Below are 65,877 nucleotides of genomic sequence, written 5' to 3'. Positions count from 1 at the left end.
AAAAACACAGAAATACAGGTCACAAACCACCCTAGTGCATCTATTTTTAGTGCTAATTCATTTGAAATTTAGTTAGAGGAGGGTGAAGGTCCTCTCTGCCCCCTTTATAGATATGAAGAAGTATATACAAATCTGTGGACAATGAATTCACTACTCTCCCCCCTTTTAAATCCTCGTATGCCCCTGGATCGGCCCCCTATTTACTATTGTATATTTATTTTATATTTTGTGTTTCTTTTTCTTTTTTTTTTTAATCTTCCAGACTGAACCAGAGTTCAAAGTGAATGAGTTATACATTGCTCATGTGAAGACTCTCCTTGAAGGAAAGGAAAAGTCAAAGTATGTAAAATTACAGTGCATTGATGTTCATTTTGTGGATAAAATGGGTGGATATTTACATCCATTAGATTAGAAAAGAAAAGTATTCAATAGTACAACATTCAGGCAAATACAAAATATGTAATTATAACTTTTTGGGGGAAAATGGGATTAAAATTTATTCTACAGTTTGTCTTCCTGTCAGTATACTGAAAATGAAGAAAAAAACTTTGCGAAAAAATGCTACTGTTTTTTTTTTTTTTACAGTGATGGTAAAAGGATCAAGTGGTACAAGAAAGGACGCAATTTTGTATACACTCCAAACCCTGGTAACTTTTTTTTAGAAAATAAAGATAAAATAAATAAACTCCCCTTAGCAGGCATATACTCCCCCTTTAGCTGCCAAAAAAAAAAATTCTTATTGAATTATTGAAAAATGTAACCTTTGCTCACAGGATAAACATAGCTCATCTGTTTGTCTACCTCTCCACACAGGATAGCCATAGCTCATCTCGCTTTATACACAGGATGACCAACCTTTTTTTTGCAGATTTTAAGTACTCTGTGTCAATTTTATCCACGGTCATTGTTGGTGGAATTATCATCTATGAGGTATGTAAATAAGATTAGGGATAACACTAGTGAATGAGAGAATTTTCACCCCTGCAACTTGCATAACTGTTCAATCACAAAACCACAACCAGCCTTATTTCTCTATGATAGTTAAGGAGTTAGAGTATCCCATTCACTGGAAGTGATTTCTCTATAACTCTTTGTTGTCCCTTATTTCTCTATAACTCTTTGTTGTCCCTTATTCCTCTATGATAGTTAAGGAGTTATTGAGAGTATCCCATTCATTGGTAGTGATTTCTCTATAACTCTTTGGTTTTCACTTATTTCTTTATAACTCTTTGTTGTCCCTTATTTCTTTATAACTCTTTGTTGTCCCTTATTTCTTTATAACTCTTTCTTGTCCCTTATTTCTTTATAACTCTTTGTTGTCCCTTATTTCTTTATAACTCTTTGTTGTCCCTTATTTCTTTATAACTCTTTCTTGTCCCTTATTTCTTTATAACTCTTTGTTGTCCCTTATTTCTCTATAACTCTTGTTGTCCCTTATTTCTTTATAACTCTTTGTTGTCCCTTATTTCTTTATAACTCTTTCTTGTCCCTTATTTCTTTATAACTCTTTGTTGTCCCTTATTTCTTTATAACTCTTTGTTGTCCCTTATTTCTTTATAACTCTTTGTTGTCCCTTATTTCTTTATAACTCTTTCTTGTCCCTTATTTCTTCATAACTCTTTGTTGTCCCTTATTTCTTTATAACTCTTTGTTGTCCCTTATTTCTTTATAACTCTTTGTTGTCCCTTATTTCTTTATAACTCTTTGTTGTCCCTTATTTCTTTATAACTCTTTGTTGTCCCTTATTTCTTTATAACTCTTTGTTGTCCCTTATTTCTTTATAACTCTTTGTTGTCCCTTATTTCTTTATAACTCTTTGTTGTCCCTTATTTCTTTATAACTCTTTGTTGTCCCTTATTTCTTTATAACTCTTTGTTGTCCCTTATTTCTTTATAACTCTTTGTTGTCCCTTATTTCTTTATAACTCTTTCTTGTCCCTTATTTCTTTATAACTCTTTCTTGTCCCTTATTTCTTTATAACTCTTCATTGACAATGATTTTTTTACAACGGCTTCAGGTGGTGATTTTAGCAATTGGTGAAGTATCCGGAGTATTTATCATGATAAAGAAAAGTTACGTCAGCAACAAGGATTATTATATCTATGTGACGGGGGAAGAAAACTACAATTCCTATGTTCTAATCCTTGATATTATCATTGGTAAGTGCATTGTGATATGGAATCGCAATCTTTAGTTTCGATGACATAACCTACATCCACATGAATATCAGTCCAGTAACTCAGTGGTACTGGCTTTTGGTTCTCAAGCAAGAGGACCAGGGATCCACTTTGGGTCTACTTGAGATTTAAATGAAATGTTTGTTATTTTTATAGCGCAAACTAACATTGCGAAACATGATCAAATAAGACTGGAATTTCATCAGAAAATTTACAGACCACATCCAGTTTCAAATCATAGCTTGTGAGCATTGCCAGTGGAGATGGTACCACAGGCATTCATCCCTAGAGGTTCTTTTAAGTCCCCCAGTTAAAGGAATCAAGGTCCTCCTCCGGCATTGAGTCCTTTTCTAAAAAATGAGATATTTACGATTTTTACAATTTAGACCTTTACAATCTTTCAATGTAAACTTTCGCGATTTTAAAATGTAGACCTTCACGATTTTAGAATGTAGACCTTTATGATTAACAATGTCAACATTAATGATTACAATGTCGACATTCACGATTACAATGTCGACATTCACGATTCAATGTCAACATTCACTATTTACAATGTCGACATTCATGATTTTACACCTCTGTGGCCAGGCAGGTTTTACACCTTTCAAACCCACTCACCTAACTGGTATTGAACCCTCATTCAGAGGTAGATATTAGGTAGTGGGGTAGGGGAATTTGGGAGATATCCACTCTCCTTTTTTAATGGAAAAGTAAAATTCATGTTCTGCATGAAATAATGAATAAAGAATCAAACTATAGGCTCTCCAATCCAGCCCACTTTAAAAATTTTCCCTCCATTTCGTCCTCTTGCTTTAGAGGCCTGTGCAACACTGAGCTATAGCTGATGGATGAGTTTGATTGGTTCTTTACAGCCACCTTCATCGTTTCCTCAATCGTCGCAGCCCTTTACATGTACTTCCAGATGTACCGGATGCTATTAGCACACAGGTAGACCAAAGATTACCATATCACACAGGTTAACCACAGATAATCATATCACACAGGTAGACCAAAGAGTACAAAGGTTAGCATACAGGTAGACCACAGATTGCCATAACACATAGGTAGACCACAGATTACAAAGGTTAGCATACAGGTAGACCACAGATTGCCATAACACATAGGTAGACCACAGATTACAAAGGTTAGCATACAGGTAGACCACAGATTGCCATAACACAAAGGTAGACCACAGATTACAAAGGTTAGCATACAGATTACACATCACACACATCAGACCCATATTATTATCATTATAATCATCATCATATCTTTCTCTAGACAACATGTTATCAAGCTTATCATCAACAACATCATCATCTTTATTATTATTAATGAATATTTATCTTGTCTATAGACAACATGTTATCAAGCTTATGCAAGGGGACAGACGATTCCTTCCCAGAAAAATGCCCACGCCAGATAATCTAGTGGTACGTTAGAGATTACCATAATAAGGGTGACGATTGTCACGTCTCCAACACGCCAGATAATCTAGTGGTACGTTAGAGGAGAACCATGATAAGGGTGACGATTGTCACGTCTCCGTGTGTGAGGGGAGAATCATGGGAAAAGTGAAGAGTGTGCCCAATAGGTTATGGGTTCGTCTCCGTGTGTGAGGGGAGAATCAGGGAGGCCCACAGTGGTTATTTCAAGGCTGTTGTGGTGTACCGCTAGTTGTCTTGTCCCATTTGTCATGTCTTAATCTTATCTCTATTGATGGTTTTTTGTATATTTGTGCCTAACCGGCGAAGCTATTAAAAAAATAGAGTGAAGAGGATGCGCAATGGGTTATGAGTCACGTTCCTGTGTGTGAGGGGAGAATCATGGGAAGGGTGAAGAGTACGCAATGGATTATGGGTTTGTCTCCGTGTGTGAGGGGAGAATCATGGGAAGGGTGAAGAGTGTGCCCAATGGGTTATGGGTTACGTCTCCGTGTGTGAGGGGAGAATCATGGGAAGGGTGAAGAGTGTGCGCAATGGGTTATGGGTTCGTCTCCATGTGTGAGGGGAGAATCATGGGAAGGGTGAAGAGTGTGCGCAATGGATTATGGGTAGCACCCGATAGACCCTTCCAAGGCACGTGACACTAGCAGAATTTTTTTTAACTTCTCCTGTGGCATAACAAATAGTGCCATCCAGGAAAGGTAACCAGAATACTCCAAATTACCCATGACTTGTATAAATTGACACTTGTTTGGCCCTTGCAGGGTATGAGTCTGCGCTTCTGTGGATACCAGATTGCATACTTTCTATGGGGTATGTTATCCTAACCACTTAATATTTATATTTTATTATAAACAAAAATATTCAGGCTGTCATCCGTATATCGCCTGCACATGATGTTGCTAATCCCTATTGTTCACTGTTTGCAGGCTACCTTATCATGTTTGCTATCCTGGTGGCTGTGGTGTTGTTTATATCACTGTGCGTTGTAATTTTACCGTCGCTGCTCGACCCCGAGATCATCAATATCATAATTAACATACTAATAGGCCTCGTGTAAGTTGAATCATGAATCTACTATGGGGCAGATATACAGGTATTTAAAGGGTATGTGCCATGAATCACCATGGGGCAGATATACAGGTATTTAAAGGGTGTGTGTCATGAATCAACCATGGGGCGGATATACAGGTATTTAAGGGGTGTGTCTCATAAATCTACCATGGGGCAGATATACAGGTATTTAAAGGGGGTGTGTCATGAATCTACCATGGGGCAGATATACAGGTGTTTAAAGGGGTTGTGTCATGAATCTACCATGGGGCAGATATACAGGTATTTAAAGGGGGTGTGTCATGAATCACCATGGGGCAGATACAGGTATTTAAAGGGGGTGTGTTATGAATCTACCATGGGGCACACATACAGGTATTTAAAGGGGGTGTGTCATGAATCACCATGGGGCAGATACAGGTATTTAAAGGGGGTGTGTCATGAATCTACCGTGGGGCAGATATACAGGTATTTAAAGGGGGTGTGTCATGAATCACCATGGGGCAGATATACAGGTATTTAAAGGGGGTGTGACATAAACCTACCATGGGGCAGATATACAGGTATTTAAAGGGGGTGTGCCATTAATCTACCATGAGGCAGATATACAGGTATTTAAAGGGGGTTTGTCATGAATCTACCGTGGGGCACATATACAGGTATTTAAAGGGTGTGTCTCATGAATCTACCGTGGGGCAGATATACAGGTATTTAAAGGGGGTGTGTCATGAATCACCATGGGGCAGATATACAGGTATTTAAAGGGGGTTTGTCATGAATCTACCGTTTGGGGCAAATATACAGGTATTTAAAGGGTGTGTCTCATGAATCTACCGTGGGGCAGATATACAGGTATTTAAAGGGGGTGTGTCATGAATCACCATGGGGCAGATATACAGGTATTTAAAGGGGGTTTGTCATGAATCTACCGTTTGGGGCAAATATACAGGTATTTAAAGGGGGTGTGTCATGAATCTACCATGGGGCAGATATACAGGTATTTAAAGGAGGTGTGTAATGAATCTACCATGGGGCAGATATACAGACATTTAAAGGGTGTGTGTCATGAATCTACCATGGGGCAGATATACAGGTATTTAAAGGGTGTGTATCATGAATCGCTGTGGGGCAGATATACAGGTATTTAAAGGGGGTGTGTCATGAATCTACCATGGGGCAGATATACAGGTATTTAAAGGGGTTGTGTCATGAATCTACCATGTGGCAGATATACAGGTATTTAAAGGAGGTGTGTAATGAATCTACCATGGGGCAGATATACAGGTATTTAAAGGGTGTGTGTCATGAATCTACCATGGGGCAGATATACATGTATTTCAAGGGGGGGTGTCATGAATCTACTATGGGTCAGATATACATGTATTTAAAGGGGGTGTGTAATGAATCTACCATGGGGCAAATATACAGGTGTTTAAAGGGGGTGTGCCATAAATCTACCATGGGGTAGATACAGGTATTTAAAGGGTGTGTGTCATGAATCTACCATTGGGCAGATATACATGTATTTCGAGGGGGGGTGTCATGAATCTACTATGGGTCAGATATACATGTATTTAAAGGGGGTGTGTAATGAATCTACCATGGGGCAAATATACAGGTATTTAAAGGGGGTGTGTCATGAATCTACCATGGGGCAGATATACAGGTGTTTAAAGGGGTTGTGTCATGAATCTACCATGGGGCAGATATACAGGTATTTAAAGGGGGTGTGTCATGAATCACCATGGGGCAGATACAGGTATTTAAAGGGGGTGTGTTATGAATCTACCATGGGGCACACATACAGGTATTTAAAGGGTATGTGCCATGAATCACCATGGGGCAGATATACAGGTATTTAAAGGGTGTGTGTCATGAATCAACCATGGGGCGGATATACAGGTATTTAAGGGGTGTGTCTCATAAATCTACCATGGGGCAGATATACAGGTATTTAAAGGGGGTGTGTCATGAATCTACCATGGGGCAGATATACAGGTGTTTAAAGGGGTTGTGTCATGAATCTACCATGGGGCAGATATACAGGTATTTAAAGGGGGTGTGTCATGAATCACCATGGGGCAGACACAGGTATTTAAAGGGGGTGTGTTATGAATCTACCATGGGGCACACATACAGGTATTTAAAGGGGGTGTGTCATGAATCACCATGGGGCAGATACATGTATTTCAAGGGGGGGTGTCATGAATCTACTATGGGTCAGATATACATGTATTTAAAGGGGGTGTGTAATGAATCTACCATGGGGCAAATATACAGGTATTTAAAGGGGGTGTGCCATAAATCTACCATGGGGCAAATATACAGGTATTTAAGGGGGTGTGTAATAAATATACCATGGGGCAGATATACAGGTTTTTAAAGGGGGTGTGTAATGAATCTACTATGGGTCAGATATACATGTATTTAAAGGGGGTGTGTCATGAATCTACCGTTTGGGGCAGATATACAGGTATTTGAAGGGGATGTGCCATGAATCACCATGGGGTAGATACAGGTATTTAAAGGGGGTGTGTCATGAATCTACCGTAGGGCAGATATACAGTTATTTAAAGGGGGTGTGTCATGAATCTACCATGGGGCAGATATACAGGTATTTAAAGGGGGTGTGTCATGAATCTCCATGGGGCAGATATACAGGTATTTAAAGAGGGTGTGTCATGAATCTACCGTGGGGCAGATATACAGGTATTTAAAGGGGGTGTGTCATTAATCGACCATGGGGCAGATATACAGGTATTTAAAGGGGGTGTGTCATGAATCTACCATGGGGCAGATATACAGGTATTTAAAGGGGGTGTGTGTAATGAATCTACCATGGGGCAGATATACAGGTATTTAAAGGGGGTGTGTCATGAATCTACCGTGGGGCAGATATACAGGTATTTAAAGGGGGTGTGTCATGAATCACCATGGGGCAGATATACAGGTATTTAAAGGTGGTGTGTCATGAATCTACCATGGGGCAGATATAAAGGTTTTTAAAGGGGGTGTTTTATAAATCTTCTCTCCAGCACATAGACAGGTACTTTAAATATACAAAAAAGACAATACATCTGCGCCACCTTGTTACCATAGTGATGGTATATGCTGCTTGTTCCGTGACCTCTTTTCAAGGCAGTATAATCACCCCATGACTTTGTCCACAGGCCTACGGTCGCTTTGGCCTTGTTTGTGTGGCTTTTTCAGAAGATACTGGCGGTCTTCGTCTTCAAGGATCGTTCTATAAATAGCAAGGTCGTCAACATTGACAACAGGTAGTCCAGAAACCTCACTAATCGTGTTCATGCTGCCTGCCCTATCCTCGTTTTATTTATTTTACATAACTATTAGAGACATGTTAAACGCAAGACGTTAGAATCGAGACATGTTAGACCCAAGAAGTTGAGACATGATAGATGTAAGACATTAGACTTGAGAAATGATATACGCAAGACATTAGACTCGAGACATGTTAGACGCAAGACATTAGACTCGAGACATGTAAGACGCAAGCCATTAGACTCGACTTGACTAGACTTGAGTGTCAGGCGCTGTTACCTTATTATTTCCCTTTTCCAGGCACTATTACTTTATTGTCTCCCTTATCCATGCACTGTTACCTTATTATATCCCTTTTCCAGGCGCTGTTACCTTATTATCTCTCTTTTCCATGCACTGTTACCTTATCATCTCCCTTATCCATGCGATGTTACCTTATTATCTCTCTTTTCCAAGCACTGTTATCTTATCATCTCCCTTATCCATGCGCTGTTACCTTATTATCTCCCTTATCCATGCACTGTTACCTTATAATCTCCCTTTTCCAGGCGCTGTTACCTGCTGTTATCGTTTTTCTTTTTCTTCTTCAACATCCTGGTGGGTCTTATGTCGTGCGTCCTGCGCATCCTCAAAGGCATGCTACTAGGAATCATGTTCATCGGGAGAATCGATCGCCCGCTCCTCATGAAGGGGTTCACGGGAATGGATACTGGTGAGCGGTGTTACAATTAGTTACCCACCTAACCAAGTATTGTTGTTGTGTTGTTGCCGTTTTTGTTGTTGTTGCCGTCGTTTTTATCGCTGTTGTTGTTGCTGATGTGGTTTTTGTTGTTGTTGTTTTTGTTGCTGTTGTTGTTGTTATTTTTGTTGCTGTTGTTTTTGTCGCTGTTGTTTTTGTTGTAGGTTCATATCATTGCGTTAGCGCTCATTGTGGCCGTGTCTTCACTGTGTTACTAAAATTATGAACAGACGAGGAATTGAATTACTCTGCCTTGTTCCCCCAAGGCCTGCATCCACGTATTTCCTTATTCTACTGATATATTTTTTCCGTATTAGCATACATGGCATATCTTGGCTTTCTTCATCTCCAAGTCGCCCATAAACACCCTGTGATCCTCGTATACTGCTACATTCTCTGGAACGAGGCTCACAAGCGACGGCTCGGACGTACTGAAGAGAAGTTCTGTAAGTTTGACTGCCATGATATAATCTATGTAACTGGTAGGAGCTCCGCGGCTCTGCTATGATGTAATCTATATAACTAGTAGAAGATCAATTACATCTGGAATTTTATATTTCCAGCATACCTTAATGGACAAGAACGACTCACAGACCCCGAAAAGGGACACGGTAGGGCCAATAACCCATGTATCCATCCATGTATGTGTTTTCTAAAGAGATGTGTTTAGTCAAGAGATGTGTTTTCTAAAGAGATGTGTTCATTACAGAGATGTGTTTATTACAGAAATGTGTTTAGTACAGAGATGTGTTTAGTACAGCGATGTGTTTAGTACAGAGATGTGTTTAGTACAGAGATGTGTTTAGTACAGAGATGTGTTTAGTACAGAGATGTGTTTAGTACAGAGATGTGTTTAGTACAGAGATGTGTTTAGTACAGAAATGTGTTTAGTACAGAGATGTGTTTAGTACAGAGATGTGTTTAGTACAGAGATGTGTTTAGTACAGAGATGTGTTTAGTAAAGAAATGTGTTTAGTACAGAGATGTGTTTAGTATAAAAAAGGGTGTATTTAATAAAGATGCGTGGCCTTAGAGATACATTCTTAGTTTCAGAGCTGCCCACGCAGCCCAAGTATCCGCGCGTGTCTGCGTGGGCGCTCAACAAGTGGTTCGTGGCGGTCACGATCATCAGGAATCCATCGCTCATTCTCAACCGGAAGGGCTTTCTCAAAAACGTCATCCTTGGACTAGCACGCGCCGAGGAAAGCTCTCCAGACCAAGCTAGGGACGCAAGGAATGGCGGGAAGATCGTCGACGCGTGGCAAAACGCCGTCCAAAGTGCGCTTGAAAAGAATGCCGGGAATGAGTCTGCACTCGCTAAGCATGACGGGAATAATGCGTCTGTTTCCGAACACCAAAGGACTCTTTCTGACCCAGTTATACGTTATGTATGAGTGTCGTCCTTGTCTGATCCATTATACGTTATGTATGAGTGTCGTGCTTGTCTGATCCATTATACGTTATGTATGAGTGTCGTGCTTGTCTGATCCATTATACGTTATGTATGAGTGTCGTGCTTGTCTGATCCATTATATGTTATGTATGAGTGTCGTGCTTGTCTGATCCATTATATGTTATGTATGAGTGTCGTGCTTGTCTGATCCATTATACGTTATGTATGAGTGCCGTGCTTGTCTGATCCAGTTATACGTTATGTACGAGTGTCGTGCTTGTCTGATCCATTATATGTTATGTATGAGTGTCGTGCTTGTCTGATCCAGTTATATGTTATGTATGAGTGTCGTGCTTGTCTGATCCAGTTATACGTTATGTATGAGTGTCGTGCTTGTCTGATCCATTATATGTTATGTATGAGTGTCGTGCTTGTCTGATCCATTATACGTTATGTATGAGTGTCGTGCTTGTCTGATCCAGTTATATGTTATGTATGAGTGTCGTGCTTGTCTGATCCAGTTATACGTTATGTATGAGTGTCGTGCTTGTCTGATCCATTATATGTTATGTATGAGTGTCGTGCTTGTCTGATCCAGTATACGTGGGGAAGAGGGCAAGGCAAAGATCGTACTTAGCAAAAACATGTAGACATTTTACTTGCCTACCCCATTATACACAACGATGTGCTGAGCGGGGGGGATATCTGTAAAGGTCTTCTGTTAGTATTGTGCGATGGGTGCTACGCAGCTTACCTCGTGTATTTATCCAAATGGTTTTACTTTCCAATACATACGTGCTACTTTGAATGGTGTAATCACAGAATTATTGATTGTGCTACCTTATTTATTTACTACAGGCTGGTAAAGGGGGTATGGATCACGTTTTACGGACCGGGCAAAATGGCTTTTCACGTTTCACGGACCAAAAAATGGCCTTTAAATCGTTAAATCACGTTTCACGGATGTCGAAATGGACGATTTCACGTTTCTCGTAGGATGAAAAATTGCCAAATCTCGTTTCACCAAAATACCCTTAACCACCCTGTTATAACAGTATTTGACTTTATCTCTCTCGAATAAAACGATGATGTATAGTGATTAATAGAATAGTGATGGATAATAGTTGAAATAAAAGGTTATATCAGGTGAACCTCCTCTCAGTTAAAGGTACACCCGCCCATGCACCCAAAGGTAAACCCGCCTATGCACCCAAAGGTAAACCCGCCCATGCACCCAAAGGTAAACCCGCCCATGTACCCAAAGGTAAACCCGCCCATGTACCAAAAGGTAAACCCGCCCATGTACCAAAAGGTAAACCCGCCCATGTACCAAAAGGTAAACCCGCCCATGCACCCAAAGGTAAGCCCGCCCATGCACCAAAAGGTAAACCCGCCCATGCACCCAAAGGTAAACCCGCCCATGCACCCAAAGGTAAACCCGCCCATGTACCAAAAGGTAAACCCGCCCATGCACCCAAAGGTAAACCCGCCCATGCACCCAAAGGTGAACCCGCCCATGCACCCAATGGTAAACCCGCTCATGTACCAAAAGGTAAACCCGCCCATGTACCAAAAGGTAAACCTGCCCATGTACCAAAAGGTAAACCCTCCCATGTACCCAAAGGTAAACCCGCCCATGCACCCAAAGGTAAACCCGCCCATGCACCAAAAGGTAAACCCGCCCATGCACCCAAAGGTAAACCCGCCCATGTACCAAAAGGTAAACCCGCCCATGCACCCAAAGGTAAACCCGCACATGCATCCAAAGGTAAACCCGCCCATGCACCCAAAGGTAAACCCGCCCATGCACCCAAAGGTAAACCCGCCCATGCACCCAAAGGTAAACCCACCCATGCACCCAAAGGTAAACCCGCACATGCACCCAATGGTAAACCCGCCCATGCACCCAAAGGTAAACCCGCCCATGCACCCAAAGGTAAACCCGCCCATGCACCCAAAGGTAAACCCGCGCATGCATCCAAAGTTAAACCCGCCCATGCACCCAAAGGTAAGCCCGCCCATGCACCCAAAGGTAAACCCGCCCATGCACCCAAAGGTAAACCCGCCCATGCACCCAAAGGTGAACCCGCCCATGCACCCAAAGGTAAACCCGCCCATGCACCCAAAGGTAAACCCGCACATGCACCAAAAGGTAAGCCCGCCCATGCACCCAAAGGTACACCCGCCCGCTATATCCCTGAGGACGATTTTAATTCCCTTCCCAGGCTTTAGAAATGTAGAGTGCATGGCGGGATATAATAGAATGCCCCATATTCATTTGCTGATCATATGCACCCAGTGGATCTTGAGTTTGAAGGTATTGAAGCCATTTGGCTTGAGCTCTTATTCCCCCGATTAGCCCGTGCTTTGTTAGTTTTATTTACCGTCTTTCTTCTTCCACCTCTGCATACATAGCTCTTTTGGACGAAATGTTGTCACATGCTAGCTCAGCAATAAGCCAACAGGTTGTAGTGCTCAGTGATCTTAATTTCTGGACCATATTTTTGTTTCGAGCTCTGATTTTGTTATCCAGGCTGACACTGCTCCTAATACTGCGAGTGATCACCCCCCAATTTTTGTCGCTTGGAAACTAAGAGCGGGTTATTCTAGGCCGACTGGTCATAAGGTTTTACGTTTCCGATCCCGTAAATACTTCTGTACTGAATCATTTATGCATGACTTGTCACTTGTTCCTTGGAGCACACTTGATATACAGCTATTTCAATAAACGTCCAGGAGCGCTCTGCCGCACGCGCCCATACCGCGAGGTGGTATGAGTAATATATGTTGTTTCAAGCTCTGCCACCCGCCCTTCACCGCCGACACGAACTTGGTCGAACGCTATCAGAATGGCAGTACAGTCTAATAATTTTCTAAATATATATTTGCGCTTCCTTAAACAAGGAAATAAACAAGAGCAAGTTTAGCACCTATCCCGTAAGAGGTGTCAAACGGAGACTCCTTAGTTACACTAAAAGAAAAACTTTTGGCAAAGTGACTGAACGAAATAGCAACGGCGACCGACTGCAGGGAGAACCCAAAAAGCTTTCATACTTTGCAAACAATTTTAAACTAGTTTAGATAAAATTCACTTTCCCTCAAAAAGCACCTGCTCCTGATTGACCTGAAGAAGGCTTTTGATTTGGTTGATCACAACACCCTCCTACTGAAGCTTGGTTTGTATGGGTGCGATGAACTATCACTCAAATGGTTTCAGTCTTACCTTTCTGGACGCACTCAAAAAACGTTCTTCAAAGGAGTTTTATCGAATGCACTACCCATTAATGTGGGAGTTCGTCAAGGCAGTATTCTCGGTCCTTTGTTTTTCCTTCTATTCATCAATGACTTGCCACTTTTTCTCCCCTCTTACTTTGTTACCGATACTACAATGTTTGCAGACGATACCACATTTTTTATTTCCGGCCCCAGTGTGCCTGATGTTGAACTAAATGGGGGGGGGACTAGGGACTTTCAGTGAAACGAGTGGGAGGCGCGAATCGCCCCTCCGGGCCTCCCAGCCCCGTCTTAGGCTTGGGAGGCGCGAATCCCCCCTCCGACCCCCCAGCCCCATTCCAGGCTGGGGACTTTCAGTGACACCGAAACGCGTTTCGCGTAGATTAATAATTGCTGGTTATTAATCTACGTCGGGACCACTTCGCGTAAATGGATACTTAGCAGAAGTAAATATACGCAAAACACACTCCGCGTAGATGGGTAATTAGCGATGGTTAGCAATCATTAATCTATGTCGGGGACGCCAGCGCCTTGTGCTAGGACCTGAGGGCCGTGAAAACGAGGAACGTGTATTGGGCCGCCAACCTACGGAGCGCGGAATAACCGTTTTTCGGCAGTAAATTCAAAGCAGCTGGCGTGGCGTTTAAACCTGAGTTTTACTCGAACACCTCGCTCCCGAACTCCTCGCGAATTTCTCGCAGCCTCTTTTTCATCTTTTAGCGTGTCTTTAGGGAGGGCCCTTTCCTGCTTTTTTTCTCACGCGGTGCGAGGCCGTGTCGAGCTCTGATAGCGGCCTTGAGCGCGTAGTATCTCTCTTGTTCCTGAAGTATTAGCCGAAACTCTTCGTCTGAGATATGCCCGTCCTGCAGAGCCTTAGAGACCAGCTCGCTGATCGAGTTTTTCTTACTCTCCGCTAAAACCATCGCGTCTTCGTGTTTAGCCACCTTGCCCGTAAGACCACTAGAGACTACCCCTGCGCCCACGACGCCGACCAGCCCAGCGACCCCTGCCAGCGGACCACCGATCAGAACCCGTATCCCACTCAAAGAGACCCCCACCCCGGCGCTGGAAAGCGCCCCTGCAGCGATGCCGGATGCCACAGACACAGCATGGGTAACGGCAAGGGCACGCTTATACTTTTTCCGCACCTGTCGATGATGCGTTATCTCGTTGTCTAGGACCGCCTGAGTGTCACATATTTTCTGGAGTCGGAAGCTTTGCACGTCGCCGCCGATGCTTGCCGGAGCGGTAGGCATCATGTGCGTACCCTTCGGGGGGCAGACGCTGGGAAGCGAGGGGTATATGGCACCGCTGCTAACGTCGCTGTTTGCCATGCTTGTTATGTCGGACTTAGGTTAGCTCTAATACGAGGCGAACAGGCTTGCCCTTAAAGTCCACCCGTCTACCACGGTCATCCCTGATCCATATTTTACGCAGAGATCCATATTTTTCTCAGATACTCGAGACAAACTCAGAGGAAGATGCTGAGCACAAACGGGGATGTCGGGTCCATAGACGACTTTCTCGTGCGCAGATGTAGAGGGCCTCTATTTTCGGCAAAGCTACCTTAAGTGGGGCCCCCCCAAGGGCAGTGCGAGGCCCCGCTCCCCCAACTGATCGTCTTTAGCCTCTAGGCCAAATAGTGCGCAAAGCTCGGCATTCAGGAACGCAACGCCATTGGACATGAGCGCGATCTTCCCGGTGAGGGGATCCAGCTTCGCGGTCAGAATCTCGCTTTCAGCGCGTTTGATCGTTTCCACGATGGACTCGGCCGTGTGGTGCCCGGCTGGCAGAGTAGCGATGGGCGGGAAGGAGGCTATAGTCGTTATCTGATGCTCCCGCTCGAAGTTATACCAGCTGTTAAACAGCGAGCACTGCCGGAGCGCCACGAGCGCCTTATCGGCCGCTCGAAGAAGAGCGTCTGTTCGCCTTTGGTGAGCACAGTATGTAGGACCACCATTGTGTTGAACAAAGCCCGCCTTCGTGTTTAATAGGGCTGAGCATGGATTGGGAAGGCTGGCGGATGCTGAACGGGGAGGCGATTCCCCGAAGGGAGGTGGAAGAGACGAAGAAGGCGGCAACTGCGGCGGGAGCCTCAATAGCCGAACATATCAAACATGCAATAGCCGAACAAGTCAAACGCGCAAAACCCGGTTTCCCTAGGTCTCTGACTTTCGCGCAAAAGCTGCTCTACGCCGTGCCCGCGACCCCGTGGAGAGCACGGCCTCAGACATCACCCCACTACTCACGCAGCTAGAGATACACGTGGCTGAGGACAAATCATTCACGACTAGGGTCCGAGACATATTCAAAGAGACAGGAGTCACGCACAAGTCCGCCAAGGAGTCTCGCCGGTGGCTATCGGAGCCTTCCTATGGGTACTGGCCACAGCAACTCAACTTTGCGGTCTGGTGCGCAACCGTTGGATGCGGGGTGTCCCTAACCGACCCCGCTTTTGCCACGCTCCCCTCTGTCATCAGGGGATTTCTAAGGTTTCACGTCTACTTTACCACCCGGAGGATACTCTACGAGCTCGTCACCCCCCTGCCTGGCGACAGCTCGTTCACGCAAAAAGGTAACCCCTACAAGAAGGCCGCTTTCGAGCGTCTATGTATAGAGTTCGATTTGCCGCGTAAGCCGGACTTCCGATGGAAAGGCGGGCGGAACCACGGGCTACGCGATGTGTTTGTGTTCTACCCGGGGGAGGGGTATCGCAACGTGCACAAGATCCGTGGCTACGACACGGAGGCGGACGAGTACCCGAGCCACCTCAATCTGTTTAGCGACGAAGGTGGGACGTACAATAGTGGGAAGCAGATGGGTTACATACGCAACGACGACCACGGGGGCATGCAATATAGCTGGTTTGCGCCTCCCAAAGGTTAGAGGCTGACGAAAGCAGGGCTAGGAAGACTCGATCGCTCGGTCGAGGCGTTCGTCTACACAGTGCTTGGCGCGCAGGTAAACGTCCGTTCCTCTATCGCGGGGGCCGGTGGGCCGGCCATGGAAGCGCAGGCGGAGTTCACGAAGCTGCTTGAAGACGCGATCATAGAAAACGACATCGCTCAAAGCGTGCAAAGGTACCAGTTAGCCGTGCAGGAGGCCAAGTTGAGACTGAGTCTTGTGGTCGCACCAGGAGTGTGGCTGATGCCGAGCGATCTGGTGATAAACACGCAAAGCGTCGTGGGCTACAACAATAAGCTGCAGAAAACCACAGACTCCATGACGCTCGGCGCAAACGCGATCAACACCGAGACAAAGCCAGTCGGTGCTCATAACATGGCTGGTGGGCATCCTAGGGTGCAACACGTGACTTATCCAGGTATCGACCGAAAGGTGCGAAGCAAGGCTTCCGCCCCTGCGAAAGTGCACGCAGAGGGCGCGGCGCCTGCCCCCTCTCCACGTATGCATGCTGCGCATAGCATGACTGCCACCGTAACGGCAAGCGCACCCGGACCGGGACCACACCGCTCTCAAGGCGGGGTTGTCGGCACTCGCGGTGGCCGCGGCGTATTACTTGTTCCGACGATTGCTTTGCATTCGACGAACCAAGAACGCGGCTACGGCTAGAATGAGCAGCCACGCATTTTCGCCAAGGAATTTCACCGCTTCTCCTGCAGCCTTAAACGCGAAGTTCGCGATGCTGCCTACTAGCCCAGGGAGAAGCTCGCCTAGCTTTTTCCCGATAGCCTTAAGCCCGTTACCGACCCTTCTGGCCACGGAGGAGAGCGACTTGCCGAGCGACGTCACAATGGCCGCGATCGTCGTCGCTACGGCCAACCCGATAGCGGTGACGGTAAAGCCGTACTTTTTGAAGATGGCTTTGATGCGCTCTCTTAGCGGCTTTTGGTTCTCGAGCTCTCGGTTTTCGCGTTCTAGTTCGTCAATCTCGGATAGCCTCTCCTCGTTGCGCTCAAGGGCCTCTTGGCGGCGACTCTCTGACGTGTTAGGGTCGTCGATGGTCTCCCTGTCTGTGGCTACCACCCCTTGCAGCTCTTGGACTCGTTCTGTGTTTTCCTGGATGACCGCGTCTATCTCTGCCACGGACCCCATCGCCAGCTTGAAGCCTTTCAGCTTTGCAACGTCCTGTCGAACGCCCCCGTTCTTATTGAACAGCTGTTTTGGTTTAGTCCAACCCCCTCTGTCGAGGTTGCGAAGCTGTATTAGCGTCTTTCCCTCCGGTCTGACTGGAACCGTATCAGATTCTCGTTAAGGTCTGGGTATTCCTCCCTGAGGGACTGGAGACCGAGTCTTGTCGCTGCACCCTCTGTGGTGAACGAGGTTTCAGCGGTCGTTTGCGTCGCGCTTCGCGCAGCCATGCCGCGCATACGCGATGACGTGCTCGTCATTGGGATCGACTCCCCATCGTCGGGGTCAAACGGGATAAGGGGCGTCGTCTCGTCGTCCCCCGCTCCGCGATCGGCGGACGCACCCCGGCAAGGTATCGTCAATGTCAACGTCAACATCACCCATGATGCGTGCGCATAACTCGTGCTACGCTATATTAGACGTGTCTAACAGTCCGCACTATAGCCACGCGGCTTCGTACTTTATGTATGCATACATATATGATATATAATATACGTAATAGGGATGTCAGTCAGCGATAAACTTGACCCCCAACGAACACCCAGAACTCCTCTGGGGTTGAAGGCCGAGAGAACTGTTCACCGGTTCACTCTCAACCCGTCGACGGCCTCCCCAGGCGAGACGCTATATGTGGCGGTCCCAAAGCTACCGGAAGGCGTCACGCGTCAAGTCGGTTTCGATCTCTCCATCTCAGGCCAAGCAAATAATACCGTCGTGAACAACGTCGGCCGAAATCTCGTGAGCCGCCTGAAAATTACGTTTGCAGGAGAAACGCTCCAGGACACCAACCGCTACGGCGTCTTCAAGACGTATGAGGAGCTTTACCTGTCCAAGGTCGAGAGAGAGGACTGCCTGGAGCAGGTAGAAAAGTCAGAAAACATGCGAAAGCTTCGCTCCAAGGCTGGCAATAAAGCGACTAGTAAATCCAAGGAGAACGCTCTAAACGCCGCCCACGGGGCGAAGTACACCATCCCGCTAGACCATTCTCTGCTGACGGACCGCGGCGTACTGTACCCAAGGGCGCTCTGTACCCAAGGCGCTGCTCTTCGAGATCACGTTCGCAACGGTTGATCAGGTAGTCGTCGGAAGCGATGCTATCAAATTATCCTACGGCATCAAAAAATCTAGAGCTGGAATACGAAAGCCTGAGGGACGAAAACCTCGCCCTGTCTGCAGCCGCCGCCTACCAAAACGGCACAACGTTCTTCTACGAGCAAGTGAACCTCCACAAGACCTTTGTGATTAGCAAAGGGGCGGACAGCATAATCAACGAGAGTGTCACCCTGCCGCGAAGGTCTATGAGTGGTCTGTTGCTCCTCTTTATGGAGCCATACACGGCAGGGGCTCGCGACTCTGAGAATACATTTTAATAAAATTATATTGTTAAAACAATAGGACGTACTTTGGGTGTTAAAATAAATTAACCCCTAACTGATAGCACATTGAGGGCAGTGAACCAAATAAATTTTAAGAAATAACAACTTTTAAATGTGTTGAAACACATATCAGCTTTCCTTAATCTTATTTCGGTGCTAACTCTGATGTGGGGATAGTATTTGAAGATAGGACAATCAGCTCTGTCTACTTTCATGGAGAACACCTCGAGTCCACCTGAAAAAAATGATTACCTTTTTTTTTTACCTCTTACCTTTCTTGCCCCAATCAGTGTTGTGATATGGCATTTACAATAAAAAACAAGATTATATATATATTTTTTATTATATCCAAAGTAGGCAGTAAAATCTTTGTCGTACATGTCACACAAACAAGTTGCAGGATCTCAGGGTCTAGTTTGAATTTCAGCTGGAATCCACAGGTTGGTGATTCTTGAGGGAATGTCGCTGTGCCAATGGATAGCAAGATCGGCCCAACAGAATATCGTTATATTTTACAAGTGTCACCTTTGAAAACCGATTCATTTATTACAGCATATTTTAGAGGAGTCTCGCATTTTGTACTACAGTCCCTTTTTTTCCAAACTTAGACCTTCGATTAATACCAATTATTCCGCAATCAGTTTGGTTCAAACAGCATTGCAATAAACTCCGAATCTAGGATGTTTCTTTCATAAGAATTTGAAATAATAAGAAAAATCGTGTAAATGATTGTATGGGAGCGGTTTGATGATTTTTTAAGGAAATCAGTCCTTTTTTGAATTGACGCAGGCCACCTTAAAATCTTTTTTGGAAAACTGGTGTACTTCCCCAGTTCCAGATATACTATACTAAAAATAAACACATCACAAATACAAGTTGTAACGTTATAGCTGTATTGAACTACCATCATTTTACACACAGTATTTAGCAGTATACAGCAAGCATAGCGATGGGGCGACATGAACACCCTACTCAACATCATCCATTATAGTTGTGCAGGGTGATGGACTGTCAATCATTAGTTGCACAGGGTGTTACCCGTGCAGTTGCCCTGATTGATATGCCTGCTGATAACCGCCTTCTTCCTTCTTCTCTGGTGTCAGTTTGATCATGTCGTCTATCCTCAGGATGGTTATGGCGGCTTCCGTTGCAAACTTCAAGCTCTTAATTTTACAGATGGCAGGCTCAAACACACCAGCTTTCTTGTTATCACGAACCGTGCCCTCAACAAGATCCAGCCCAATCCTACACATGCACAATATAAACGCTATTAATACTTAGTTCCATTTCAGTTACAACAAGTACGGTAATACGAGCAGCAAAATCATACAACTTTTATGGAATGCGTCAAAAAAGCTCGAAAGCGATATTGCATGTTTTAATACGGGCGAACTGGCTTTAATCGTAGAAATTTTTGTTGCAAGTTGGATTCATATTGATTTCTGACTTGCTAATATAACTGTTTGTTAACTCCTGGAGGCAGCACTTTGACGCAAGACAAGTTGGGCTGCTGGAGTAATATGGGCCACATCTCCAAGTTTTGTCGCACAGCCGTGCCAACTCACCATTTGAGGTGTGATCTCTCAGCGTTGATCTGTGATGTGTTATGGAATGCTCTCAGCTTGGCCACCAGGTCGGCCGAGTCCTTTGCTGCGTTCACTGACAGGATCTTAGGGATGACTAGCAATGAGTTTGCAAACTCTGCAATGGCAAGCTGCTCGCGGGAGCCCTGTGGAAAAATACTGATACATCAACTCAAAGATAGTTTGGGCACAGTACTGGGAGAAAAGATATCCACCTCCACAAGGCAAGGTTGTTTATAGTGACCTGGCTAATTAATAAAGGCCTGGCTAAACATTCAAACATGTTTGTCAAACAATGTTTTAGACGCGAATATTGTTCTGCCACACATAAAATAAGGCATTCAGCTGACCAGATGTTTGAACAAGATCAACACATTTTCATCAAACATTGTGTTGAGCGCTCAAACATGTTACGAACATGTACACTCATCAAACAATATTGTACGCACTTCATACATTTATCCAATCAAAACTCGAAATTTCAATGGCGCTACATACTTCGATTTTTTGTCTGGCAAAAGTTCTATTTCAAAGTTTGACAAACGTGTTTGTCTCTAAGTATATAGAAAGTCGCCTCAACAGCTCTTAAACATGGGTCTGGCATATTACTTACCAATGACGTTGGCATATTACTTACCAATGATGTTGCAAAGTTCTCTAGGTATACAGTATAGAGTGTCACCTACACATGGCTCTGGTATATTACTTACCAATGACGTTGCGAAGTTCTCTAGGTATATAGAGAGAGCCGCCTCTACAGCTCCGCCACCTGGCACTAGGGTCTTGGACTCAAGCACTCTCTTGACAACGCAGATGGCATCATGCATGGATCGTTCCATCTCATCTAACATGTAGTCGTTAGCTCCACGTAGAATGATGGAGGAGGATGACCGCGCCTTGGTGCTGGAAGGGTGTAAACGGTCAAATACAATCCAGAGCTATTGTTACAAGTCAAGCCTTTGTTAAATAATACCATGATCACCTCGGATTTTTTTGTTTTCTGAGAAGCAATTACTCGCAAAATTCCCTCGAAAACAATAGACGTGAATCAACTATGTTTGATTTGAGAATTATTCCTGAAAATGTGGGTGGTCTCTAAAGGGACAAAAAGAACAATGTGTATGCAATGCCCCCTGATTCGTCGAACCGTGATCGCTCATCCAACCTGATATGACTTGTAGCTGTGAGTTTATTTCATCGGTGATCAAGGTATTACAAAGTTTTACCCTGCGTTTTAGCCTCCGCCTGCGACGTCTGGACTTCAACTAATCATCCCTCGGTTGGGGGACATTAAATCACTAAATCCCCTCTTGCTATGCTATAACTTATAATAATCTAATCAACAGCAAGGAGGGAGAAATATATGACTGCGTCTTGATACTGGAAAGGGTGTAAACAAATAAAATTCAGTGTTTACATATTCTGTTTGTTTAGATAGACGGTGTGTCTACATAAAGGGTGTGTCTACATAGACTATGTGCACAGAAAGAGGATGTCTACATAGGCGGTGTGCACAGAAAGATGGTGTCTACATAGGTGGTGTGCACAGAAAGAGGGTGTCTACATAGGCGGTGTGTACAGAAAGAGGGTGTCTACATAGGCGGTGTGCACAGAAAGAGGGTGTCTACATAGGCGGTGTGCACAGAAAGATGGTGTCTACATAGGTGGTGTGCACAGAAAGAGGATGTCTACATAGGCGGTGTGCACAGAAAGATGGTGTCTACATAGGTGGTGTGCACAGAAAGAGGGTGTCTACATAGGCGGTGTGTACAGAAAGAGGGTGTCTACATAGGCGGTGTGTACAGAAAGAGGATGTCTACATAGGCAGTGTGTACAGAAAGAGGATGTCTACATAGGCAGTGTGCACAGAAAGAGGGTGTCTACATAGGCGGTGTGTACAGAAAGAGGGTGTCTAAATAGGCGGTGTGTACAGAAAGAGGATGTCTACATAGGCAGTGTGTACAGAAAGAGGATGTCTACATAGGCAGTGTGCACAGAAAGAGGGTGTCTACATAGGCGGTGTGTACAGAAAGAGGGTGTCTACATAGGCGGTGTGTACAGAAAGAGGATGTCTACATAGGCAGTGTGTACAGAAAGAGGATGTCTACATAGGTGGTGTGCACAGAAAGAGGGTGTCTACATAGGCGGTGTGTACAGAAAGAGGGTGTCTACATAGGCGGTGTGTACAGAAAGAGGATGTCTACATAGGCAGTGTGTACAGAAAGAGGATGTCTACATAGGCAGTGTGCACAGAAAGAGGGTGTCTACATAGGCGGTGTGTACAGAAAGAGGGTGTCTAAATAGGCGGTGTGTACAGAAAGAGGGTGTCTACATAGACTTTGTGCACAGAAAGAGGGTGTCTACATAGGCGGTGTGCACAGAAAGAGGGTGTCTACATAGGCGGTGTGTACAGAAAGAGGGTGTCTACATAGGTGGTGTGCACAGAAAGAGGGTGTCTACATAGGCGGTGTGTACAGAAAGAGGGTGTCTACATAGGCGGTGTGCACAGAAAGAGGGTGTCTACATAGGCGGTGTGCACAGAAAGAGGGTGTCTACATAGGCGGTGTGCACAGAAAGAGGGTGTCTACATAGGCGGTGTGTAGGGAAAGAGGGTGTCTACATAGGCGGTGTGCACAGAAAGAGGGTGTCTACATAGACGGTGTGTAGGGAAAGAGGGTGTCTACATAGGCGGTGTGCACAGAAAGAGGGTGTCTACATAGACGGTGTGCACAGAAAGAGTGTGTCTACATAGGCGGTGTGCACAGAAAGAGGGTGTCTACATAGGCGGTGTGCACAGAAAGAGGAGGTCTACATAGGCGGTGTGCACAGAAAGAGGAGGTCTACATAGGCGGTGTGTAGAGAAAGAGGGTGTCTACATAGGCGGTGTGCACAGAAAGAGGGTGTCTACATACGCGGTGTGTACAGAAAGAGGATGTCTACATAGGCGGTGTGCACAGAAAGAGGGTGTCTACATAGGCGGTGTGCACAGAAAGAGGGTGTCTACATAGGCGGTGTGTACAGAAAGAGGATGTCTACATTGGCGGTGTGCACAGAAAGAGGGTGTCTACATAGGCGGTGTGTACAGAAAGAGGATGTCTACATACGCGGTGTGCACAGAAAGAGGAGGTCTACATAGGCGGTGTGCACAGAAAGATGGTGTCTACATAGGCGGTGTGTACAGAAAGAGGAGGTCTACATAGACGGTGTGCACAGAAAGAGGGTGTCTACAAAGACTATGTGCACAGAAAGAGGATGTCTACATAGGCGGTGTGCACAGAAAGATGGTGTCTACATAGGTGGTGTGCACAGAAAGAGGGTGTCTACATAGGCGGTGTGTACAGAAAGAGGGTGTCTACATAGGCAGTGTGTACAGAAAGAGGGTGTCTACATAGGCGGTGTGTACAGAAAGAGGGTGTCTACATAGGCGGTGTGTACAGAAAGAGGATGTCTACATAGGCAGTGTGTACAGAAAGAGGATGTCTACATAGGCAGTGTGCACAGAAAGAGGGTGTCTACATAGGCGGTGTGTACAGAAAGAGGGTGTCTAAATAGGCGGTGTGTACAGAAAGAGGGTGTCTACATAGACTTTGTGCACAGAAAGAGGGTGTCTACATAGGCGGTGTGCACAGAAAGAGGGTGTCTACATAGGCGGTGTGTAGGGAAAGAGGGTGTCTACATAGGCGGTGTGTAGGGAAAGAGGGTGTCTACATAGGCGGTGTGCACAGAAAGAGGGTGTCTACATAGACGGTGTGCACAGAAAGAGTGTGTCTACATAGGCGGTGTGCACAGAAAGAGGGTGTCTACATAGGCGGTGTGCACAGAAAGAGGAGTTCTACATACGCGGTGTGTAGAGAAAGAGGGTGTCTACATAGGCAGTGTGTACAGAAAGAGGATGTCTACATAGGCGGTGTGCACAGAAAGAGGGTGTCTACATAGGCGGTGTGTACAGAAAGAGGGTGTCTACATAGGTGGTGTGCACAGAAAGAGGGTGTCTACATAGGCGGTGTGTACAGAAAGAGGGTGTCTACATAGGCAGTGTGTACAGAAAGAGGGTGTCTACATAGGCGGTGTGTACAGAAAGAGGGTGTCTACATAGGCGGTGTGTACAGAAAGAGGATGTCTACATAGGCAGTGTGTACAGAAAGAGGATGTCTACATAGGCGGTGTGCACAGAAAGAGGGTGTCTACATAGGCGGTGTGTACAGAAAGAGGGTGTCTAAATAGGCGGTGTGTACAGAAAGAGGGTGTCTACATAGACTTTGTGCACAGAAAGAGGGTGTCTACATAGGCGGTGTGCACAGAAAGAGGGTGTCTACATAGGCGGTGTGCACAGAAAGAGGGTGTCTACATAGGCGGTGTGCACAGAAAGAGGGTGTCTACATAGGCGGTGTGTAGGGAAAGAGGGTGTCTACATAGGCGGTGTGCACAGAAAGAGGGTGTCTACATAGACGGTGTGTAGGGAAAGAGGGTGTCTACATAGGCGGTGTGCACAGAAAGAGGGTGTCTACATAGACGGTGTGCACAGAAAGAGTGTGTCTACATAGGCGGTGTGCACAGAAAGAGGGTGTCTACATAGGCGGTGTGCACAGAAAGAGGAGGTCTACATAGGCGGTGTGCACAGAAAGAGGAGGTCTACATAGGCGGTGTGTAGAGAAAGAGGGTGTCTACATAGGCGGTGTGCACAGAAAGAGGGTGTCTACATACGCGGTGTGTACAGAAAGAGGATGTCTACATAGGCGGTGTGCACAGAAAGAGGGTGTCTACATAGGCGGTGTGCACAGAAAGAGGGTATCTACATAGGCGGTGTGTACAGAAAGAGGATGTCTACATTGGCGGTGTGCACAGAAAGAGGGTGTCTACATAGGCGGTGTGTACAGAAAGAGGATGTCTACATACGCGGTGTGCACAGAAAGAGGAGGTCTACATAGGCGGTGTGCACAGAAAGATGGTGTCTACATAGGCGGTGTGTACAGAAAGAGGAGGTCTACATAGACGGTGTGCACAGAAAGAGGGTGTCTACATAGACTATGTGCACAGAAAGATGGTGTCTACATAGGCGGTGTGCACAGAAAGATGGTGTCTACATAGGCGGTGTGCACAGAAAGATGGTGTCTACATAGGTGGTGTGCACAGAAAGAGGGTGTCTACATAGGCGGTGTGTACAGAAAGAGGGTGTCTACATAGGCAGTGTGTACAGAAAGAGGGTGTCTACATAGGCGGTGTGTACAGAAAGAGGGTGTCTACATAGGCGGTGTGTACAGAAAGAGGATGTCTACATAGGCAGTGTGTACAGAAAGAGGATGTCTACATAGGCAGTGTGCACAGAAAGAGGGTGTCTACATAGGCGGTGTGTACAGAAAGAGGGTGTCTAAATAGGCGGTGTGTACAGAAAGAGGGTGTCTACATAGACTTTGTGCACAGAAAGAGGGTGTCTACATAGGCGGTGTGCACAGAAAGAGGGTGTCTACATAGGCGGTGTGTAGGGAAAGAGGGTGTCTACATAGGCGGTGTGTAGGGAAAGAGGGTGTCTACATAGGCGGTGTGCACAGAAAGAGGGTGTCTACATAGACGGTGTGCACAGAAAGAGTGTGTCTACATAGGCGGTGTGCACAGAAAGAGGGTGTCTACATAGGCGGTGTGCACAGAAAGAGGAGTTCTACATACGCGGTGTGTAGAGAAAGAGGGTGTCTACATAGGCAGTGTGTACAGAAAGAGGATGTCTACATAGGCGGTGTGCACAGAAAGAGGGTGTCTACATAGGCGGTGTGTACAGAAAGAGGGTGTCTACATAGGCGGTGTGCACAGAAAGAGGGTGTCTACATAGGCGGTGTGCACAGAAAGAGGGTGTCTACATAGGGGGTGTGTACAGAAAGAGGATGTCTACATTGGCGGTGTGCACAGAAAGAGGGTGTCTACATAGGCGGTGTGTACAGAAAGAGGATGTCTACATACGCGGTGTGCACAGAAAGAGGAGGTCTACATAGGCGGTGTGCACAGAAAGATGGTGTCTACATAGGCGGTGTGTACAGAAAGAGGAGGTCTACATAGACGGTGTGCACAGAAAGAGGGTGTCTACATAGGCGGTGTGCACAGAAAGAGGGTGTCTACATAGGCGGTGTGTACAGAAAGAGGAGGTCTACATAGGCGGTGTGTACAGAAAGAGGGTGTCTACATAGGCGGTGTGCACAGAAAGAGGGTGTCTACATAGGCGGTGTGCACAGAAAGAGGGTGTCTACATAGACTATGTGCACAGAAAGAGGGTGTCTACATAGGCGGTGTGCACAGAAAGAGGGTGTCTACATAGGCGGTGTGCACAGAAAGAGGGTGTCTACATAGGCGGTGTGCACAGAAAGAGGGTGTCTACATAGGCGGTGTGCACAGAAAGAGGGTGTCTACATAGGCGGTGTGCACAGAAAGAGGGTGTCTACATAGGCGGTGTGCACAGAAAGAGGGTGTCTACATAGGCGGTGTGTACAGAAAGAGGGTGTCTACATAGGCAGTGTGTAGAGAAAGAGGGTGTCTACATAGGCGGTGTGTAGAGAAAGAGGGTGTCTACATAGGCGGTGTGCACAGAAAGAGGGTGTCTACATAGGCGGTGTGTACAGAAAGAGGGTGTCTACATAGGCGGTGTGCACAGAAAGAGGGTGTCTACATAGGCGGTGTGTAGAGAAAGAGGGTGTCTACATAGGCGGTGTGCACAGAAAGAGGGTGTCTACATAGGCGGTGTGCACAGAAAGAGGATGTCTACATAGGCGGTGTGTACAGAAAGAGGATGTCTACATAGGCGGTGTGCACAGAAAGAGGGTGTCTACATAGGCGGTGTGTACAGAAAGAGGGTGTCTACATAGGTGGTGTGCACAGAAAGAGGGTGTCTACATAGGCGGTGTGCACAGAAAGAGGATGTCTACATAGGAGGTGTGCACAGAAAGAGGAGGTCTACATAGGCGGTGTGCACAGAAAGAGGAGGTCTACATAGGCGGTGTGCACAGAAAGAGGAGGTCTACATAGGCGGTGTGCACAGAAAGAGGAGGTCTACATAGGCGGTGTGCACAGAAAGAGGATGTCTACATAGGCGATGTGCACAGAAAGAGGATGTCTACATAGGCGGTGTGCACAGAAAGAGGGTGTCTACATAGGTGGCGTGTAGAGAAAGAGGGTGTGTCTTGATAGATGTTTCCTAGACAGAGAGTGAGATACAGTAGAGGGAGGGAGATAGAGAATGTGCATAATCATACCCCTTGATCACAATCAACTCATCATCGCAGATCCTTTGTTGGCAGACTTCCTCTGCTTGACCAAGCATAGATGCATCGAAGCTCTCTTCCCCCTCAAGATTAGCCAGAGACAATACCATGGTAGCTTAAAGCAAACAAGATGAGCACATTGTAATTTGTGTATGGCAGGCAATATGACCCTGTGGTGCTTATTGTATGACATTTGCACTACATGTGCTAGTCCAAACATCACATGGCAGTAGTAAAATTTCTACAACAAAAGGGTGCTTATGGCTGAATTGGGTAATGCCAAAACCATGCATTAACAAAATGGAATGCATAATCACATTGCTACATATTTCTTGTTTTGCATTTGGAAGAAACCGTTTGGTAATCAACACTGGAACTCAACTAATTTTATTTAAGTAAGTTATGTAATACATGTAGCAAAATGCTGAATGAAAAGCATCCAAATAACACAGCCACAACCCTTTCCTTATACAGTAAGTGTACTGCATTGTGTCTTCAATTACATACATACCCCCCCTCTTTTGATCTATCCACAAATGTAAGCATATACATTGCCCCCTGCTGATCTATAACTAAGAGTTTATTACCGAGAGCCGAGGCAATAAGCGATATACATCCCGAGGCAGCAGGCCGAGTATAAGCTTTCCACTATAAGGTCCATCCTTGAAAACAAAGGCCTTGGTATCTTAATTGTACCAAATACAAAGAAGAGTATTCCCTGCACGGCCAGTTTATGGCATTTCACAATGACGGGTAGTCTAAAGGTGTTCTTTATTTGTAGGAAATAACAATTATGCAATAAGCAAGTGATTTTGAGCGTTTGAATGAGATTTGTTACACCCTTTAGTTTGCATAACGCTCATATTATTCTGAGATGGAGAGAGACAAAGACATGTCCGAACTGACACAGAATATGTTTTCCCAAGCCGAATAGTTTCTCCCGGATTTTGATCTTGTCGGAACGATCCTTGGAACGACAAGCCGTAATATTACGATTCTAAGTGAAGAATAAGTTGAGAAGAGACAGAACGACAGGATTCCTGAGAACACGGAAACCAACACGGTGTGGGCTGTTCGTACCTATCAAGAGTTGGCAGAAGTGAGAAATTCGAGCTGTGGCAGGATCGGATAGTTTCGTAAGTTTCAATAGTATCAAAGGTGTTCGATTGTAGTGTTGATGAAGTAATGAGAGAGGATGTTTGTAAGGTTGATAAAGTAATAAAGAGCCAGGGCGAAAGTGGCAATAAACCCCTAAAAAGACCTGCAGATGTAAGAAATTAATAGTAGAAGTTTGTCATGTTTATGGTCCAATAGATTTTAGAAAAGTGTTAAGTTAAGTGCCAAATGGTTGGGTTTTGATATTCAGCATGGAAGAGTGCAGGTAGTGAATTTATTTTATTGCTCATTATATATGCACGGGATGTATACGAGCTTCCCCGGGATGTATCTATATACATCCCTTGCATTCATAATGAGCAATTTTAAAAATTTAAAAATTCAATTCATCAGCCCCGCTCTACCCTGCTGAATATCAAAACCCTCCCCAGGCTCTTAGCTACTTGCATATTAATGAGGTTTGTACGTGAAATAAAGCCCTACAGAAAACAATGGAAATCAATCAATCATGTAATAAACATTGATACATACAGAAAGAACTGTACATACCCGCTGAGTGATTTATCCTGATTTATCTATGCATGTAAGCATATACATTACACACACACCCCTATTGATCTATCCACATCCATATTGTATGTACTGTACATACCCCCTGTTGATCTAGCAATTCTTTTGAGGTCGCCTTTCTTGACCCGTCTTACGGCCATAGCTCCACACTCAACAAAGTACTTAAGGCACAAGTCATCTATACCACCAGTGCTCAGCACAACATTAGCCCCTGATGCCAAGATCTTTTGGATACGCTCCTTTGTAATGTCTGATTCTCTAACAAAGACAACTAGACTATCAGTACAAAGTGTGGTAAGGGAAGACAACTAGACTATTGGTACAACGTGTGGTAAAGGAAGACAACTAGACTATCGGTACAACATGTGGTGAGAGAAGACAACTAGACTATCAGTACAAAGTGTGGTGAGAGAAGACAACTAGACTATTAGTACAACGTGTGGTAAGAGAAGACAACCAGACTATTGGTACAACGTGTGGTGAGAGAAGACGACTAGACTATTAGTAGGGCATGTGGTAAGGGAAGACAACTAGACTATTGGTACAACATGTGGTAAGAGAAGACAGCTAGACTATTGGTACAAAGTGTGGTAAGAGAAGAAAACTAGACTATTAGTAGGGCATGTGGTAAGAGAAGACAACTAGACTATTAGTACAACGTGTGGTGAGAGAAGACAACTAGACTATTGGTACAACGTGTGGTAAGAGAAGACAACAAGACTATCGGTACAACGTGTGGTAAGAGAAGACAACTAGACTATTAGTACAACGTGTGGTAAGAGAAGACAACTAGACTATCAGTACAACGTGTGGTAAGAGAAGACAACTAGACTATTAGTACAACGTGTGGTAAGAGAAGACAACTAGACTATCAGTACAACGTGTGGTAAGAGAAGACAACAAGACTATCGGTACAACGTGTGGTAAGAGAAGACAACTAGACTATTAGTACAACGTGTGGTAAGAGAAGACAACTAGACTATTGGTACAACGTGTGGTGAGAGAAGACAACTAGACTATTGGTACAACGTGTGGTAAGAGAAGACAACTAGACTATCAGTACAGCATGTGGTAAGAGAAGACAACTAGACTATTATTATGGCATGTGGTAAGAGAAGACAACTAGACTATTAGTACGACATTTGGTAAGAGAAGACAACTAGACTATTAGTACGACATTTGGTAAGAGAAGACAACTAGACTATTAGTACAACGTGTGGTAAGAGAAGACAACTAGACTATCAGTACAAAGTGTGGTAAGAGAAGAAAACTAGACTATTGGTACAAAGTGTGGTAAGAGAAGACAACTAGACTATTGGTACAACGTGTGGTAAGAGAAGACAACTAGACTATTGGTACAACGTGTGGTAAGAGAAGACAACTAGACTATTAGTACAAAGTGTGGTAAGAGAAGACAACTAGACTATTAGTACAACGTGTGGTAAGAGAAGACAACTAGACTATTAGTACAACGTGTGGTAAGAGAAGACAACTAGACTATCGGTACAAAGTGTGGTAAGAGAAGAAAACTAGACTATTATTATGGCATGTGGTAAGAGAAGACAACTAGACTATTGGTACAACATGTGGTAAGAGAAGACAACTAGACTATTAGTACAAAGTGTGGTAAGAGAAGACAACTAGACTATTGGTACAAAGTGTGGTAAGAGAAGAAAACTAGACTATTATTATGGCATGTGGTAAGAGAAGACAACTAGACTATTGGTACAACGTGTGGTAAGAGAAGACAACTAGACTATTGGTACAACGTGTGGTAAGAGAAGACAACTAGACTATTGGTACAAAGTGTGGTAAGAGAAGACAACTAGACTATTAGTACGGCATGTGGTAAGAGACGACAACTAGACTATTGGTACAAAGTGTGGTAAGAGAAGACAACTAGACTATTGGTACAACGTGTGGTAAGAGAAGACAACTAGACTATTAGTACGGCATGTGGTAAGAGAAGACAACTAGACTATTGGTACAACGTGTGGTAAGAGAAGACAACTAGACTATTGGTACAACGTGTGGTAAGAGAAGACAACTAGACTATTGGTACAAAGTGTGGTAAGAGAAGACAACTAGACTATCAGTACAAAGTGTAGTAAGAGAAGACAACTAGACTATTGGTACAAAGTGTGGTAAGAGAAGACAACTAGACTATTGGTACAACGTGTGGTAAGAGAAGACAACTAGACTATTGGTACAAAGTGTGGTAAGAGAAGACAACTAGACTATTGGTACAACGTGTGGTAAGAGAAGACAACTAGACTATTGGTACAACGTGTGGTAAGAGAAGACAACTAGACTATTGGTACAACGTGTGGTAAGAGAAGACAACTAGACTATTGGTACAACGTGTGGTAAGAGAAGACAACTAGACTATTGGTACAACGTGTGGTAAGAGAAGACAACTAGACTATTGGTACAACGTGTGGTAAGAGACGACAACTAGACTATTGGTACAAAGTGTGGTAAGAGAAGACAACTAGACTATTGGTACAACGTGTGGTAAGAGAAGACAACTAGACTATTAGTACGGCATGTGGTAAGAGAAGACAACTAGACTATTGGTACAACGTGTGGTAAGAGAAGACAACTAGACTATTGGTACAACGTGTGGTAAGAGAAGACAACTAGACTATTGGTACAAAGTGTGGTAAGAGAAGACAACTAGACTATTGGTACAACGTGTGGTAAGAGAAGACAACTAGACTATTGGTACAACGTGTGGTAAGAGAAGACAACTAGACTATTGGTACAACGTGTGGTAAGAGAAGACAACTAGACTATTGGTACAAAGTGTGGTAAGAGAAGACAACTAGACTATTGGTACAACGTGTGGTAAGAGAAGACAACTAGACTATTAGTACGGCATGTGGTAAGAGAAGACAACTAGACTATCGGTACAAAGTGTGGTAAGAGAAGACAACTAGACTATTGGTACAACGTGTGGTAAGAGACGACAACTAGACTATTGGTACAACGTGTGGTACGAGAAGACAACTAGACTATCAGTACAAAGTGTGGTAAGAGAAGACAACTAGACTATTGGTACAACGTGTGGTAAGAGAAGACAACTAGACTATCAGTACAAAGTGTGGTAAGAGAAGACAACTAGACTATTGGTACAAAGTGTGGTAAGAGAAGACAACTAGACTATCAGTACAAAGTGTGGTAAGAGAAGACAACTAGACTATTAGTACAACGTGTGGTAAGAGAAGACAACTAGACTATTGGTACAAAGTGTGGTAAGAGAAGACAACTAGACTATCAGTACAAAGTGTGGTAAGAGAAGACAACTAGACTATTAGTACAACATGTGGTAAAAGACGACAACTAGACTATTGGTACAAAGTGTGGTAAGAGAAGACAACTAGACTATTGGTACAACGTGTGGTAAGAGAAGACAACTAGACTATTAGTACGGCATGTGGTAAGAGAAGACAACTAGACTATTGGTACAACGTGTGGTAAGAGAAGACAACTAGACTATTGGTACAACGTGTGGTAAGAGAAGACAACTAGACTATTGGTACAAAGTGTGGTAAGAGAAGACAACTAGACTATTAGTACAACGTGTGGTAAGAGAAGACAACTAGACTATCAGTACAAAGTGTGGTAAGGTAAGACAACTAGACTATTGGTACAAAGTGTGGTAAGGGAAGACAACTAGACTATTAGTACAAAGTGTGGTAAGAGAAGACAACTAGACTATTGGTACAAAGTGTGGTAAGAGAAGACAACTAGACTATTGGTACAACGTGTGGTAAGAGAAGACAACTAGACTATTGGTACAACGTGTGGTAAGAGAAGACAACTAGACTATTGGTACAACGTGTGGTAAGAGAAGACAACTAGACTATTGGTACAACGTGTGGTAAGAGAAGACAACTAGACTATTGGTACAACGTGTGGTAAGAGACGACAACTAGACTATTGGTACAAAGTGTGGTAAGAGAAGACAACTAGACTATTGGTACAACGTGTGGTAAGAGAAGACAACTAGACTATTAGTACGGCATGTGGTAAGAGAAGACAACTAGACTATTGGTACAACGTGTGGTAAGAGAAGACAACTAGACTATTGGTACAACGTGTGGTAAGAGAAGACAACTAGACTATTGGTACAAAGTGTGGTAAGAGAAGACAACTAGACTATTGGTACAACGTGTGGTAAGAGAAGACAACTAGACTATTGGTACAACGTGTGGTAAGAGAAGACAACTAGACTATTGGTACAACGTGTGGTAAGAGAAGACAACTAGACTATTGGTACAAAGTGTGGTAAGAGAAGACAACTAGACTATTGGTACAACGTGTGGTAAGAGAAGACAACTAGACTATTAGTACGGCATGTGGTAAGAGAAGACAACTAGACTATCGGTACAAAGTGTGGTAAGAGAAGACAACTAGACTATTGGTACAACGTGTGGTAAGAGACGACAACTAGACTATTGGTACAACGTGTGGTACGAGAAGACAACTAGACTATCAGTACAAAGTGTGGTAAGAGAAGACAACTAGACTATTGGTACAACGTGTGGTAAGAGAAGACAACTAGACTATCAGTACAAAGTGTGGTAAGAGAAGACAACTAGACTATTGGTACAAAGTGTGGTAAGAGAAGACAACTAGACTATCAGTACAAAGTGTGGTAAGAGAAGACAACTAGACTATTAGTACAACGTGTGGTAAGAGAAGACAACTAGACTATTGGTACAAAGTGTGGTAAGAGAAGACAACTAGACTATCAGTACAAAGTGTGGTAAGAGAAGACAACTAGACTATTAGTACAACATGTGGTAAAAGACGACAACTAGACTATTGGTACAAAGTGTGGTAAGAGAAGACAACTAGACTATTGGTACAACGTGTGGTAAGAGAAGACAACTAGACTATTAGTACGGCATGTGGTAAGAGAAGACAACTAGACTATTGGTACAACGTGTGGTAAGAGAAGACAACTAGACTATTGGTACAACGTGTGGTAAGAGAAGACAACTAGACTATTGGTACAAAGTGTGGTAAGAGAAGACAACTAGACTATTAGTACAACGTGTGGTAAGAGAAGACAACTAGACTATCAGTACAAAGTGTGGTAAGGTAAGACAACTAGACTATTGGTACAAAGTGTGGTAAGGGAAGACAACTAGACTATTAGTACAAAGTGTGGTAAGAGAAGACAACTAGACTATTGGTACAAAGTGTGGTAAGAGAAGACAACTAGACTATTGGTACAACGTGTGGTAAGAGAAGACAACTAGACTATTGGTACAACGTGTGGTAAGAGAAGACAACTAGACTATTGGTACAACGTGTGGTAAGAGAAGACAACTAGACTATTGGTACAAAGTGTGGTAAGAGAAGACAACTAGACTATCAGTACAAAGTGTGGTAAGAGAAGACAACTAGACTATTAGTACAACGTGTGGTAAGAGAAGACAACTAGACTATTGGTACAAAGTGTGGTAAGAGAAGACAACTAGACTATCAGTACAAAGTGTGGTAAGAGAAGACAACTAGACTATTAGTACAACATGTGGTAAAAGACGACAACTAGACTATTGGTACAAAGTGTGGTAAGAGAAGACAACTAGACTATTGGTACAACGTGTGGTAAGAGAAGACAACTAGACTATTAGTACGGCATGTGGTAAGAGAAGACAACTAGACTATTGGTACAACGTGTGGTAAGAGAAGACAACTAGACTATTGGTACAACGTGTGGTAAGAGAAGACAACTAGACTATTGGTACAAAGTGTGGTAAGAGAAGACAACTAGACTATTAGTACAACGTGTGGTAAGAGAAGACAACTAGACTATCAGTACAAAGTGTGGTAAGGTAAGACAACTAGACTATTGGTACAAAGTGTGGTAAGGGAAGACAACTAGACTATTAGTACAAAGTGTGGTAAGAGAAGACAACTAGACTATTGGTACAAAGTGTGGTAAGAGAAGACAACTAGACTATTGGTACAACGTGTGGTAAGAGAAGACAACTAGACTATTGGTACAACGTGTGGTAAGAGAAGACAACTAGACTATTGGTACAACGTGTGGTAAGAGAAGACAACTAGACTATCAGTACAACATGTGGTAAGAGAAGACAACTAGACTATTGGTACAACGTGTGGTAAGAGAAGACAACTAGACTATTGGTACAACGTGTGGTAAGAGAAGACAACTAGACTATTGGTACAACGTGTGGTAAGAGAAGACAACTAGACTATTGGTACAACGTGTGGTAAGAGAAGACAACTAGACTATTGGTACAACGTGTGGTAAGAGAAGACAACTAGACTATTGGTACAACGTGTGGTAAGAGAAGACAACTAGACTATCAGTACAACATGTGGTAAGAGAAGACAACTAGACTATTGGTACAACGTGTGGTAAGAGAAGACAACTAGACTATTGGTACAACGTGTGGTAAGAGAAGACAACTAGACTATTGGTACAACGTGTGGTAAGAGAAGACAACTAGACTATTAGTACAACGTATGGTAAGAGAAGACAACTAGACTATCAGTACAGCATGTGGTAAGAGAAGACAACTAGACTATTGGTACAACGTGTGGTAAGGGAAGACAACTAGACTATCGGTACAACATGTGGTGAGAGAAGACAACTAGACTATTAGTACAACGTGTGGTAAGAGAAGACAACTAGACTATTGGTACAACGTGTGGTAAGAGAAGACAACTAGACTATTAGTACAACGTGTGGTAAGAGAAGACAACTAGACTATTGGTACAACGTGTGGTAAGAGAAGACAACTACTAGACTATTAGTACAACGTGTAGTAAGAGAAGACAACTAGACTATTGGTACAACGTGTGGTAAGAGAAGACAACTAGACTATTAGTACAACGTGTGGTAAGAGAAGACAACTAGACTATTGGTACAGCGTGTGGTAAGAGAAGACAACTAGACTATTAGTACGGCATGTGGTAAGAGAAGACAACTAGACTATCGGTACAACGTGTGGTGAGAGAAGACAACTTGACTATTGGTACAACGTGTGGTAAGAGAAGACAACTAGACTATTGGTACAAAGTGTGGTAAGGGAAGACAACTAGACTATCAGTACAACGTGTGGTGAGAGAAGACAACTAGACTATTAGGCATGTGGTAAGAGAAGAAAAGTAGACAATTGGTACAATGTGTGGTAAGAGAAGACAACTAAACCATCTGGGTGTTTTTAAAGCTTTTGATCTTACCTTTTTCTGATGGCCTCTAGTTTTTCTGGGTCATCGACCACGACGCTAACCCCAAGATGCATTTTGGCCTTTTGGAGTGTGAAGTCCAGACAAGCAATCTTGGCATTAGTTACTTGTTTAGGCATAGCTGGAGAGAAAGTACAGTAGGCATTTAGGCATAGCTGGGGAGAAAGTACAGTAGGCATTTAGGCATAGCTGGGGAGAAAGTACAGTAGGCATTTAGGCATAGCTGGGGAGAAAGTACAGTAAGCATTTAGGCATAGCTGGGGAGAAAGTACAGTAGGCATTTAGGCATAGCTGGGGAGAAAGTACAGTAGGCATTTAGGCATAGCTGGAGAGAAAGTACAGTAGGCATTTAGGCATAGCTGGAGAGAAAGTACAGTAGGCATTGGTAAGGGAGTTTACCAATGGGCTTCTTTTACATTTCAAGCTACAGTACAGTTGGGTTGATTTTATTTACTAACATTGCAGGTCATGCTGAATTACAGGAAGGGTCAGGTACAATAAATAATATAATAAATACATAAATAAACAATTCCTTATAATAATTCATTGGCATGTTTTAACTTAATAATTCTGGAAAGGTGCCGTGTGGAAAATGCAACCTTTTTTAAAAAAAGGGACACTTTACTGTAAGAAAATGCTAATTAAAAAGAACAGAGCTTATATTATGGTTACTCCTTGTTTTATTTACCTTGTGAAGCAATGGTGCAGTTGAGAGGGTGTGTTTTATTTACCTTGTGAAGCAATGGTGCAGTTGAGATGGTGTGTTTTATTTACCTTGTGAAGCAATGGTGCTTTAGAGAGGGTGTGTTTTATTTTCCTTGTGAAGCAATGCAGTTGAGAGGGTGTGCTTGTGAACAATGCAGTTGAGACGTTGTGTTTTATTTACCTTGAGAACAATGCAGTTGAGAGGGTGTGTTTTATTGACTTTGTGAAGCAATGTTGCAGTTGAGAGGATGTGTTTTATTTACCTTGTGAAGCAATGGTGCAGTTGAGAGGGTGTGTTTTATTGACTTTGTGAAGCAATGTTGCAGTTGAGAGGATGTGTTTTATTTACCTTGTGAAGCAATGGTGCAGTTGAGAGCATAACCATCTACAAGTATACTCTCCTTAGCACTGCCACCATGAGCCTTCAGTACATTTATTGCCTTAATGGGGTACTTCGCCTCTCCCTTGTTCCCTGTACGCTTGACGGCCATGACAGCATCTACAATCATGTTAGCAAAGAAATCCCCTTGCTGCCCAATAAGCTTGGAAGAGAGGGCGGTGTTGGCGGCACTCACGATGCAGTCCCTACCGAGCTCATCCACACTTATTGTCATGTGCTCCTGAATGTATTTACATGCCTCCCTACAAAAATATGAACAGAGTTATTTATCAAGCTTCCTTGAAAGTCAATATTATGTTTTCTGTAAATCAATTTAAAATTTGGTTTTCTTCTGCTCCTTGTTTACTGGTGGCGGAATATGGAGGAAAGGGACTTCAAAAGCAGGCCTTTATACAGTAGTATTTATCCTTGTATTGCAGTCTTTGAGGACTTTATATAGTAATATGTATCCCTGTATTGCAGTCTTAGAGGCCTTTATACAGGAACATGTATCCCTGTATTGCAGTCTTTGAGGCCTTTATACAGGAATATGTCTCCCTGTATTGCAGTCTTTAAGGCCTTTATTCAGTAGTACGTATCCCTGTATTGCAGTCTTTGAGGCCTTTAAGGCCTTTATTCAGTAGTACGTATCCTTGTATTGCAGTCGTTAAGGCCTTTATACAGGAATATGTCTCCCTGTATTGCAGTCTTTGAGGCCTTTATACAGGAATATGTCTCCCTGTATTGCAGTCTTTGAGGCCTTTATACAGTAATATGTCTCCCTGTATTGCAGTCTTTGAGGCCTTTACACAGGAATATGTCTCCCTGTATTGCAGTCTTTAAGGCCTTTATACAGGAATGTCTCCCTATATTGCAGTCTTTAAGGCCTTTATACAGGAATATGTCTCGCTGTATTGCAGTCTTTGAGGCCTTTATACAGGAATATGTCTCCCTGTATTGCAGTCTTTGAGGCCTTTATACAGTAATGTCTCCCTGTATTGCAGTCTTTGAGGCCTTTATACAGGAATATGTCTCCCTGTATTGCAGTCTTTAAGGCCTTTATACAGGAATATGTCTCCCTGTATTGCAGTCTTTGAGGCCTTTATACAGGAATATGTCTCCCTGTATTGCAGTCTTTGAGGCCTTTATTCAGTAGTACGTATCCCTGTATTGCAGTCTTTGAGGCCTTAAAGGCCTTTATACAGGAATATGTCTTGGAATTGCAGTCTTTACTGTGTTGTGGACTGTTTCTCCTCCCCTTGTTCTACATGATTGGATACTATATATAACCATTTGTACTGTTATATTGCCATATTATCAATTTTGTTAGAGGTCACAAATTATCAAAGAAAAAATGGGAGGGGGATCAAATGGATAACATACTTGCAGGCTAGTCTGTATCCGCTTATAATAGAAGTGGGGTGGATCTTCTGTTTAACAAGTTCGTTAGCTCCTTTAAGAAGCTCTGCTGCCAGGATTACAACTGACGTTGTTCCGTCTCCGACTTCTTGGTCTTGCAGGTCAGCCAACTCGCATAGGATCTTAGCGGCTGGGTGTTCGACCTCAAGTAACTTGAGAATTGTTGCCCCATCATTGGTTACAGTCACATCCTAAAAAGCATCTTTGTTAGATAAATAAAAAGTCTAAATGTATTGAGGGGATAAAATAGTCACATCCTAAAAAGCATCTTTGTTAGATAAATAAAAAGTCTAAATGTATTGAGGGGATAAAATAGTCACATCCTAAAATAGCACCTTTGTCAGACCTTGGATAACATGGGGTAAATAAATAATCTATGTATTCATGGGATTAAGTATTCACATCTTAAACAAGGACCCGCGCTATAAAAGGGCCTGGACCAGGTCCATGAAAGGCTCAGTTTTCAGTAAACTGCTACGCGGTGCAGAGCTCCGGCATTCAGTCAAGCGTGTCTTATTTCCTAAGAGGAGCGAAACCCAAACTCAACTTTTGAAGCGTTTTTCTTCTCGTTTGCTCGGTTTATTTTCTCTTGGCTTCTAACAATGAAAAACCCACCAAAAGAGCAGGAATATGCACTAAAAATTATTCAAATTATTAACGATAACATAACTAAAAAGTCTCAGTACAGATGCAATGTTATGGCATGTTGTCATCATGAAGTTTAGATTTTATTTATCCGGAAGGGGGCGGGGCTAAGCCCTTTTATAGTGCAGGTCCTTGTTTAAACAAAGCATATTCATCAACCTTTTATAACCTGGGCTAAATAAACAGTATCTGACCTCCAGGGATAAAAAAACTCCAAATGGAGATATGATAATTAGCAGATAAGATTACACCAATTTCAGGGCTTGGTCTATCAAACACAATATGTTTCTGCACTAGCCGAAAAAATGTTTGTTTTCCCTTGAATATGATAGAACTGTGCTAAACACCTACTGCAGCTCTGCTTCTTTACTAATTATGCTATTTTATTGCTATGGAAATTTTGGACTAATTTATTTTGTTATAATTACTTTTAAGTCCTCACAAAGCCTTTTTACAACACAAATTTTCCTATAAAAAGTCCCTATAACCTTTCATGCTCCAGGATCCAGGGTACTTTGCTGGCGCTTGCGGGCTGATTTCATCGGCTATCAGTTTTAAATTGGCTTAGTGTGCGATGTGTCACTCCCCCAGAACTAGTCTGACTACAAAACTTTCTCAGTGGCTCTCCTACCGTAGTGACCATTGGAAGCACTTGCAAAGTACGCCGGATCCTCAAGCATCTATCAGACTGGATAGATTTGGTTACGTCTTTATATTTTCTATATATTTTACTCTAAAACGCTCAAATTCTTATTATTGGGGTATTTTGGTCAACCCTTTGTATAAAAGTCTGTGAAATGGAAGGTCGGGGTCCAATCATTTGTGACGTACATCAAGCTGTTAATTAAATTACACGAGAAATAAATGTGTGCGCTATATTAGTTCCCATCTACATGGTTGTGTGTTTACAAGTTTTATCAACCAGGTAGTCAACTGATTATTTAACTGGAGGACACTAATCTGCAAAATTTATTAAAGATTTTATAGTCTGTGAGTTGCACTCTTTTTAAACCTAGTCTGTGAGTTACACTCTTTATAAACCTAGTCTGTGAGTTGCACTCTTTTTAAACCTAGTCTGTGAGTTGTACTCTTTATAAACCTAGTCTGTGAGTTACACTCTTTATAAACCTAGTCTGTGAGTTGCACTCTTTATAAACCTAGTCTGTGAGTTACACTCTTTTTAAACCTAGTTTGTGAGTTACACTCTTTTTAAACCTAGTCTGTGAGTTGCACTCTTTATAAACCTAGTCTGTGAGTTACACTCTTTTTAAACCTAGTCTGTGAGTTGCACTCTTTTTAAACCTAGTCTGTGAGTCGCACTCTTTATAAACCTAGTCTGTGAGTTACACTCTTTTTAAACCTAGTCTGTGAGTTACACTCTTTATAAACCTAGTCTGTGAGTTGCACTCTTTATAAACCTAGTCTGTGAGTTACACTCTTTATAAACCTAGTCTGTGAGTTACACTCTTTATAAACCTAGTCTGTTAGTTGCACTCTTTATAAACCTAGTCTGTGAGTTACACTCTTTTTAAACCTAGTCTGTGAGTTGCACTCTTTATAAACCTAGTCTGTGAGTTACACTCTTTTTAAACCTAGTCTGTGAGTTGCACTCTTTTTAAACCTAGTCTGTGAGTTGCACTCTTTTTAAACCTAGTCTGTGAGTTGCACTCTTTATAAACCTAGTCTGTGAGTTGCACTCTTTATAAACCTAGTCTGTGAGTTGCACTCTTTTTAAACCTAGTCTGTGAGTTACACTCTTTATAAACCTAGTCTGAGTTACACTCTTTTTAAACCTAGTCTGTGAGTTGAACTCTTTATAAACCTAGTCTGTGAGTTGCACTCTTTATAAACCTAGCCTGTGAGTTACACTCTTTTTAAACCTAGTCTGTGAGTTGCACTTTTTTTAAACCTAGTCTGTGAGTTACACTCTTTATAAACCTAGTCTGTGAGTTGCACTCTTTTTAAACCTAGTCTGTGAGTTGCACTCTTTTTAAACCTAGTCTGTGAGTTACACTCTTTTTAAACCTAGTCTGTGAGTTGCACTCTTTATAAACCTAGTCTGTGAGTTACACTCTTTTTAAAATTAGTCTGTGAGTTACACTCTTTTTAAACCTAGTCTGTGAGTTACACTCTTTATAAACCTAGTCTGTGAGTTACACTCTTTTTAAACCTAGTCTGTGAGTTGCACTCTTTATAAACCTAGTCTGTGAGTTACACTCTTTTTAAACCTAGTCTGTGAGTTACACTCTTTATAAACCTAGTCTGTGAGTTACACTCTTTATAAACCTAGTCTGTGAGTTACACTCTTTTTAAACCTAGTCTGTGAGTTACACTCTTTATAAACCTAGTCTGTGAGTTGCACTCTTTTTAAACATAGTCTGTGAGTTGCACTCTTTATAAACCTAGTCTGTGAGTTGCACTCTTTATAAACCTAGTCTGTGAGTTACACTCTTTTTAAACCTAGTCTGTGAGTTGCACTCTTTATAAACCTAGTCTGTGAGTTGCACTCTTCATAAACCTAGTCTGTGAGTTGCACTCTTTATAAACCTAGTCTGTGAGTTACACTCTTTATAAACCTAGTCTGTGAGTTGCACTCTTTATAAACCTAGTCTGTGAGTTGCACTCTTTATAAACCTAGTCTGTGAGTTGCACTCTTTTTAAACCTAGTCTGTGAGTTGCACTCTTTTTAAACCTAGTCTGTGAGTTGCACTCTTTTTAAACCTAGTCTGTGAGTTGCACTCTTTATAAACCTAGTCTGTGAGTTGCACTCTTTTTAAACCTAGTCTGTGAGTTACACTCTTTTTAAACCTAGTCTGTGAGTTGCACTCTTTTTAAACCTAGTCTGTGAGTTACACTCTTTTTAAACCTAGTCTGTGAGTTACACTCTTTTTAAACCTAGTCTGTGAGTTGCACTCTTAATAAACCTAGTCTGTGAGTTGCACTCTTAATAAACCTAGTCTGTGAGTTACACTCTTTATAAACCTAGTCTGTGAGTTACACTCTTTTTAAACCTAGTCTGTGAGTTACACTCTTTATAAACCTAGTCTGTGAGTTGCACTCTTTTTAAACATAGTCTGTGAGTTGCACTCTTTATAAACCTAGTCTGTGAGTTGCACTCTTTATAAACCTAGTCTGTGAGTTGCACTCTTTTTAAACCTAGTCTGTGAGTTACACTCTTTATAAACCTAGTCTGTGAGTTACACTCTTTTTAAACCTAGTCTGTGAGTTGCACTCTTTATAAACCTAGTCTGTGAGTTGCACTCTTTATAAACCTAGTCTGTGAGTTGCACTCTTTATAAACCTAGTCTGTGAGTTACACTCTTTATAAACCTAGTCTGTGAGTTGCACTCTTTATAAACCTAGTCTGTGAGTTGCACTCTTTATAAACCTAGTCTGTGAGTTGCACTCTTTATAAACCTAGTCTGTGAGTTGCACTCTTTTTAAACCTAGTCTGTGAGTTGCACTCTTTTTAAACCTAGTCTGTGAGTTACACTCTTTTTAAACCTAGTCTGTGAGTTACACTCTTTTTAAACCTAGTCTGTGAGTTAAACTCTTTATAAACCTAGTCTCTGTGAGTTACACTCTTTTTGAAACCTACATGTAGTCTGTGAATTGCACTCTTTTTGAAACCTAGTCTGTGATGTGTACTCTTTTTGAAACGACATTTTCTTTTTTCGCATATAATTCTCTGCTTTAAATTATTCTTGCTTTATTTTGAGTAGCATTGAAAACACTTCGCCAATATTTTATGGTTTTACAGTTTCTGAATTTTAACGAATTTGAGGAAAATATGCTGTTTTAGATTTTCCTGCCAAACTGGAATTTATTTACTTGATGCAAGATCCTTTCACGCAGCCAAGAAATATTCAAAGCTCTGTATAAGATTAAGGACCAAGTAAAAGAAAAAGACATGTTTATCGCCGCCGCCTACATCCTTTTTTGGGCCGCATCAATATATTTTTTAATTAGTCATCTCTGCTGCTTTTTTTGTTGTTTGTTCCTCAGAAGTTCACATTTCATGCATCAGTGGTGCCTGGGTACTGAAAAAAAGGTTCCCATTCAAGGCTTTTCTTAAGATTTTTTTCACCCGTTTGCAACATCGTGGAAATTTCCTTTGTAAATCATACAAATCTTTGATAAACCAAGGAGAAAAAAAGATAATAAAAAGGGCTGCATGCTCCCTATTTTGATCTTATCAGGACGATAAACTTGTTTTTGTTTTTACTTGGCCTAATTTTCAATCAAATTTAATTCCGTTTTCAGAATTTGAAAGTTTATGTATGCTTTCTTCTGGCTAGATTGCTATGAGTGGAAGGTTTTAAGAACTTTAAGGTTTTTATTCAGATTTGACTATTCTACAGCCCTTGCCAAGTTGCCTGTCCTTATATGGGCATACCCTTAGTTACACATTCCCTTGTGTGTATTGTACATGTATGCGAATATGTATTGAGGTCACTATAGGGTAATATGTGAGCCAAGAGAAATAAGCACGGAGTTTCTATATTCAAGGGAAGGGCCATTAGCGGTGAGAAACTCGACAGATTTTATATTTGCCATGTACCGCCAGTCACCACGTGCGAATCACAGACTGACAGATGAACGTGCCGACCGGCTTTCACCCCTCACACTTCTAAACATCTTTACATGGACATATTAAATTATTGATGTTATTCCCGTGGGTTATTTTAACACTTTGATAAGAGTTCTAGTTAATCTATAAAGCAGTTTTAGTAGAAACCTACCCCAATATCGTCAACCAGCATCTTGTCCAAACCAACTGGTCCAAGCGAGCTTTTCACGATGTTTGCGATGGCTGTAACTGCCGTAACTAGAGGGAAATCACGCAGAAGTTAGCACAGCATTGTAGCACGATTATTAACGTGGATGGATACTAACCATTTTGGTTTCTAATGCTTTCGCCTGAGGTTCTTTCGCCTCCTACATGAAGAAGTTCGGCTGAGCTTGGAGTAGACGACATTTTGAAATTCGGCGAGGAGTGAATGAGCGTCCGAAGAATGCTGGGTAATGGAGGAGTGCCTTACCCAGAATGCAACATTAAAAAAAAACTTTTTTTCACTTTTCTATTAAATTTTCAAGTTATTATTATTATTTTTTTACTATTCCTTTATATAACTCTCTTCTCTCTAGTCTCCCCCTTAACCATGTATACCATGACTTTTAATAGATCAAAATATATGTAAGATATACTACTTTTTTACCATCAAAGACTAAACGCTTTTTTGTCACAGCTTGTTTCGTTTTGTCTTGACATGGACCGGAAGTTACTCCAGAGCTTCCGGTTTACCGGCTCGCAAAGCCCTAAGGGATTGTTCTAAAGAATCATCGAAGGTGTGTGTTTGGGACCAAAGTTGTTTACAAAATATGCCGAAATAACAGTGAAACGAGGATCCTAAATCTGATGCAATACAAGCTTAAGGATGAGGCTCAGCTTGATTTCCTTGCTGTTGATTCTGGTGTGTCCACAATCCACCAAATCCGAGAGTTGTGAGGAACTTTTTAAAGCTCTTTCTGATGGCGGAAGTAACCGATGCGATGCAATTCTGACTGAAACGTCCAGGATTAACTTGAATCGAGCTGAAATAATCCAGTTTCGAGGATGGGGGAATCGGCTTAGGACTCGCTCTGGTTCGAGCTGCAGTTTGGTATCTGTGAGGGTTTGTAATATGCAAAAATGGAAGCGATCTGCGGAGGAATTTGGCAGCGTCTTTCCTGATTTCCGACCACTTCAAATGGAGGTATCTCTTTTCATCACGAAGTTCGAATAAAATAATAAGACCCAAGGAATTTTTAAACTATGATATAGTTTTGGCACTAAAATACATTATATTTACTAGGTATTTGTAGCGCACGCCGACAAATACAAATAAAACTGTTATATCAAGATTAAGTATGTTTAGTTTTTTGCCTTTATTTCTTATCGTTTATTCCTATTAGTATTCATAAATATATAAGTAAGTTTTGCATTCTTTTCCCTCAGATCAGCAACAGAATGGGGGAGATGTCGGATGGTGGTATAGTGGTCACAAAGCTTCGCTGCCTTCGCCATGTTTGTTATGTGGTTATTCGCCCCCAAGGTACATATAAGTAAATAGCATCCTTATCAAGTCACGCATTCTTAGGTTATAACTGATTTTTTTGTTCTCGAGGTTTCTATCTCGTTTCTATCTGTTGAACTATATAAGGTCCTTCATTTCGAAACCCAATGTTTTCTTTTAGTTTCACTCCATACCCATTTTTTTTTTCAAGTTTTCATTGTTGCATCAGCAGTTCATTGTTAGTTGGTTTTGTATATGAGAGGTAATGGTGCTTAGCTCATTTTGCATGCATGGGTGGTGCACCAATAATTTGCTCATACTATTGTTATGGGATCTTTGGTTCTCAGTTCATCAAAGTTGACGGAGAAGTAGTAAGGATATTACAGTATTATCATTTATCTTACCCTAGTCTTCTAACAATTAGTCACCCTGGTCTTCTAACACTTTGTCACCCTGGTCTTCTAACACTTAGTCACAACACATAGTCACCCTGGTCTTCTAACACATAGTCACTCTGGTCTTTTAACACTAAGCCACCCTGGTCTTCTAACACTTAGTCACAACACATAGTCACCCTGGTCTTCTAACACATAGTCACCCTGGTCTTCTAACACTTAGTTACCCTGGTCTTCTAACACATAGTCACCCTGGTTTTCTAACACATAGTCACCCTGACTATCACGACTGCTTCTCGGAGTGGGGCCATGTCCCATCTGGGGTACCCCAAGGAACCAAGCTAGGGCCCTGGCTCTTTCAATGATCAATGACCTACATCCACCTGGGGCTCAGTCGTGGAAATATGTCGACGACACCACTTTAGCCGAAGTTGTCCCGAGGGATAGCTGTAGTAGCATCCAAGACGCTGTATCCTCAGTAGAGCTATGGTCGACTCGCAACAAATTACAACTGAACTCGGATAAGTGTAAAGAAATGGTGATCGATTTCAAGAGAGTAGAGCGTCAGTTTGCTCCTCTCTCTATTAATAACATAGAACTTGAACGGGTCGATCATGCAAAAATCCTTAGTGTAACAATCTCAAACAGCTTACAATGGAACTCCCACATTAATGACACTATAGAGAAGGTCAATAAGCGCTTGTACTTTCTTGTTTTGCTTAAGCGCACTATAGTTCCCGTATCCGATATCATTGGATTTTATGATACCTGTGTGAGACCTATTTTAGAGTACTGCGCGCCCTTATCCTATCACGCAATCCCGGCATATCTTAAAGAAGACCTAGAACACATTCAGAAAAGTGCGCTCTCCATTGCATCGCCAGCGATGCCCTACCGCGACATATGTGTTAATTATGGTATATGCTCACTATATGATAGGCGCAAGGCTTTGTGTGACAAGCTCTTGTGTGACAAGCTCTTTGTGTGACTATGTAACACATAGTCACCCTGGTCTTGTAACACATAGTCACCCTGGCCTTCTAACACTTAGTCACCCTGATCTTCTAACACTTAGTCACCCTGATCTTCTAACACTTAGTCACCCTGGTCTTCTAACACTTAGTCACCCTCGTCTTCTAACACATAGTCACCCTGGTCTTCTAACACTTAGTCACCCTGGTCTTCTAACACATAGTCACCCTGGTCTTCTAACACATAGTCACCCTGGTCCTCTAACACATAGTCATCCTGGTCTTCTAACACATAGTCACCCTGGTCTTGTAACACATAGTCACACTGGTCTTCTAAAAATTAGTCACCCTGATCTTCTAACACATATAGTCACCTAGTCACACTCTTCCCCCTGGTCACACTCTTCCTCTGGTTATCAAAGTTTTTAGCATGCAGCACGTTTTGTCAAGGCATTTCTTTAGGGAGGTGCTTATTCAAGGTTCTCCTTTTTGATAAGGGGCTTTATCAGGAAGGTGCTTTTTTGGGCAATTATTGTTTTGTTGCTCTTTTTTGCTGAGATTTACAGAAGAAGTGCCAATACATATATTGCTACAATTAATAACCTCTCAATTTTTTCTCCGCAGTGCATAGTGCAAATCCTGAAAAAGAGAACTTATCATCCCGGCGGGTGTCCAGAAGACTTCTTGGTATTCATTCCACCAAAGATAGTCACCGTTCCCCAGGCGTCCAGAGTTCAATGATAAGTGGTCAATTCCTGGCGGCAGTGACCATCATTGTTAGTGTTCTGGGAATGGTTGTAGTTGTGGCTTTGTGTGGATCTTGCAGCAATGATTTTGATGAGTGAGTGAACAAAGGATGACTTGCAGTCAGAGATTCATGCATTCCAGCATTTAGCAGCAGAATAATAACAACAACTTAAAGTGACTTATTTAGTGCAAATCAGCCAGGATTTGTCAGAAAGGACTTATTTCAATGAGATATTTTATTTTTTGTCGCTCTCTGGATAACCTGTGTTTCTGCTTGAATTTGCCACTTAAAAAGTCATGTGCAAGCTGGCTATTATTGATACTATTCCTCCAAGAGCAGGGGAAGGGGACTATAGGCTGGCTATATTTGATAATATTCCTCCAAGAGCAGGGGAAGGGGACTATAGGAGAGCACTGTAATTGTTTTTCCTTTTGTTTGCTCACTGGTAGCCCACCATTATGCAGCAAACCTCATCCTTGGAAGTTCTACTTATTCTTTGTTTTTCTGGAAAGGGACAGGCACGGCTCTCAGCTGCCTTGAACCTAGGTGGGCTACCTGTGGTTTACTTTTTTTTGCAAAGAGATTCCAGATGTTGAAAAACAAGCTTTCTTCAGTTGCTGGGCCTTGACATACAAAATGCCATGAGCTCTTGTATCATTAATGATTAGAATTCCCCTTTTTATTTGAAAGTTTTGCATTTTAAGCATTCTTACAGAAATATTTTAATGATCTTAATGATAATTTTGTTTTCTTATAAACTATTCTGTCTGCTGTTGCTGTGGTTTCACTGTTAATTGGTTGTTTCTACAGCGGATTAAGTGACAGAGAAGACAAGAAAGATGTGAATGTGATAACAGTTTCTCATGTTACAGTAGAGGTAAAAGGCACACTTTTGTTGCTTATCACCACACCCATGGCTTGTGTATATATACCCGTAGTAGGTTAATATGCTATGATATCACCTAATACTTATTAGGTACAAGGGAATATGCTATGATATAATGTAATGCATTTCACCACATCCAGGGTCTATGTATATATACTCATATTGATTAAGTACAAGTTAATATGTTATGATATCACCTAATACGTATTAGGTACGAGGGAATATGCTATTATATCATCTAATACGTATCATATTGATTAAGTACAAGTTAATATGCTATCATCTAATACGTATTTGTACAAGGGAATATGCTATGATATTATGTAATGCATATCACCACATCCATGGTCTATGTATATATATACTCATATTGATTAAGTACAAGTTAATATGCTATCATCTAATACATATTTGTACAAGGGAATATGCTATGATATTATGTAATGCATATCACGACATCCATGGTCTATATATATATAATATATACTCATTTTGATTAAGTACAAGTTATATGCTATGATATTATCTAATACATATTAGGTACATGGGAATATGCTATGATATTATGTAATGCATATCACCACATCCATGGTCTATGTATATATATTCATATTGATTAAGTACAAGTAATATGCTATGATATCATCTAATATGTATTAGGTACATGGGAATATGCTATGATATGATGTAATGCATTTCACCACATCCATGGTCTATGAATATATAATTACTCATATTGATTAAGTACAAATAATATGCTATGATATCATCTAATACGTATTAGGTACAAGGGAATATGCTATGATATGATGTAATGCATTTCACCACATCCACGGTCTATGTATATATACTCATATTGATTAAGTACAAGTTAATATGTTATGATATCACCTAATACGTATTAGGTACATGGGAATATGCTATGATATGATGTAATGCATTTCACCACATCCATGGTCTATGAATATATACTCATATTGATTAAGTACAAGTAATATGCTATGATATCATCTAATACGTATTAGGTACATGGGAATATGCTATGATATGATGTAATGCATTTCACCACATCCATGGTCTATGAATATATACTCATATTGATTAAGTACAAGTAATATGCTATGATATCATCTAATACATATTAGGTACATGGGAATATGCTATGATATTATGTAATGCATATCACCACATCCATGGTCTATGAATATATACTCATATTGATTAAGTACAAGTAATATGCTATGATATCATCTAATACGTATTAGGCACAAGGGAATATGCTATGATATGATGTAAAGCATTTAACCACATCCATGGCTTATGTACATATACACATGAAACGTAAGTTAATATGTTAATCCAATGTATATAACGTAACATGCTATAATATGTAATTTATATAAAGTACAATTTAACATGCTATAATATAATGTAATTATATAAAGTACAAGTTAATATGCTATTTAGTGAATGGAAAGTCGATGTTGTCTCTCACACCTGCTTTATTTATCACGTTTTTTTTTACATCCTAGGAGACATCTACACCACCAAGTGCACATAGTCTAGAAAACGTGCAAACCCAAGTTACTCGGGAAAGCCTTGCAGGATGCGCTCCTAAACATGACGAGCGTACATCTGGAACCGACTGCATTGTCTCAGAACTGGGTAGAAATACGCGAGATTCCAAGAACCTCGAAAACGGCGGAACGCACCATACAGCATCCCCGCAAAGCCTGGAAAGTTCTGGAACCACGTCTGACCAGTTCCCAAGGTCAAGTGGAAGCCACCCGTCTAGAGCGTCTGTCCCACATGGATCAGGATCGATAGCGTCTGTCCCACATGGATCAGGATCGATAGCGTCTGTCCCACATGGATCAGGATCGGTGGGGAGTAGAGATAGTGCAATAGACATGCCACCAGGGTCCCTTACCTCAAAGGAAACTGTTGGCCGAGATCGTCACCCTAGTCGAGAGTCTACTGAAAGCCTCGATCAACAAACTCGGTACTCTAGCCAATCACATCATTCTCTAGAACGACACGTGACTTCTAACAATTTGCCTGCTAGGAACCGACCTTCAAGCCAATCGGAGCAAAGACACGTAAATTCACAGAGCTCGGCTAGAGAGAAATCTCTGAGCCAAACAGAGTTCAAGTTTTCTGAAGAGAGTCATGTTACTTCTAAATCATCTCACGGACAAACTGAGAGAGCACATACTGAAGACAAAGCGACAGTTAGCTCTGAAAAGAGCTCTGGCGAAAAAGGAGAAGGCAACAAAAGACAGAGTAAATCGATTATTTCAAAGTTACGACCTGGCAGCATTCACGGCAAGGAAAAGAAAAAGACTGACACAGACTCTGATAAAAAGTTCCGGCGGAAATCATCAAAACAGAAAAAAGATGTTGTTCTTCATGTGGACCAGGCGGAGAGACCACGTGTCGCCACGCCCCCTACACACCACAAAGACCAGCACCGAGGCTTACCCCTACCCCCTCCCCCTGCATCCAAGCTCTCGACCAATCAGGGTGTTCCATCCAATAGCGAATTACCACAGGACGATGAGTATGAGATTGTCGATAAGCGACAAAGGTCGATTGAAGGTACGGCTGACGAGCAGTACGCATGCGTACACCGTAAGTATGACGAATTACGGGCTGGCGAAGGCAGGGATCGCGAACCGTCTGAAGTATATGACGTCATAGCGGATGACAACGCCACTCAACGCGCCTCCGCCGCCAGCGATCACTACGATGTAGTCGAGTTTAAGCGTCCCGCACCTGCGAGGGACGGGTCGGAACCCGCGGGTTGTGAGTACGCAGTCGTGGACATGCGCGATAAAAAGATCAGTCGAGTCAAACAGGAAATGAATCGCGCATCGACCGGAAGTGATTTGTACGAGATAGTGACTGATGACGTGAAGACGGTCGCGTTACAGACGGACCGGACGGACCAGGATCATGCAGAGTCCCGGGAAAGAGATTACTCAAAGGCCGTCCCCAGCCCTCCCCCTGTCTCTAGTCTCATTACAGTCGCAGACGTGCGGAGGAGGACTAAAAGCGATGAGATGGAGTTTGAGACCCCCCCGGAAAGCCCTCAGAGTCTGGACGACCAGGGGGGCGCAAAGAAGAAAGAGCATACCTACGCAAAGGTTGATAAGTCTAAGAAGACACGGCATTCCATGGAGGGTCACGTGACAAGAAGTGTCGAACACGTGACCACCCCTAGGGGGGATCTCACGAGTGAAGAGTTAGCGCAGAGAATGATCTTTGATGACGTCTCGGACACACCGCCCCCTGTACCCCACTCACTTTACGCGGAGATAGAGAAAAAGCAAGGTAAAGCCTATTTAACACCCTGTCTACACCCACCCCCCTCCACATGATGACGCCTCGATTACACAGCTCCCTGTTTCCCACACACTGTAAACGGAGATGGAGGTAAAGCAAGGTAAAGCCTTTTAATGGTCCCTTACCCCCCACCCGCAATTTGGGGGCTTTCAACACTCTCACGTGTTTGCTATAAGGGTATTCGCTGTGCCTTAAACACTCCTTCCCTCCCCTACATAGGGCTACTTCATATCAGTACCCCTCTGATCTACTACCTGATTTTTTTTCCATTCCAGCTGAAGAAGCTAAAAGGCTTGCGCAAAAGATGTCATCCGAGGCAGACTACGAAGAGATAAGAAGACCAAACGACGAGCCAGGCAAGTCAGCTACAGATGACTACGATGAGGTGACAGTTGTGGAGAAAACAGCGCAGGAGGATGTGATTCGCAGAGTCAATACTCACGTGACAGCACCAAGCGATGAGTATGACGAGATTGACGGGTCTGCGATGAACCGACAGGACGATAATCACGTGTATGACATTGTAGAAACCAGTAATCGCTCATCGCGCTGACGAGAGTGAATATCACGTGATGATCACGTGTATCACATTGTAGAAACCAGCAATCGCTCATCGCGCTGACGTGTATGACATTGTAGAAACCAGCAATGGCTCATCGCGGCGGAGTGCAATGATCACGTGATGGTCACGTGTATGACATTGTAGAAACCAGTAATCGGTTATCGCGGTGGAGATTGCGATGATCACGTGATGGTCACGTTTATGACATTGTAGAAACCAGCAATCGCTCATCGCGCTAACGAGTGCGAATATCACGTGATTGTCACGTGTATGACATTGTAGAAAAGTAGTGGGGTTTGGCTTTCGCACATTTCTTCTAAATCCTCCGTTTGAAGGGATCTCGGTTTTGCTTCATGCATCTTTTGGGGACATTTTGTAAGAACGTTCTATCAATACTTTGTAAACTTTAGCTTGATTTTTTGCACTGAAAATTTAGACATCAAACACAGTTCCCACTCTGAATTCCAATGTATACAGAAATATTTTAATAAGAAATAATTTCAGGAAAAGCAGCAACACCATTTCATTCTTTAGCCTTACTCAGGTGAGGTATTTCAGTAAACTTGAATAGTTTAAAGCATTCATTTTACCCCGGAGTTGGCGTTCTTCGTTCTAGTTTAGACGCCGTTTCATCTGCAACTACAAGCAAATGAACGAAGTCGATTTTTTTTATCGTCATTTACATGCGTTTACACTTGGCACGGTACATGAAGTCGGTCTCTAACTACGCCCTAGTGTTTAGACGTATTTAGTGCAAAGCTCCTCAGCGTAAAACACAAGTGACTGCCTTTTAGTAGTCCTAATGCCTACATTTCATTCCTAACCATTATACGTAACACTAATAAAGGTGTTTTAACAAGCAAACTGGTTGGTTAGCTGAGTATTGCGTGCTTTCTAACTTCTGGCGTTAATATAAGGAAGGTAGCATCCGACACATGCCCTCGTCCTGGCCCTTAGGGTATAGAATCTTGATATGGAGCATATGTCCTCGTCCTGTCCCTTAGGGTATAGAATCCTGATATGGAGCATATGTCCTCGTCCTGTTCCTTAGGGTATAGAATCCTGATATGGAGCATATGCCCTCGTCCTGTCCATTAGGGTATAGAATCCTGATATGGAGCATATGTCCTCGTCCTGTCCCTTGGGGTATAAAATCCTTATATGGAACATATGTCCTCGTCCTGTCCATTAGGGTATAGAACCCTGATATGGAGCATATGCCCTCGTCCTGTCCCTTAGGGTATAAAATCCTGATATGGAGCATATGTCCTCGCGCTGTCCATTGGGGTATAGAATCCTGATATGGAGCATATGTCCTCGCGCTGTCCATTAGGGTATAGAACCCTGATACGGAGCATATGCCCTCGTCCTGTCCCTTAGGGTATAGAATCCTGATATGAAGCATATGTCCTCGTCCTGTTCCTTAGGGTATATAATCCTGATATGGAGCATATGCCCTCGTCCTGTCCATTAGGGTATAGAATCCTGATATGGAGCATATGCCCTCGTCCTGTTCCTTAGGGTATAGAATCCTGATATGGAGCATATGCCCTCGTCCTGTCCATTAGAGTATAGAACCCTGATATGGAGCATATGCCCTAGTCCTGTCCCTTAGGGTATAGAATCCTGATATGGAGCATATGGCCTCGTCCTGTCCCTTAGGGTATAGAATCCTGATATGGAGCATATGGCCTCGTCCTGTCCCTTAGGGTATAGAATCCTGATATGGAGCATATAGCCTCGTCCTGTTCCTTAGGGTATATAATCCTGATATGGAGCATATGCCCTCGTCCTGTCCCTTGGGGTATAAAATCCTTATATGGAGCATATGTCCTCGTCCTGTCCCTTGGGGTATAAAATCCTTATATGGAGCATATGCCCTCGTCCTGTCCATTGAGGTATAGAACCCTGGTATGGAGCATATGCCCTCGTCCTGTCCATTAGGGTATAGAATCCTGATATGGAGCATATGCCCTCGTCCTGTCCATTAGGGTATAGAATCCTGATATGGAGCATATGTCCTCGTCCTGTCCCTTGGGGTATAGAATCCTGATATGGAACATATGTCCTCGTCCTGTCCATTAGGGTATAGAATCCTGATATGGAGCATATGTCCTCGTCCTGTCCCTTGGGGTATAAAATCCTTATATGGAGCATATGCCCTCGTCCTGTCCATTAGGGTATAGAACCCTGATATGGAGCATATGCCCTCGTCCTGTCCATTAGGGTATAGAACCCTGATATGGAGCAAATGCCCTAGTCATGTCAATTAGGGTATAGAAGCCTGATATGGAGCATATGCCCTCGTCCTGTCCATTAGGGTATAGAATCCTGATATGGAGCATATGTCCTCGTCCTGTCCCTTGGGGTATAAAATCCTTATTGGAACATATGCCCTTGTCCTGTCCATTAGGGTATAGAACCCTGATATGGAGCATATGCCCTCGTCCTGTCCCTTAGGGTATAAAATCCTGATATGGAGCATATGTCCTCGCGCTGTCCATTGGGGTATAGAATCCTGATATGGAGCATATGTCCTCGCACTGTCCATTAGGGTATAGAACCCTGATACGGAGCATATGCCCTCGTCCTGTCCCTTAGGGTATAGAATCCTGATATGAAGCATATGTCCTCGTCCTGTCCCTTGGGGTATAAAATCCTGATATTGAGCATATGTCCTCGTCCTATAAAATCCTGATATGGAGCATATGCCCTCGTCCTGTCCCTTAGGGTATAGAATCCTGATATGGAGCATATGCCCTCGTCCTGTTCCTTAGGGTATAGAATCCTGATATGGAGCATATGCCCTCGTCCTGTCCCTTAGGGTATAGAATCCTGATATGGAGCATATGGCCTTGTCCTCTCCATTAGGGTATAGAATCCTGATATGGAGCATATGGCCTCGTCCTGTCCCTTAGGGTATAGAATCCTGATATGGAGCATATGGCCTCGTCCTGTCCCTTAGGGTATAGAATCCTAATATGGAGCATATGGCCTCGTCCTGTTCCTTAGGGTATAAAATCCTTATATGGAGCATATGCCCTTGTCCTGTCCATTAGGGTATAGAACCCTGATATGGAGCATATGCCCTCGTCTTGTCCCTTGGGGTATAAAATCCTTATATGGAGCATATGCCCTCGTCCTGTCCATTAGAGTATAGAACCCTGATATGGAGCATATGCCCTAGTCCTGTCCCTTAGGGTATAGAATCCTGATATGCAGCATATGCCCTTGTCCTGTCCGTTGGGGTATAAAATCCTAATATGGAGCATATGTCCTCGTCCTGTCCCTTAGGGTATAGAACCCTGATATGGAGCATATGCCCTAGTCCTGTCCCTTAGGGTATAGAATCCTGATATGGAGCATATGCCCTCGTCCTGTCCATTAGGGTATAGAACCCTGATATGGAGCATATGCCCTCGTCCTGTCCATTAGGGTATAGAACCCTGATATGGAGCATATGCCCTCGTCCTGTCCATTAGGGTATAGAACCCTGATATGGAGCATATGCCCTCGTCCTGTCCATTAGGGTATAGAATCCTGATATGGAGCATATGTCCTCGTCCTGTCCCTTGGGGTATAAAATCCTTATATGGAACATATGTCCTCGTCCTGTCCATTAGGGTATAGAACCCTGATATGGAGCATATGCCCTCGTCCTGTCCCTTAGGGTATAAAATCCTGATATGGAGCATATGTCCTCGTGCTGTCCATTGGGGTATAGAATCCTGATATGGAGCATATGTCCTCGCGCTGTCCATTAGGGTATAGAACCCTGATACGGAGCATATGCCCTCGTCCTGTACCTTAGGGTATAGAATCCTGATATGAAGCATATGTCCTCGTCCTGTCCCTTGGGGTATAAAATCCTGATATGGAGCATATGTCCTCGGCCTGTTCCTTAGGGTATAAAATCCTGATATGGAGCATATGTCCTCGTCCTGTCCCTTGGGTTATAAAATCCTTATATGGAACACATGCCCTCGTCCTGTCCATTAGGGTATAGAATCCTGATATGGAGCATATGCCCTCGTCCTGTACCTTAGGGTATAGAATCCTGATATGGAGCATATGCCCTCGTCCTGTCTATTAGGGTATAGAATCCTGATATGGAGCATATGCCCTCGTCCTGTCCATTAGGGTATAGAATCCTGATATGGAGCATATGCCCTAGTCCTGTCCATTAGGGTATAGAATCCTGATATGGAGCATATGCCCTCGTCCTGTCCATTAGGGTATAGAATCCTGATATGGAGCATATGCCCTCGTCCTGTCCATTAGGGTATATAATCCTGATATGGAGCATATGCCCTCGTCCTGTCCCTTGGGGTATAGAATCCTGATATGGAGCATATGCCCTCGTCTTGTCCATTAGGGTATAGAATCCTGATATGGAGCATATGCCCTAGTCCTGTCCATTAAGGTATTGAATCCTGATATGGAGCATATGCCCTTGTCCTGTCCATTAGGGTATAGAATCCTGATATGGAGCATATGCCCTCGTCCTGTCCCTTAGGGTATAAAATCCTGATATGGAGCATATGCCCTCGTCCTGTCCATTAGGGTATAGAATCCTGATATGGAGCATATACCCTCGTCCTGTCCATTAGGGTATAGAATCCTGATATGGAGCATATGCCCTTGTCCTGTCCCTTGGGGTATAGAATCCTGATATGGAGCATATGCCCTCGTCTTGTCCATTAGGGTATAGAATCCTGATATGGAGCATATGCCCTCGTCCTGTCCATTAGGGTATAGAATCCTGATATGGAGCATATGCCCTTGTCCTGTCCATTAGGGTATAGAATCTTGATATGGAGCATATGCCCTCGTCCTGTCCCTTAGGGTATAGAATCCTGATATGGAGCATATGCCCTCGTCCTGTCCATTAGGGTATAGAATCCTGATATGGAGCATATGCCCCTGTCCTAGATGCCACGACACATTTTTTTTTATTAGTTTTTGACTGTTTTTTTTTTATTAGTAGTTTTATAAGTAGTTTTTTTATAAAGAAAATATATTTGACGACCCCTTAATATACCAATAGCATCGAGGTTGATTTAACAGATAACACGTCAAGGGATTAAATTTTATCGTGGGTTAGGGCCAGGGTTAATGGACCTTTCAGAAACCGGCCGCTGATTTTTTTTCTTCACTTGGTCGTATTCGAATGCTCAATGGCAGCTGTAATGTTTTCACAATACTTCGATCTTATAAATTCTGTTAGGGGAGGGGAAGGTGAGAGATGCAGTCGATTGACAAGACAGTCGACTGACAGTCGATTGACAAGATAGTTCTTCCTTGTTTTAGATAGCTAGATAGTTCTTCCTTGTTATAGATAGCTAGATAGATAGTTCACTACTTTGTAAGGAAGAAGGTTCCAGGTACATATTGTTCTTGGAAGGAACAAATAGTTAAGGCCAGTACATTGGCCTTATCCTTCCGTCACTAGTCCCTTGGTTATTAATCCCTCGATTACTAGTCCCTCGATTACTTGTCCCTCGGTTACTAGTCCCTCGATTACTTGTCCCTCGGTTACTAGTCCCTCGGTTACTAGTCCCTCGGTTACTAGTCCCTCGGTTACTAGTCCCTCGGTTACTAGTCCCTCGGTTACTAGTCCCCCGGTTACAAGTCCCTCAGTTACTAGTCCCTCGGTTACTAATCCCTCGGTTACTAATCCCTCGGTTACTAGTCCCTCGGTTACTAATCCCTCGGTTAATAATTTACTAATCCCTCGGTTACTAGTCCCTCGGTTACAAGTCCCTCGGATACTGGTCAGTTACTTATCATGGGGAGAGGGGAAATCTTAAAATGATAAAAATACCCATTTATCGAGTAAAATCAGCTAGGCTCGATGGAAAGGCATCATAATCTAAAATTATTTACAGGGACTTTTGTGGATCCTAGACTAATGTCCAGTAGAGTATCTTGTCTGGTTTCTAGTTTAGATGCTTTCAAATTTATATCAACACACAAGCAAAAAGTTACCATGGACTACATTTCTGACTGACATCTAATGCAAACGCTTCCACGAATCTGAGATTCTTGTGAAAGATTTTCAACATCTCTTGCAAACGCTTCAACGAATCAGAGATTCATGTGAAAGATGACGACATCTCCTGCACCCACCAATTAGAGATTCTTGTGGAAGATGATGACATTTTATGCGAACGCTTCCACCAATCAGAGATTCTTGTGAAAGATGACGACATTTATGCAAACGCTTCCAGCAATCAGAGATTTTTGTGAAAGATAACGACATCTCATGCAAACGCTCCCAACAATCAGAGATTCTTGTGGAAGATGATGACATCTTATGCAAACGCTTCAACCAATCAGAGATTCTTGTGAAAGATGACGACATTAATGCAAACGCTTCCCCAATCAGAGATTCTTGTGAAAGATGACGACATCTCATGCAAACGCTTCCACCAATTACAGGTTCTTGTGCGAAAACCTAAGGATAGATAATCGTTCACAACCTGCTTTTCGCTGTAGCACTGTTTCTCCATGAAGGCCATACTTTTCAAGAAAACAGATTATATCATCTAAAAAGAAAAAAAATCGTTAAATACTTTTAGCTAAATCGACATTGATTTGAAAACTGGTGGATAATCGATTATAAACCTGAGTATACTCTTACAAATTTTCTTTAATAAGACTTCTTCAAGTCAGACACCTTTTCAATATCCGGTTATCGATCACAACTATTTGGGTATTTATGTGTATTATGGATGTAAACCTGTGTATAATGGATGTAACCTGTTAAGCAGGTATTTCTATGGCATTAGCTTAGTGTGGTACAAGTACACACCTGGTTTGTTTTCAGCTACAGCAACAAGATAGAAACATCCTTTAGGGGACAGCAACGAAGACACAACAGGCAAGAGGCGATCTGTAACCTAGACAACAGACAAGAGGTGATCTGTAACCTAGACAACAGACAAGAGGCGATCTGTAACCTAGACAACAGACAAGAGGTGATCTGTAACCTAGACAACAGACAAGAGGTGATCTGTAACCTAGACAACAGACAAGAGGCGATCTGTAACCTAGACAACAGGCAAGAGGCGATCTGTAACCTAGACAACAGGCAAGAGGTGATCTGTAACCTAGACAACAGGCAAGAGGCGATCTGTAACCTAGACAACAGACAAGAGGCGATCTGTAACCTAGAAAATACGCAAGAGGTGATCTGTAACCTAGACAACAGACAAGAGGGGATCTGTAACCTTAACAACAGGCAAGAGGGGATCTGTAACCTAGACAACAGACAAGAGGTGATCTGTAACCTAGACAACAGACAAGAGGGGATCTGTAACCTAGACAACAGACAAGAGGGGATCTGTAACCTAGACAACAGGCAAGAGGGGATCTGTAACCTAGACAACAGACAAGAGGGGATCTGTAACCTAGACAACAGGCAAGAGGGGATCTGTAATCTAGACAACAGAGAAGAGGGGATCTGTAACCTAGACAACAGGTAAGAGGGGATCTGTAACCTTGACAACAGAGAAGAGGGGATCTGTAACCTAGACAACAGGTAAGAGGGGATATGTTACCTAGACAACAGGCAAGAGGTGGTCTGTAACCTTGACAACAGACTAGAGGGGATCTGTAACCTAGACAACAGGTAAGAGGGGATATGTTACCTAGACAACAGGCAAGAGGCGGTCTGTAACCTTGACAACATGGTTTTGTTTTGAATCTGGGTTTTCCTGTATAGTATATACCTTTTTCAAAAAACGTTGTCAGTGCAAAATGGCAAATGGCGATTGGGAAATCTATTTGCCATTCGCCATTTGCACTGACAACCTTTTTTGAAATAGGTGTATATTATTATAAGAGGGTGTTATACCTGCCTGCCATTTATCCCACCAGCCCATGACGCTTGTATTCCTTCACTTGCAACCTGTTAAGGTTTATGGCACACACAGAGTTATAGCACTAAGAGAATTGTCATGTCTTGCAAAAGTAATTGTTAAGGATGGGAAATGAAGATGCCAACAACAAAAACACAAATTGGCATAAAGTGTTACTGTATATATTTATCATGGAGGCAAGGAGGTACAGCTAGAGTCCCATCAAAACAGAGATACGTAAGCACATTCTGTATGAAAACCACATAGCCCCATCAGCTAGACTCCCAACAACAGAAATACACATTACATGTTAAAGCCTGTTACTCCCAACAACAGAAATACACATTACATTTTAAAGCCTGTGACTCCCAACAACAGAAATACACATTACATGTTAAAGCCTGTGACTCCCAACAACAGAAATACACATTACATGTTAAAGCCTGTGACTCCCAACAACAGAAATACACATTACATGTTAAAGCCTGTGACTCCCAACAACAGAAATACACATTACATGTTAAAGCCTGTGACTCCCAACAACAGAAATACACATTACATGTTAAAGCCTGTGACTCCCAACAACAGAAATACACATTACATGTTAAAGCCTGTGACTCCCAACAACAGAAATACACATTACATGTTAAAGCCTGTGACTCCCAACAACAGAAATACACATTACATCTTAAAGCCTGTGACTCCCAACAACAGAAATACACATTACATGTTAAAGCCTGTGACTCCTAACAACAGAAATACACATTACATGTTAAAGCCTGTGACTCCCAACAACAGAAATACACATTACATGTTAAAGCCTGTGACTCCCAACAACAAAAATACACATTACATGTTAAAGCCTGTGACTCCCAACAACAAAAATACACATTACATGTTAAAGCCTGTGACTCCCAACAATAGAAATACACATTACATGTTAAAGCCTGTGACTCCCAACAACAGAAATACACATTACATGTTAAAGCCTGTGACTCCCAACAACAGAAATACACATTACATGTTAAAGCCTGTGACTCCCAACAACAGAAATACACATTACATCTTAAAGCCTGTGACTCCTGCGTCTTTTTGGATAAGGACTGAAGGTAGAGGTTCCACCTTCTGCTGCACTTCAATCCCCTGTACTGTATAAGAGGAAATAAAACAACCACAAGGGTGCTGGCTTGTACCATCTTCACACTCACTGTAAACAGCCTGGAGCAGTACCTGGACACTAGCAAGTCTGATTGTGTCTTATGTGGTGATAAATACTCAACATTTCATATATACCCATCATGCCTTGCAAACCTTACCTCATCAGTAGGTGTGGCAACATAAGGAGGGTTAAAGAGTAACACATCAATCTTTCCTTTAAGCCTTGAGTACATTGAAGACAACTGAATATAAACAAACAAGCTAATTTGGGGGTAATGCAAACATTTAGCAATAAAAAATTGGCATTTTTTTATGTCTACACAAGCACTGAAAAACTGCAATTGAGAATTTGCTAAAGTATATCGCACCTTTGTCTTGGGAAAGGCAAATAAAGATAGGAGGGGCTGTCACCGTAGTCTTGGGGAAGGCTAATAAAGCTAGAAGGGGTTATCACCGTAGTTTTGGATAAGAAAAATAAAGCTAGGACGGGCTGTCCCCGTAGTCTTGGGAAAGGCTAACAAGCTAAAGAAGGGCCCATCTCCTGGGAGCTGAGTCTAAAGAGAGATCAATGCTGTTACTGTGCATTAGGGTAGGGAACAAATTTCTACTCACCAGATCAGTGACAACTGCACTCACTGTGCAGCCATTTTGCTTAGCTGTTCTTGTCGTACATAGTGCCGCCTTGGCGTTTATATCTGTTGCTCTGTAAGATGACAATTAAACATTCTAAATGTTTTTTTTTAGAGATTACTAACCCTACTACACTCTCCCTAACCTTTTATCTGTATTTTAAGTCTTTATTTTTACATCCCTAGAAATGCTTACATTAAGTATTCTCTTCTATTGTGAATCATAAACAGCAAAAAAATACACCCAAATTATTACTTTTTTTGCAAACTTGTGGCCATCTTTTGTAAATACAGTGTATGATTGTGAGTCTGCTAACTTTCAAGCCACCGGATATGTTTCATAGATATCTAACATACTGTAACTTACATATAAAGTGAGTGAGGTCCTGTGATACTTGCAAGAAATGTTATCAGCACCCCAGACCCACTGCCAACTTCCACACAAACGGATGGGCTGAACACAAACACAAATGATACTGTTTTGATTGCTAAGACTGCTGGTATGGTAACACATTCTCATTTGGTACGGGTATTGCCTAACACATTCTCATTTTGCACGGGTATTGCCTAACACATTCTCATTTTGTACGGGTATTGCCTAACACATTCTCATTTTGTACGGGTATTGCCTAACACATTCTCATTTTGTACGGGTATTGCCTAACACATTCTCATTTTGCATGGGTATTGCCTAACACATTCTCATTTTGTACGGGTATTGCCTAACACATTCTCATTTTGCACGGGTATTGCCTAGTACAGTGACACATTTTTATTTTGTATGGGTCTGGCACTCATCTAGTCAAGGTATGAACAAATCCTAGAGTTTGAGTGAGTGTCTATCACAAAGATACCTGACCTTATCTCATGGAGAAGCTGAGCGTCTTTCTCAAGTGCATCCATCATGAGGAACGAGTCCTCGGCGGGTTCATAGACCAATTCAAAATCCTCGGCGGTAAGATGGGAGACTGAAGGTGTGGAAAAAGTCATGCTAGCAAAAGGCTGAAAGAAGCTAGCAGGGGTGATAACTTAATCTAGAGCTCTCTTTTATGAAGTTGCAAAGAACAGAGATTAAATATAATAAAAGACGAGTACTTCGCCCCTTTGTCCGCCATTTGTACTGCGAGGAATGAGAAAGACTGGACTCGAAGCCACAGCACCCCCGGCACAAGTTACTTATAATCTCTCACAAACCAAAATTTTATTTATTCAAATAACCCAGTAACCTGTCAGACTTTGTTGCAAGCGATTCTGTACTTTTTTTTTTTGCTGTAATAGGTGAATTGGCTTAGAATAAACATCCGCGTATAAGAACCTAGTCGAAACCTACACCTTACTTATAATCCTCACGCGCGAGTGAAACGTTAGAAAGGAAATACCCCTGGGCTTCCGAGGATGCTTACCTGTAAGGACCTAATCAGCCTGGTAGGAAAGAAAGGTTATTTTTTTGGAAATATCACTTAAATGTTGATTGTCAAAGTTTTCTGGATATTCCTTAAAAAAAACCCTATAAAATATCATATTTTATATAGTGCTCTCGTGAAATTTTCCTCACCGTGTAAGCCGGGCTTTACAAGTTACGTCCTATTGCGCGCGCAGCTGAATTTTGCCGGCGTCGCTTCTTAGTTGCGTCCTAGTCGCGTCCCAAGAAGGATGTGAAAAACGTCCTAAGCAAGGACGCGACGCCGGCAACAATGCGTGTGTGCAATTGATCGTGATATATAGAATTAAATGAAATTTATAAAAATGCCAAATTACTTCATTCACACTCACACTCTTCTAACATCATCGAAGGCACTGCTACCTATTAAGGACAGTTGGAACGTGTTTTGATTTTGTTTTCGATAATTTGACAAAATTGATAATTATACGTAGAGTACACAACCTCAGGGTGGGGCGTTTTCATCAGAGGTCAATAAAACAGTATGACACAATTATGAACAATTAATAAAATTAATATTGATACATGTGTTTTCATGATCATTATTTCTAGATAACATTTATTCCAGATTAACTATGTGCAGGGAGGGGGGAATGTATTCAATCAGTCTGCGTACACAGGGGGATGCGCACCCCCCCCCCCCACCCCCCCCCCCCCCACCCGCCACTCGGCCAATCCTGGGAACGCGTCTGAAACCTAAATCTCTTACAAATTGCATTTGCATTAGGTACGCTAAAACGCATATCAAACACTGAAATAACAAAGGGGATTTAGCGCAATAGAAATCAGACCAAAACTACGAAAAGAAAAGAATAATTAGCTAATGTTGCATGCACGCAACCAAAAGAAAACGAAAACTAGAGCTGCCGATGATGCTTCAAATAAAACACAAATAAACAATCTGGAATGAATCTCAGTTTTCCGGAATGTCGGAATTGCCAATATTCTAAAATTTCCGGGTTGACTTATGCACCACTTTCTTCTGTACCCAGAAATTCTGCGGGTAAAAGTTGCAGATGCGATTTTCCGGAATTTCTGGTATCCACGGTGGACTATCTCTATAACAATTCGATACTTTCCGAAAAATTTCCAGTGGAAGGAATCTGTACCATTTGCAAAATAACCAGAATACCGGAATTTCCGATTAAATGGTAAACAACCGGTATACACAAATTTGCAACAAAAGACGGCAAAGTTAATTGAATCATTATAGCCAAATTCGTTGTTGCGCGACCTTCCAGAATCGAAAATTTCTTTCTTCATTTGGGAATAGTGCGTAGTCAATCAAACCAAACAATCAAAACCAGACAAACCGCTCCCAAAGCTTGTGTCTGACTTTGCGTTTCCCAAACGAGACAAGGATTTTGGATTCGCCGAGGTCGCGCAGCAACGAATTTGGCTGTAAATTCTTTCAAACAAAGAGCATTGCCAAAGATTTAGATCCCTACACATCCCCGGCAACATGAGACGATTTCAAATCCATTGCACCATCAACTGGATATTAGCGCGATCGAAAAGAGGTTTACTTATTTAAGTAAAGTATTAAGTTTTCTTTTGTACGGTCAATGAGTCGTGTAGCAGCTCGCTTATTGGATTGATGCACCACAAACAAACAATGGAAAAAAAACACTAGAACGGGAATACAATAAAACAATGAGGTGTCTTTAATCTGTAATCTTTAATTGTGGTAATTGCTTCTAGTAATAAGGTACTAATAGTGCAATGGGTGAGGAGCGGTGTCTCGGTCTTATTTACTTGCGTTTAGAATTGCCTTACATACAGCAACTACAGAGTCAGCCTCAACGGCTTCTGCTGGAAGGGAGTTCTACTTTGGGGTGGTTCTGATGACTTTTCGTAATCGCTTAAATTAATTAAGAAAGCACATAAAATTAATCTTCACTGCTATTCCCCAAAGACCTTTTTGAATGATGCTTTTGTATCTTGCTTGTGTAAGTAGAGTTCTTTGTGACACCAAAGGTTTGTATGACACTAAGGATTGTGTGACACCAGAGGTTTGTGTGACACCAAGGATTGTGTGATACTATAGGATCATGTGACGGGACTATGAGATTGTGTGACACCGGAATTGTGTGACGTGACACTACAACATTATGTGACACTATAGGATTGTGCTACAGA

The 65,877-nt window shown here is 42.6% G+C and overlaps 4 protein-coding genes across 8 annotated transcripts in view; 2 read left to right on the top strand and 2 right to left on the bottom strand.

Annotated features, from left to right (window-relative positions):
* LOC116617775 (stimulated by retinoic acid gene 6 protein-like) overlaps positions 1–11,243 on the top strand; it is a 23,423-nt gene extending 12,180 nt beyond the window's left edge. For 2 of the 4 annotated variants that reach the window (XM_048734125.1, XM_048734127.1), the window contains 13 exons: positions 263–339; positions 586–647; positions 869–930; positions 2,018–2,159; positions 3,053–3,128; positions 3,538–3,613; positions 4,390–4,438; positions 4,555–4,681; positions 7,849–7,956; positions 8,509–8,672; positions 9,017–9,145; positions 9,263–9,310; positions 9,747–11,243. In XM_048734125.1, coding sequence (XP_048590082.1) covers positions 263–339; positions 586–647; positions 869–930; positions 2,018–2,159; positions 3,053–3,128; positions 3,538–3,613; positions 4,390–4,438; positions 4,555–4,681; positions 7,849–7,956; positions 8,509–8,672; positions 9,017–9,145; positions 9,263–9,310; positions 9,747–10,093 — 1,467 coding nt within the window. In that variant the 3' untranslated portion in view covers positions 10,094–11,243. The other 2 variants (XM_048734126.1, XM_048734128.1) reach the window with 2 other exon arrangements.
* An 8,420-nt stretch (positions 11,244–19,663) lies between these two features.
* LOC5511405 (T-complex protein 1 subunit alpha) lies at positions 19,664–44,728 on the bottom strand. The gene is made up of 10 exons (XM_001631769.3): positions 44,582–44,728; positions 44,428–44,513; positions 39,005–39,231; positions 37,592–37,884; positions 36,532–36,658; positions 29,387–29,562; positions 27,610–27,733; positions 21,085–21,277; positions 20,357–20,520; positions 19,664–20,036 (listed from the first exon to the last, which is right to left on the bottom strand). Exons 1-10 carry the CDS (start codon positions 44,661–44,663, stop codon positions 19,826–19,828), a joined length of 1,683 nt encoding a protein of 560 aa, XP_001631819.2. The 5' UTR covers positions 44,664–44,728; the 3' UTR covers positions 19,664–19,825.
* Positions 44,729–45,001: 273 nt separating this feature from the next.
* LOC116617769 (claspin) lies at positions 45,002–53,512 on the top strand. Its single transcript, XM_032380732.1, has 6 exons — positions 45,002–45,441; positions 45,684–45,780; positions 47,732–47,948; positions 48,666–48,732; positions 50,274–52,074; positions 52,362–53,512. Exons 1-6 carry the CDS (start codon positions 45,124–45,126, stop codon positions 52,637–52,639), a joined length of 2,778 nt encoding a protein of 925 aa, XP_032236623.1. The 5' UTR covers positions 45,002–45,123; the 3' UTR covers positions 52,640–53,512.
* Positions 53,513–58,499: 4,987 nt separating this feature from the next.
* On the bottom strand, positions 58,500–63,436 carry LOC5511419 (methyltransferase N6AMT1). Of its 2 annotated transcripts, XM_032380762.2 has the most exons (7): positions 63,157–63,436; positions 62,665–62,751; positions 62,281–62,371; positions 61,827–61,910; positions 60,507–60,560; positions 59,463–59,550; positions 58,500–59,196 (listed from the first exon to the last, which is right to left on the bottom strand). In XM_032380762.2, exons 1-7 carry the CDS (start codon positions 63,285–63,287, stop codon positions 59,084–59,086), a joined length of 648 nt encoding a protein of 215 aa, XP_032236653.1. In that variant the 5' UTR covers positions 63,288–63,436; the 3' UTR covers positions 58,500–59,083. The 2 variants fall into 2 exon arrangements, with proteins under 2 accessions (XP_032236653.1, XP_032236654.1); XM_032380763.2 differs by lacking the exon at positions 62,665–62,751.
* Positions 63,437–65,877: the final 2,441 nt, after the last annotated feature.

The sequence above is a fragment of the Nematostella vectensis genome, chromosome 11 (genome assembly GCF_932526225.1).
Source record: "Nematostella vectensis chromosome 11, jaNemVect1.1, whole genome shotgun sequence".
Classification (NCBI taxonomy): Eukaryota; Metazoa; Cnidaria; class Anthozoa; order Actiniaria; family Edwardsiidae; genus Nematostella; species Nematostella vectensis.
The sequence above is the reverse complement of the archived record's forward strand: the minus strand, read 5'-3'. Positions and strand labels throughout refer to the sequence as shown.

Excerpts from the sequence above, each read along its gene's own strand:
- LOC5511405 (XM_001631769.3), bottom strand. The coding sequence starts at position 44,663 with ATGTCGTCTACTCCAAGCTCAGCCGAACTTCTTCATGTAGGAGGCGAA. Across the intron at positions 36,659-37,591 it reads CTGCACCATTGCTTCACAAG|CTATGCCTAAACAAGTAACT; the intron begins GTAAATAAAACA and ends CTTTCTCTCCAG. Across the intron at positions 20,037-20,356 it reads GAGAGATCACACCTCAAATG|GATTGGGCTGGATCTTGTTG; the intron begins GTGAGTTGGCAC and ends GTGCATGTGTAG.
- LOC116617769 (XM_032380732.1), top strand. The coding sequence starts at position 45,124 with ATGAGGCTCAGCTTGATTTCCTTGCTGTTGATTCTGGTGTGTCCACAA. Across the intron at positions 45,442-45,683 it reads TCCGACCACTTCAAATGGAG|ATCAGCAACAGAATGGGGGA; the intron begins GTATCTCTTTTC and ends CTTTTCCCTCAG. Across the intron at positions 45,781-47,731 it reads TGTGGTTATTCGCCCCCAAG|TGCATAGTGCAAATCCTGAA; the intron begins GTACATATAAGT and ends TTTTCTCCGCAG.
- LOC5511419 (XM_032380762.2), bottom strand. The coding sequence starts at position 63,287 with ATGACTTTTTCCACACCTTCAGTCTCCCATCTTACCGCCGAGGATTTT. Across the intron at positions 62,752-63,156 it reads CAGCTTCTCCATGAGATAAG|CCCATCCGTTTGTGTGGAAG; the intron begins GTCAGGTATCTT and ends GTTTGTGTTCAG. Across the intron at positions 61,911-62,280 it reads GTGCAGTTGTCACTGATCTG|TTGTCTTCAATGTACTCAAG; the intron begins GTGAGTAGAAAT and ends GTTTATATTCAG.